Source organism: Rosa chinensis, chromosome 2 (assembly GCF_002994745.2).
Source record: "Rosa chinensis cultivar Old Blush chromosome 2, RchiOBHm-V2, whole genome shotgun sequence".
Lineage (NCBI taxonomy): Eukaryota > Viridiplantae > Streptophyta > Magnoliopsida > Rosales > Rosaceae > Rosa > Rosa chinensis.
Genome location: NC_037089.1, coordinates 75,637,606 through 75,708,319, shown reverse-complemented (window position 1 = coordinate 75,708,319; position 70,714 = coordinate 75,637,606). Strand labels below are relative to the sequence as shown.

Genomic DNA, 70,714 nt, shown 5'->3' with positions numbered 1-70,714 from the left:
TGGCTTTTGGTGATGCTATTGCGGCTAGGAGAGCGGGGTTCTTCTCCTTTATCTTTTCTGGTTGGCCTGAGGATCATGGCGACGGTGTTTTCCGTCAACGTGTCTCCTTGAATTGTTGGGGCTGATGGGTTCTCTTCTTCAGTGGTGCTCTGATCTCCTGATGGGGTGCTTTGTTTCCGGTGTCGGTTCAGGATCCATCTACCTTGGTTACTGGGGTGGGGGCAAATCGTTGTGTTCTTGACTCAGTTTTGGGTCGAAAGACTTCTACAATGAAGTCCTTATTCCTGGTGCTGGGCTTGGGATTGGGATCATCTTTTGAGAACAGCATTGGGATCGGCTCCGGCTGTCGACTTCAGTTCGTGTCGGCTGGTATACTAGGGTCAAAATCAACATTGGGATAGCGCAGGATCGGATCTGGATGCCTGATTCTGGCTCATGCTTGTGTTTAGCTCTAGAGTACTGGTGGTAGAAGTGAAGACCTAATTGGGCCTCCCGAGATGGGGTTGGATTTGGGATCCCGACAAGTTGGGATGCGTCGCTACAGGGATTCAACGAGGACGACGGCGATGCAGATGGCTGCTGTGGCGGAGGCGTGGTGATGAGAAAAGCCACTGCTTGGGGTGTCCTTAGCAGATCTGGTTGGTTCTGGGCCCTTTCATGGGTTTTGGCTTCAATCTTTGCTAGGGTTTGGGATTCTTTTTTAATTTTAATTTTATTATTTTATTATGGTAGATGAGGAATTTGCGACCTCATCTACTGGAAATATTTAAATTTCCTTTGGGTCGCAAAATCTTGATGCTCGGTTGTTATATTTATTTAAAGTGCTTCTTAGTTTTCTAGGTTTTGTTAGAAATAAGGTGTGTGAATTTCCTTAAAAGGTGGGTGTACCCGGGAGTGTGAGGTTCTATTTTCTTTAGAATAGGTACTTTGTATGTCCTAAGGACGACTATTTCTGTTGGTCCCTCAGGGGTGTGTCATTTCTGGTACTGCTTGCTGAATATTATAAAACTGGCTGACCTACTTCGATTCAAAAAGAAAAAAGAAAAAAAAAGTATGGTCTTTAAATTTATTCCAATTGATGAATATTAAAATATGTAACCATTTTTTATCCCAGAAAAAAGTAACTCAAACAGATTAATCCCAACAAGTAATAATTTAACTCACACCTCGACTAAATTTGATGCAGAACGGATGGCAGCCCAATTTGAAGAGCAGTTGGATCGTGCTAAAGGAGGAAAACGAAAAGTGACTAGTAGACACGAAATAGCTCGCTGTCCAATTAGGATGTGCCTTACCTTTCCGGAAAGGGAATCGCCCCAGAAACAAGACTCATAGCATTGCTATGAGCTGTGGTCCTTTTCGGGCTTTCGGGGTCGTTTAGGGCCTCAAAACTGAGTTTTTCTATTTTTACAAATTTTGATTTTCCTAGTTATTTTTGGGTTGTTTTAGTTTTTACCCATGGGCTTTAGGGTTCAATGTTAGTCGCCCTAGGGTTTTATTTCTCTTATTTAAGCAGCCTCAAGCGGCTGCAGAACCTATCTTTCAACTTTTTATCAATCAAATAGAGAATTTTCTCTTTATCTCTAGTGGACTCCAGAAACTTTGTTTAGGTTTATTGCTGGTAAACCTAGGTTACTATTCCGACTGCGTCAAAATTAAATGAGTACAAGAGTGAATGGTTAAGCAAATGAAACATGAAACCCAACCTTCATGTACATGTCCAGTTAATTATAATTTCTTGTCACAAAAACTAGGCTCTCTGGGTAGATATAAAGTTTACAAAATAGATATGTACTAAAAAGTCTCTTAACTTTTTTAACACCTCGATAGTATATATAAGATGATTTTCCCAAAACTGTCCTTAACTCATTGTTTTGATGAAATCCCATTACTAATGATCCTCCAAAATTAGGGAAAAATTTAGGAATAGTACCTGAAAATAGGTTTACTATGAATTTCCCTGAATTTCTATACATAAAGTTACAAATCGTAAACTTTAGTACACGAATTTAAAACCCGAGCAATTATTAATACTTGATGTCAATAACCCCTTCAGTTCGTATGCCATTATCTACGTAATGAATTGGGTTTTTATCGTGTTCACTCTCTGTCCTCATCAGCTATCTCGGCACACCTCCATTTTCTGGTTCTCTTCCTCATCTCTCTCTGGTTCGCTTCACGCCACAACAGTAGGTCATCAAATTCTAAGTCCACCCACAACCTCACAATCCCAAATGTCTCCAAGTAGATCCAAGAAGTGATCGAGAGAGAATAGTTAAAATGCGGTGTGGCCGTGTCGGGGAAAGAGAAAGAAAAGTGTGACTTGGTGGTTAGGTGCTCCACCTTCCATCACTAAAAGCGTGGTGGTGGTGCACTGTGCAAGATGGGGGGGGGGGGGGGAGGTGTCCAGATTAAAACTCTGAAGAGATCAAATTACCCCTTGAATAATGACACCTAACACACATTCTAATGGTGTTATTAACGTCGTGTACATATATTGGGTTGGAGTTGTAATTATTGTACTAAAATTTATGTACAGAAATTCGTAGCTAGTGAGCCAAACTTCAGGTTCACTTACCATTTACCAAGTCTCCCCCCCCCCCCCCCCCCCAAAATTAATACTAAACTGCTTAGTCCAAAATTTATCATTGCCATAACCTTGTTACTCCATACGTCGAGACATGTTCATTACAGACTGTAACAGTTTTGCAGTCAGAAACACTGCTCAATCTTTCTGGAAGCTTTATCTTTCGGAACACTTCACCAACCATATCATAGGTAAGAATGAAAGCATTGCGGCTCGCATCCTTTCTCGAAGCCAACCAGTCAACGTTTTCTTTGATATAGGCGTCAATCGAAGGCCGTGGGTGAATACGAACATAAGTCAGCCATGTAAGAGTTGCACTTTTCCACGAATTAGAACTCAAGCTATATACCGCAGCTTGCTTAGCGCTTTCGTTGGTTGTTGGATCGAAACCAATTTCGACAAACCGAGGACCAGTAAGATGGACAATATATTGTTGTGGAACAACCTTGAATTCTCTCGTTGAAGCATTCATCAATGTGATTTGCTTGCCCTCAAGTAGGCAATATATGCCACTGCGTGGGCCCAAAATGTCCACATTTGAATACTAGTCCTTATAGTGATAATCTGAAAAGTTTAGCAAGCGGGAAGAACTAAGGCCACTGGGGTTGCGTCATAAAAAATAAAATAAAATAAAAAAGACATTAGAAGCAAACTTCACATATTTGAAAAAATTTGGTACTAGTGCCTGGAGCTCCAAAAAACCCGGGCATCCCTTGGTCTAGGGGTTTGAGAAATCTGCTCGTCCGGTGGTGTTCAGATTCGGTATGGACCTTCCTTGCCGCTGATGAGTCACTGTCAGACGGGTCTTGATAGTTACGTCTCTCGGTTTGCTCCAGAGAATGGCTTCGACTCAAGGGGCAGATGGATGTCTGGCTGGTGAGCATCAGATGTAGGCTCTATGTATGGTGGTTGGGTTGTGCGAGGATGGCCTGGGCGGCGGCGTGGGTTTTTGCAGATCTAGCGACGACGGCGTGGGTCGAATGGATTGAGCGGCCGGAAGGTTCCCCGGGGCTTTGCGGCGGCGAGCTGTTTTGGCCGATCCGGCGTCGACTTGGTGGCTGTAGGATTGCGCGGCGACGTAGGCAGGTGTGGGATGCGGGGTTTCCAGCCGGCAAGGTAGTGGGTCGGCGCAGCTGGTTGCGGCAGAGGTGCTACACGATCACTGTGCGTGGACCTAGGTTTTGGGCTTGCTGCAACATCCTGCTGGACCTGGAGTTTGGGCTCTTTGGGAGCAGCTGGGCTAAAAATTTTGGCTAGGGTTTTGGCCTTGGCCCAACACTATGTTATTTAGTTTTTGTCTATCTAACAATAATGTTCCGTTTTCAGGGACAATCTAGGCACTTTTGTGCATCTAGTTTTTGCTTTTGGTCTGGTCTTGTCGGCTTAATTCTCAGTGGATCTAGGTGTACACCAATTGAGGTTTCTAGGCATGCAGCTAGGTTTATTGGTTAAAGAATTAGGTTGGGAGGTCCGGAACCTTCTAGCGCCTCCGGCGTAGTACCAAAGGGGATCCCGCTATGTCTACGTATTAATTGTACAATGAGTTGGTCTATTTTCTATGTACCATTGTGGATACTACCACTATCTTCTTGTCTGTAAATGGCAGTGGAAGGGTATGTAATGACCTATTCTGGCTTTTGATAAATATATATTCGCCTACTGGCTCCATTCTCAAAAAAAAAAAAAAAAAAAACATATTTGAAAATTTGGGAGTCTAAGTTCATCTCGCCGACAATACCGACAGATATAAGTAGGAGGATCATCCCACCATGTCATGCCAGTCAAGGACAATCCAATATTAACAAGAGCATCAGCCACTTGATTGCCCTCATTTTTTCAATTTGAAAAGCATTATAAATGACAATTTCGTCTGCAAAAATCATTGAAAAACATTACTGACAAATTTTTTTGTCTACGATTGTGTCATTCCCCTAAATCCCTAATTATAATGTTGTCGGTAGAGGTCATGCTCCTAATTTAATCTTTTAAATTAAACGAATTTTCATTGGTTGATAAACAATGTTAACGATCGTTTCGTGAAAAAACTTAGAGTGTTTCTATTGAGACCTCCAAATCTACTCACTTGACCTCATTCATAATCGAATTATTAAATTACATATATAACCTACTATAAAATGACAATTAAGGACAATAATTATATCAACAAAATATTTTTTTTATTTCTCTAGACTTTCCAATTCAATAATAATCAGATTGCATACTTTATTATTTTCCTTATCTATTTTCATTTTCCAATTTCACTACATACTCATTAAAGCATTCATATATATTTAATAAGAACTAAAACTATGATTAAGATCATGTGACATAAAATGTTGAACACATATTGTGAGGGAGAGCAAAATAAATCATATTATAACCTAAATCTAAGTCTATCTATTATATTTGTAAAAAAATAAAAATAAAAAAGAGCTAGCATTTATAGAAAAAATAAAAAATAAAAAATTATTCATGAGGTGCAGAAAATCGAGAAAAAAAAAACATTAAGAAAAAAATTGTTACTCTTTTTTTTTTTTGCACAACTAAAAGAAAAAAAAAAGTTTTTTAAAAAAAATCACACAATAGTTCATGTTATTTTCTTGTTGATTAGAAATTATATTTGATTTTTTTTATTGGATAAGAAATTTATGTTGTCTGATTAAGGAATATACATGTAATTAAGATTATAGAGTAATTAATCATTGAAATGACTAAGTTTTTATTTTATTTTAAAGATAATAGTTTGTTTGCAAATTATATGAGTGAGGTTATTTAAGGAACTTGAGTGAGGTATAGTGAGTAAATTTAGTATTTGAAAATTTGACAAGAGGTGCAAAAAGCATAGTATAGTGGTCAAGTGAGCAAATTTGGAGGTTCCAATAGAAAAACTCAAAAACTTATTCACATAATTTAACCTTTTGAATTTAAGAAGCATTGTCAATGACATACATTTCATTGGTAAAATCATTTTCTTTTAATTTTAATTTTTCAAATATGAGTAGCAATGTGGAGCGGACTTTTTAATTATTTCCCATTGAGCGTCAGTGATTAGACAAGCGTAAATACAAGTACTGATTGATGAATTTCAACAAACATTGTGACAAACTTGTTAATTATTTCTCATTAATAATAAGAGATTAAACAAAAGTAGATACAAGTACTGATTGATGAATTTCAACAAGCATAGTGACAAACTGTAGGCAGATCAACCACAAAGAAGTAACAGAACATATATAACACTCAAACAAGTAGTGTAGGCAAACTCCATGACTTTAAATGATTCATTTGATGGATCATTCGCGAGCAACTGCAACGACTCCTTTTCCAGCATTGCGACCACTGAAAATGCGTACTAGAGAAGCAGGACCATTCTCAAGTCCTTCAACTATGTCCTCCACATAGGCGATCTTCCCTTCCTTGATGTAAGGCACCACCAGGTCCAAGAACTTGGGGTAGAGGTGGTAGAAATCAAACACGAAGAAGCCTTCCATGCGAATGCGCTTGTAAATGAGGTGCATCAAATTGGTGATCCCTGATAACCAAGAAAGATAGTCCAAGTTCATTGCATTGAAGCACTCTGTGAATCAAATGGCATATCCTAAATCAAAGTGTATCAGTTTCTTGTATCTGCTTTCAATTCAATATATTCTGTAAATCAAACAGTTAGTTCTTATCTTAGATAGAATATAGTTCTTGTATAAATCTAGGCATTGTACTGTAAAACAATTATCAAATTCAAACAGATTATTCCAATCTCTTCCTCTGTTCTTTATGGTATTAGAGCGGGTTACCCACGTGTGCATGCCTCACAACCACACGGGCTCCACGTCACCCAAGTTGTCCACGTGTATGGCTTGAAAATTCGCCACACGTGCGGGGGCGTGTTGAGAATATATGTACATCCCACATAGGAAAAATGGGACCTTGCCTATGGGTTTATAAGGGTTTGGGCCACTCCATCCATTACCAATTGGTTTTGGATGTGAACCTCAGATTACTTTATCATGGTATCAAAGCCCCGGTCCCATGGCCTCCACTGAGAATACTCCTTCTGTTACCAACTTCCTCATCATCAAACTTAACCGAACAAACTATCCCCTATGGCTTGCTCAGATCACCCCCATTCTGAAAAGTAGAAAACTTTGGGATTTTGTTGATGGTACCAATCCGTGTCCCCCTTGCTTCCTTAAAGACAAAGAAGGTCAGCTCACTGGTCAAGTTAATCCGAACTTCCACATATCACACCTCATTCATAATCTCAACTCCTTATTCTTTATGAAAGATTTGGGCTCTGTTCATTACTTTCTTGGTATTGAAGCTGTTTATGATGGTGACCATTTGCATCTGACACAACATAAATATATTGTGGATTTGTTGAAAATGACCAAGCTTCATGATTCTAGACCTTATCCTACGCTTGTTTTATCTGGCAAAAAGCTTAGTGTCTATGATAGAGTCAAATTAGAGGATCCGTCAGAATATAGAAGTATTGTTGGGGCTTTACAGCACCTTACTCTCACTTGTCCTGATATTTGTTATGCTGTCAATCAAGTGTGTCAGTTCATGCACTCACCAACTAATGTTCATTGGGTGGCAGTCAAAAGAATCCTACGATATTTGAAGTGTACCTTTAATCATGGATTAGTTTATCAGCCAGGTTCTCTCTAGTTAGTTGCCTATTCGGATGCCGATTATGCGGGTGATCCGGATGATTGTCATTCCACTGGTGGGTTCTGTGTTTATCTTGGTCCAAACTTGATCTCTTGGAGCTCCAAGAAACATAAAACAGTATCCAGGTCCAGTGCTGAAGCTGAGTACCGGCAGCTTGCAGCTGTTGAGTTGTCTTGGCTTCGGTCTCTATTTCGTGATCTTAATGTGTTTCTCTCATGTCCCCGGATCTGGTGTGATAATGTCAGCTCCATATCTTTGGCCTCCAATCCAGTTTTTCATTCCAGAACCAAGCATATCGAAGTTGATTACCATTATGTGAGGGATAAGGTTGTTAGAAAAGAGCTGGCCGTTTCCTATGTCTCTACTAATGACCAAACAGCAGACATTTTCACCAAGGGCTTATCAACTCAGCGTTTCCAGTTTCTTGCGTCCAAGCTTCATTGCATTGATTAGTGCTTCAATCACTCTGTGAAGCAAATGGCAGATCCTAAATCAAAGTGTATCCGTTTTTTGTATCTGCTTTCAATTCAATATATTCTGTAAATCAAACAGTTACTAATGGGAAATTAAGTCATACACAGGTCTCTAACTCTACCACTTGACACCAGAAACAAGATGTTTAGAGAACTCACACGTATTTGCAGCCAAAGTCACGTTTTCTTATATCATATAACTCAATAATACAAAGTCTTACAAGCAGCAACATAAATAGTGATGAAAACCTAGCCTAATCTGGAAAGTAATAATAAAAGATATGAGACTTAAATGTTTGATACAGAACGTTGTAAGGAAAAGAATCATAATGAAACTAGGATGATTATTTCCTAACGTAATCATGCAAATAAGCAGGAGGTTGTCCTTGAGTTGTCCTCTTGGGCCTTCCTTCCTCTAAGTTGGAGGATACACCCGTATCAGGCACCCCGGGTTGGACAGGACTCGCCCTCGAGTCCACAGCAGTAGGTTCATTCTCACCATGATAGACTTGCAAATCAGCAACATTAAAAGTAGGAGACACTCCAATATCATCAGGGAGTTCGAGAACATAAGCATTGTTACCAGCTCGTTTGAGAACCTTGTATGGTCCCCCTCCTCTGTCATGTAGTTTACCACACTTCCCACGTGGAAACCTCTCCTTGCTCAAGTTGATCCAAACCAGGTCACCCTCTTTGAACTCAACATAACGACGATGCTTGTCAGCAACCTCTTTGTATTTCTGATTACTCTCAACAAGTCTTCGCCGCACTTGTTCATGTAACTCCTTAATATGGTCTGCCATATCTTTGGCATCACCGCTGAATCAATCCGTGACAGGTAATGGAATTAAATCCAAAGGCCCATTGGGGTTGCTACCGTATACAGCTTCAAAAGGACTGATATTTGTAGTACTATGCTTAGAGCTATTGTAAGCAAATTCAGCTTGCGGAAGGAACTCAACCCAACTTGCTTTGTTATGCCGAACTAGTGCTCTCAATAAGTTTCCCAAGCTTCGATTCACCACTTCTGTCTGACCGTCGGTTTGAGGGTGATGAGCAGTACTAAACTGAAGCTTTGTACCCAACTTTCTCCACAAGGTTCGCCAAAAGTGTCCCACAAACTTGCTATCTCTATCAGATGTGATGGTACGAGGAACTCCATGCAGCCTTACAATGTCACAAAAGTAGATATTGGCAATATTACTAGCATCCATTGTCTTTTTGCAAGGTATAAAATGTGCCATTTTGGAAAACCTATCCACCACTACAAAAATAGAATCAAACCCCTGTTTTGTCCTTGGTAATCCTACCACAAAATCCATGCTAACTTCTTCCCAGGGAGCTTTTGGTTCTGGAAGGGGTGTGTACAACCCTGTGTTTTGACTTCTACTTTTAGCTAGGTGGCATATACGACAACGTTGTACATACCTCAGTACATCTCTTTGCAACCTGGGCCAAAAGAACTTCTCCTCAATTAATGACAAAGTTTTAGTCTTCCCAAAATGTCCACCAAGACCACCTCCATGCACTTCTTCAATGATCCAGAGCCGTAGTGAACAGTTAGGGACACATAACCTGCTACCCTTGAATAAGAAACCATCTTGAATATGGAAATCTTTAATAGAGTTCTTCTCCTTGCACTCATTCCATGTCTCACAAAAATCTACATCTTCTTGATATAACGTCTTTAAGTAATCAAATCCGTCAACTCGTACCTCCATCACAGATAGAAGTGCTCCACGCCTACTCAAGGCATCAGCCACCCTATTTTGCACCCCAGCTTTATGCTTGATCACAAAGTTGTATTCTTGTAGCTCTTCGACCCATCTGGCATGGCGCCTATTAAGTTTTTGTTGTCCATTGAGGAACTTGAGGGCTTCATGATCAGAGTAGAGAACAAATTCTTTGAAGATAAGATATTGCCTCCAATACCGAAGAGATTGAACAATGGCATAAAATTCAACGTCATATGTGGAATACCTCTGCCTGGTGTCATTTAATTTCTCACTGAAGAAAGCTATGGGCTTTCCTTCTTGGCTCAAGACAGCTCCAATACCATTGTTGGACGCATCACAATCCACCTCAAAAACCTTATCATAATCAGGTAAAGCCAAGACAGGGGCTTTGGTCATAGCTTCTTTTATTGCATGGAAACTCTTATTAGCCTCTTCAGTCCATTTGAATACATTAGAACGCAGACAATCAGTCATTGGAGCAATAATGGAGCTAAAATTGCGAATAAACCGCCGATAAAAAGAAGCTAGGCCATGAAAGCTTCTAATATCATGGATGGATTTTGGTGTTGGCCACTCTAAAATTGCTGCAATTTTATTTGAGTCCACTTTGATCCCTTCAGCAGAAATAACATATCCCAAGAAAACTAAGCTTTCAGTTAAAAACTCACACTTCTTCAAATTGGCATATAGCTTCTGCACCCTCAATACTTCAAAAATCTCTCGTAGGTGCTTCAAGTGTTCTGCTTCATTAAGGCTATACACAAGAATATCGTCGAAATAAACAACCACGAATTTTCCAATAAAAGGGCGAAATACCTGATTCATGAGTCGCATGAATGTGCTAGGGGCATTTGTTAATCCGAACGGCATTACAAGCCACTCAAACAGACCATCACGGGTCTTGAAAGCAGTCTTCCATTCATCTCCAGGCCTTATCCTTATCTGATGGTACCCACTTCGTAAATCAATTTTTGAAAATACCTTAGCTCCAGATAAGTGGTCAAGCATATCATCCAAGCGTGGGATTGGAAACCTATACTTTACTGTTATCTTATTTATTGCTCTACTGTCAATACACATACGCCAGGTCCCATCCTTCTTAGGTGTGAGTAATGCTGGTACTGCACACGGACTCATACTTTCCCGGATCACTCCTTTCTGTAGCAACTCAGTCACTTGCCTATTGAGCTCTTCATATTCTTGTGGACTCATGCGGTAGTGAGGTCTGTTTGGCAAACTTGAACCTGGTACGAGATCAATGTGGTGTTGTACGTCACGCATAGGTGGTAGCCCAGAAGGTAACTCCTCAGGAATGACTTCACTATATTCCTCCAGCAAAGGTGCCAACACCTTGGAATAACTAAAATCATCAGTGCCCACTTCTTTCACCATCAACATATACAATTCCCCACTCTCTTTGGATTCAGTTAAAAACTTCTTTGTGGAGAGAAAACTGCAGCTCTCTGCTTTGGATGATTTTGGTTTGTGGTCTGCTCTAGATGGACCCAAAATAATTTTCTTTCCATCCTTCAAGAAAGAGTAGGTGTTCTGGTACCCGTCATGGTGAGCTCTCCTATCAAATTGCCAAGGACGGCCTAATAAGAGATGGCAAGCATCCATTGGTGCTACATCACACCATTGTGAGTCTTGGTAGTTTTTTCCAATAGAGAATGATACCAAACAACGTTGGTTGACTACTACATCACTACCTTTTTTGAACCACTGCAGCTTATAGGATATTGGCTTCCTTTCTGTTTGCAAGTTCAACTTGTCTACCATCTCTTGTGCCACAATGTTTTCACAACTCCCACCATCAATGATAACTTGACACACCTTACCATTGGAAGTGCACTTTGTATGAAATATATTATGTCTTCTCCAATCTGGGTGCTCTTCTATTTTTGATGCATTCATGGTTCTTCTTATCACAAGTGACTCACCTTGATCACTCCAGGTAACTTCTTCGTCACTATAATAATGACAATCATCAGATATCATTAGTTCACCATGTCTTGCTTCACTTGTTTCTCCTATTTCCTCAACCAAGTTCACCACCCGTCGATTAGGACATTCAGATGCTATATGTCCCAACCCCGAACACTTGAAACACTTCTTAGGCTTGCCACCCTCCTTGAGATTGGTGCGGTTGTTCTGGAATTCAATCCTTTGTTCTCCTTTTTTATCAGTCTCAGATGGTGCAACCCACTTGGCAGCAATTTGTTTGTGGTAGGAGTCCTCATTGCTAGGCTGCTTCTGACGTACTTTTAGTTGTTTCTCCACCTCACTAGCCAATTTGTAAACATCATTGTAACTCCAATATTGTTGTAAAACCACCACATCATGAATTTCTTTTCGCAACCTGATTATACACATTTATATGCGTGTAATTATATCTAAAACACTAGAATTAAGCTAATCTCCATGACAATTAATATATAATTAATTCATTTTTATTTATTTTGTAGAAAATAAGCGGAATTGCGGAAACAAGAGAAATTGGTGCAAAAATTGGAGCAAATTGGAGTTTCCGACAAAAGGACGAAATAGTCAATGCGGGTCAACCGTGATCAATGCCATCAAGGGAGCGGAATTCAATTGCCTCCGAGAGTATGTGTGGAATTACATGGCGACGAGAGAAGAAAGAAGACGGAGAAGATGAAGAAAGAAGAAAAAAAAAAGAAAGGGAAAAAGTGAAAATAATAATAATTATTAATATTATTTAAAAAAAAAAAGTTTGCTGACGTCATGATGACGTCAGCATGGCTGATCCCTTCTTCTTCTTCCCACGTGCAGCCATTTCCTTTCCTTTCTTTTATTTTCCTTTTCATTTTCTTCCTTCCTCTCAGCCGCTGCCACGTGTCCCTATCTCTCATTTTCTTTCTTCTTGTACACGAACAGCCACACACACACACGTTAATTAACCTAGGCCATATATATATACCCTTTTCTCTTTGCAATCACGGTAGAGACGAACAGCGCCGCAGCACCAAAAAAGAAAACAGAGGCAGCCCTTTGGGCTGCTCTCTCTCCCCCATCCTTCTCCACCATTTTTTTCATCTTCTCTTTCTATTTTATTTTGGTATTTGAGAATTACTCACTCAAACCTTCTAAGCATCAAGGGACTTCATCATCATCAAGATTTGAAGATTGGGTAAAAGTGGGGAGCTATAAATCAAGGCTTGTCATAATTGCTTCATAGCAATTGTGACTTGTTCTTGTTACTTCTCACTTCTTTTCACCTTTTCCTCTTTATTGATATTTGTTGATGTTAATTTAATTATGGGTAGTGAGTAATTTCTTTGTTGGGGGTTAGGGTTGTGTGCCCTAATCCAAATTTGATGTAATGGATGCTTAATTTAATTTATATATGGAATTTGTTAATTATTGGATGCTTGTGTTTTGTGACATAATTGATTAGAATGCATGCTTAGGAATTGTCAACTCTTGGGTATGTGTTTTAATAAGTCTAGATTAAAATTTAGGGGATGACATCCTTAGATTTTAGAGCTAGGACCCCGATTTAATATTTGTGGGAAGTACAAGCATGGTTCACTACATGATTAGCTTGATAGCAATTATGGTGAGCTTAGTTGCCTAATTCCTCAAACTCTAGGCCTCTTGATGTGAATTAGTGACCCTTGAACCGGCTCTAATTCATGTCGAGTGAGTTCCTACGGCCCTTGAACCGGAGTAGGAATACCATGAAAGGGAATTTTGGCCCTTGAGCCTTGAAAAGCCTTGGGTACGGCTTCTACCATCTTTAATAAATTGCACGTAAATCAAATTAGCATCTAGAGCATTGAATTAGGGTTAGGAATCATCCCTAACTACCAATCCCATATCTATATCATTTCTTACTTTTCTTTGTTTTATTTAATTTAGTTGTTAATTAAATTCTCCATTTAAATTCTTGCACTTAGTTGTTAGAAATGCAAATTACATTTTTGGTGACATTTCCTACTTCATTGTAAATAGTCATCACTAGGTCTTAGTTTTGATTAGGCTTCAGTGCAACCAAAGTCGAGCATTGCTAAGGCTTGGTGCCTTAGAGTAGCATTTTTATTTTATTTTTTTTTCTTTTTTCTTTTTTTTCTTTTCTTTGTTTGCTAAGTGTCTCTATTTCCGATTACCCAAGGATTGTGGGTTAGCCACTAATCCCCGTGGTACGATAAACTAAGGTCCAATTACTTCCCTTACTTGACAACGATTCGTACGCTTGCGAATAGTTTATGAACCAAGTCAATGGCGCCGTTGCCGGGGATTAGGGTTTAATAGCCTTAATCCCTTGGTGAATCGGTTCTTTAGATCACTTTAGCATATTTTTGTTTCTTTATTTAAAAAAAATTTGGTTATTTATTTTATTTGCTTACTCTCTAATTTATATTTTCTAATTTTTGGGGTTACTAATCTTATTTTTGGAAACTCATAGGCATATATTTTTCTCATATTGAGCTATGGATCGGTGGAACTATGGATGGGAAGACCCGTGGAGATATGAGCAAGAAAGTTTATATGGTGGAGATTATCAAGCTTATGAGCCTAGGAAGGAATTCGTTGAAGGACTACTAGCTCAATTGCAAGCCTCTCAAACTCTATTGCAAGCCTCCCAAGCTCGATTGCAAGCTTCTCAAGAGATGCTTATACATTCCAATGAGCAACTTAAGGCTAGTCTTGCACAAGAGCCACCATTCACCATTTATGAGCATGAATCTTTCTTTGACCAAATGGAGCCTAATTCAAGAGAAGAAGTATATTATGAGCATCATGAGCAAGAGTTGCCTATTCAAGATCGAGATGGTGATGTTCATGAACAAGAAAGTGAGCTTGGTTATGAAAGTTCCGATGCAAGTGGGGTGAGTGACTACACTTCGGAGGAATTGGTGCAATATTGGGAATCTAATCTTCACAATGAAGAGGAGGTATATGAAGTTGATTCCGAAGAGGATAGCTTGACTAGTGAGGAAGATGTGGAGCTTGAAGACTTACACCATGATCCCTTAATCGTTGAGGTCGATATTCCCAAGGAGAAAGAGAGTCCTTCAATACCTTGTGATGATGAAGAAATTGAAGAGCCAAGGACTTTCTCTCCTCCCACATCCACGGAAATCCATCATGAGCTTCCTAAGGTGGATTGTAGAATATTGAGCACTTACATTCTTAATGAGAGGATTGAGATCAAGGCACTTTTACCTCTCAATCCACCATTAAGTGGTCAATGTTTCTACAATGAGGTGATGGATTGGAAAGGAAGTGAACCTCTTGCACTTAACCTTCCCCATCACTCGCAAGAGCTTCTACCACCTATTGTTCCTATGAGCATCATTTCTAATCCACTTGAGAAGGAGAAGGCAAGGTTGGCTCCTAGAAGAAAAATTGAGAAGAGGGGGAAGACTAAAAAGCTACACTTTTGGCCACCAATTGGAGTATTCTTAGGTAGTTCTTGGTCTTGCCTCTATGATACATCAATGAGTCCCTTAGCCCCAAACAATAGGGTGGTCGTACTTGAGAAGTATCCACCTTGACAACGATCATGTTCTATAGACCGGCTTGGGGTCTTTAAAAACAAGCGCTTCTAGGGAGGCAACCCTAGGTGGTTTTGAAATTTCCTGGTTTATTTTGCATCAATAAGGCTATTCAGCCATCTTTTTGGGAGGTTGGGAGGTGCTTGGAGTGTGGAGAATAAGGAGATATTTTGAGCTACAATTCTTGTGTGGAGGTCATGGAGGATGATTTTGGGTTATGAGTTGATGGGATGAAGACCATGAGCTTAATGGAGGACCCTTGTCCTTATTCTTTGATGGCCTATTTGTGACGCATTGCTCTTTGGACACTATATATTTCTCAATGGAGTCGATCTTTCATGAGCACCTAGAGCTAGCTGAGAGCATACGTTAAGGAAGTCAAGGCCTTGTGCCTTGAGGTTGGTGTCTCATATTTTCTTCTCCGAAGGTCGTGAGCAATTGAGGGTCGACAAAAGGGGGTTTTCCGTAACTTTACTCCGCATTTAGATTTTTATTAGATAGTTAATTTTTGTGCTTTTGCCCGGACTTCACTCTCATGCCTAAATCTGACATGGATTTAGCTTTCGAGCTCACTTTACAACATTGAGGACAATGTTGGTTTTAAGTGTGGGGGTGAGGGCTCGGGCGGAAAAAAAAAAAAAAAAAAATTTATTAGCTTTATGTAATTATATTTTAGTGGTTAATGCCTTTTCCAACTCCAATGACGAGCCATGAACTTAACTTGTTGTGATTGTGAATAGACTAAGCATGATCTAGGACTTTGAATTTGTTTTGTGATTGAGTGTATATGATCTATGCTTGACTATATGTGTGCACATAGCCTATGTTAGGTTCGTTCATCATAATTAGAGAAGCATATAGATTATTCGATTAACTTGCATGCCCTTATTTGTGAGCTTTTGTGCCTATATCTATAGTGTATGCATCGTTCATTCACTTATTCTTTCATGTGTGTACAATTTCATGACATTGTGTATCTAGAACTTGCTTGAAACCTCTCGAGGCTACTTTTAGCTTGCGACATGATAGAAAGGATGGAGGCATTAGGACTATATACCACCATGGCCAAAGAAGCATGTGCCCAAAAATATTTACCACTAGATTGCCACTTTGAGCCTATGTATATATTTTAGCCTTTTTGTTCATTACCACCACAAATTCCTACACTTTTATCCTACCCTTCCATGGTAGTTGGTGAAGCGATTCGAGAGAATGACTTTATATTTGAGTGCTTCAAAAGAAAGAAAAAAAAATTAAGAGTGTGAGGTTATAAAAGAATAAGTGTGGGGGTGAGTGATTTGTATAGAAAAGAAAGTTCTCAAAAAAAAAAAAAAAAAAAAAAAAAAAAAAAAAAAAGGAAGAAGAAGAAGAAAGTTGTGTAAAGAAAAACAAAGAGTATTACGTAGAAAAAAAAAAAGTTGTGAAAAAAAAAGAGAGAGAGTATAACATAGTTTAGTTAGCGGGTTGTACATTGGGATTAGAGTGAGTGATTTAGCATTCGAAAGCAAAGTCTTAAATCTCTACAAGAGAGAGTTGCTTCACCGATTTTCATGGACTTTGTCTTTCCCCATCCTTTATTTCTTATAGCCACTTGCCCTTAGCCCCATTACAACCAAATAAAAGACCTCTTAATCTTGAATGTTGTGGGTTACCTAGCGGAGATGAGATCGAAGAGCAAGCATATGGCGACGCGTGTTGTGAAATTGCTTTTGAGTGAAATACATGTAGCCCCTAAATATTTGAGCGGTAATATTTAGTGAACCTATTTGAGTTTAGTGGGTTATATCGGGTCTTCTATGTGTCTATTTGATTATGGTGGATTGATGTGACACATGGTTTACACATGCATATACTTGAGCATTTCTTACATGTGCATCTTAATTGCCTTACAAATTCAAAAATCCTATGTTGTGCTTTGTCAACTTCATGGTCATATACATACTTAGTTCTCTGAGGATTATGGTTGGAAAGGCTAATACTACACTATCTTTATGTTTGTGAGTTATTAGATTTTCGGATTAAATTTCATTTAGTTTGCTTGAGGACAAGCAAAGTTCAAGTGTGGGGGTGTGATTATACTAATTTATATGCGTGTAATTATATCTAAAACACTAGAAATAAGTTAATCCTCAAGTCAATTATTATGTAATTAATCCATTTTTATTTATTTTGTAGTAAATAAGCGGAGTTGTGGATTTCAGAAGAAGTTGTACCAAAGTGGAGTAAATTGGAGTTTCCGACAAAAGGACGAAATAGTAAAGCTTGGTCAACCGTGGTCAATGTCATCGAAGGAGTGGGATCCAATTGCTTCAGATAATATATGCGAAAATGCATGGAGACGTGTGAGAAGAAAATGGAAGAAAAGGAGGAAAGAAAAATAGAAAAGAAGAAGAAGAAAATTGGTTTTAGTTAATCAATTATTTGATTAATTAATCAAACCTTTGATTAATCAATCAAAGCCAGCCATCATCCTTCAATCATGCACGTGCTGTGCAGGTAGCAAAGCAAAGAGAGAAAGAAAAAAAAAAAAAAAAAAATCCTTTTCTTCTAACCAATGACACACTGCCACCTATCCCCTCTTATCTCATTTCTCTCCACCACATGCCTTTTTGCCATCCTGATTCTATTCTCTCTCTCGGCTTACACATACCATGACCTAATATATATAGACATATATACATTCCTACGGTAGCAGCTGCACACCGAATTCTCCCTCACCTCAAATCCCAAAACAGCCGCAACCTCACCCCAGACCCATTTCAAACCCTATTCTTCTTCACCTCTTCCTGCCGCACTCCCCACCATCACCCCTCTCTCTCTTCTTCTTCTCCCACCGAAACCAACCCACCTCCAACTCTCTCTCTCTCCATTTCTTCCTTCTCATCTTTTCATCCCACCTCACCAAGATTTTCATCCCTCCTCACCAAGATTTTCTCTCCTCACCAAGATCTACCTCACTAAGATTCAATCTTCTCATCAATTCCACAAATTTTAAAGGGAGAGCCCAAGCATCAAGAAATTCATCTCCATTAAATTTGGGTAAAAGAGGGGAGCCATAAATCAAGGCTAGCCATAATTGCTTTATAGCAATTTGTGGCTTATTCTTGTTACTCCTACTTCTCTTCACTTTGTTCCTCTTTAAATTTTGTATATTGATGTTTGTTTAATGATGGGTAGTGAGTAGATTTGTTGTTGGGGGCTAGGGTTGTGTGCCCTAGTCCAAATTTTATGTAAAGGATGCCTATTTTAATGTCATGATGCAATTTAATTTGTTGGATGCTTATATCAATTTTTGTTGGGTTAAAATGCATGTCTAGGAGCCTAGTCAACTCTAGGGTGTGTATTTTGAGCATGTCTAGGATGGAGTTAGAGGCTTGACCCCCTCTAATTCCTAAGCTAGAAACCTTCAATTTCGTATTCGAGGGGTTATAAGCATGGTGATTTACACCCGTTGCGTGAATGCGCGGGCGGGTCGCTTAGTAGTCTAATTCCTCGATCTTTAGGCCTCTTGATGTGAATTAGAGACCCTTGAACCGGCTCTAATTCATGCCAAGTGAGTTCCTACGACCCTTGAACCGGAGTAGGAATACCATGAAAGGGAATTTCGGTCCTTGAGCCTTGAACCGCCTTGGATACGACTACCGCCAAAGTAGGAAATTTGCATCTACATTATATTAGATTCCGATACATGAGATTTGGGTGAAGGAACCTCCCTAGCACCTGTCATTCCCATTATATTGTTCACACTTTTCTAGTTTAATTTCCTTGCATTTTTATTAATCGCTTTACATTTTATTACTTTTTGTTAAGTTCAAATCCACTCTCAAACATTAAATCCATCAACTCATTTGTGTATACCCATCTTGAGGCTACAAGTTAGTGGCTTTGAATAGGCTTGGTGTGAGCTAAGCCGAGCTTTGCCAAGGCTTGGTGCCTTGATTGTTTATAGTCTTATTTTACTTTTTATTTTTCTTGTGTGCTTTTAGTATCCTACCGCCAATTATCTTGGTTAGGTCCAACACCTAATCCCCGAGGTACGATAAACTAAGGTCTAATTACTTCCCTTACTTGACAACGATTCGTACGCTTGCGAATAGTTTATGTGCCTTGGATACGACTACCGCCAAAGTAGGAAATTTGCATCTACATTATATTAGATTCCGATACATGAGATTTGGGTGAAGGAACCTCCCTAGCACCCGACATTCCCATTATATTGTTCACACTTTTCTAGTTTAATTTCCTTGCATTTTTATTAATCGCTTTACATTTTATTACTTTTTGTTAAGTTCAAATCCACTCTCAAACATTAAATCCATCAACTCATTTGTGTATACCCATCTTGAGGCTACAAGTTAGTGGCTTTGAATAGGCTTGGTGTGAGCTAAGCCGAGCTTTGCCAAGGCTTGGTGCCTTGATTGTTTATAGTCTTATTTTACTTTTTATTTTCTTGTGTGCTTTTAGTATCCTACCGCCAATTATCTTGGTTAGGTCCAACACCTAATCCCCGAGGTACGATAAACTAAGGTCCAATTACTTCCCTTACTTGACAACGATTCGTACGCTTGCGAATAGTTTATGAACCAAGTCAATGGCGCCGTTGCCGGGGATTAGGGTTTAATAGCCTTAATCCCTTGGTGAATCGGTTCTTTAGATCACTTTAGCATATTTTTGTTTCTTTATTTAAAAAAAAAAAAAAATTTGGTTATTTATTTTATTTGCTTACTCTCTAATTTATATTTTCTAATTTTTGGGGTTACTAATCTTATTTTTGGAAACTCATAGGCATATATTTTTCTCATATTGAGCTATGGATCGGTGGAACTATGGATGGGAAGACCCGTGGAGATATGAGCAAGAAAGTTTATATGGTGGAGATTATCAAGCTTATGAGCCTAGGAAGGAATTCGTTGAAGGACTACTAGCTCAATTGCAAGCCTCTCAAACTCTATTGCAAGCCTCCCAAGCTCGATTGCAAGCTTCTCAAGAGATGCTTATACATTCCAATGAGCAACTTAAGGCTAGTCTTGCACAAGAGCCACCATTCACCATTTATGAGCATGAATCTTTCTTTGACCAAATGGAGCCTAATTCAAGAGAAGAAGTATATTATGAGCATCATGAGCAAGAGTTGCCTATTCAAGATCGAGATGGTGATGTTCATGAACAAGAAAGTGAGCTTGGTTATGAAAGTTCCGATGCAAGTGGGGTGAGTGACTACACTTCGGAGGAATTGGTGCAATATTGGGAATCTAATCTTCACAATGAAGAGGAGGTATATGAAGTTGATTCCGAAGAGGATAGCTTGACTAGTGAGGAAGATGTGGAGCTTGAAGACTTACACCATGATCCCTTAATCGTTGAGGTCGATATTCCCAAGGAGAAAGAGAGTCCTTCAATACCTTGTGATGATGAAGAAATTGAAGAGCCAAGGACTTTCTCTCCTCCCACATCCACGGAAATCCATCATGAGCTTCCTAAGGTGGATTGTAGAATATTGAGCACTTACATTCTTAATGAGAGGATTGAGATCAAGGCACTTTTACCTCTCAATCCACCATTAAGTGGTCAATGTTTCTACAATGAGGTGATGGATTGGAAAGGAAGTGAACCTCTTGCACTTAACCTTCCCCATCACTCGCAAGAGCTTCTACCACCTATTGTTCCTATGAGCATCATTTCTAATCCACTTGAGAAGGAGAAGGCAAGGTTGGCTCCTAGAAGAAAAATTGAGAAGAGGGGGAAGACTAAAAAGCTACACTTTTGGCCACCAATTGGAGTATTCTTAGGTAGTTCTTGGTCTTGCCTCTATGATACATCAATGAGTCCCTTAGCCCCAAACAATAGGGTGGTCGTACTTGAGAAGTATCCACCTTGACAACGATCATGTTCTATAGACCGGCTTGGGGTCTTTAAAAACAAGCGCTTCTAGGGAGGCAACCCTAGGTGGTTTTGAAATTTCCTGGTTTATTTTGCATCAATAAGGCTATTCAGCCATCTTTTTGGGAGGTTGGGAGGTGCTTGGAGTGTGGAGAATAAGGAGATATTTTGAGCTACAATTCTTGTGTGGAGGTCATGGAGGATGATTTTGGGTTATGAGTTGATGGGATGAAGACCATGAGCTTAATGGAGGACCCTTGTCCTTATTCTTTGATGGCCTATTTGTGACGCATTGCTCTTTGGACACTATATATTTCTCAATGGAGTCGATCTTTCATGAGCACCTAGAGCTAGCTGAGAGCATACGTTAAGGAAGTCAAGGCCTTGTGCCTTGAGGTTGGTGTCTCATATTTTCTTCTCCGAAGGTCGTGAGCAATTGAGGGTCGACAAAAGGGGGTTTTCCGTAACTTTACTCCGCATTTAGATTTTTATTTTTTTGTTAATTTTTGTGCTTTTGCCCGGACTTCACTCTCATGCCTAAATCTGACACGGATTTAGCTTTCGAGCTCACTTTACAACATTGAGGACAATGTTGGTTTTAAGTGTGGGGGTGAGGGCTCGGGCGCCCTATCAAAAAAAAAGTGAAACGGGCGCCCTATCAAAAAAAAAAAAAAAGGATTAGCTTTATGTAATTATATTTTAGTGGTTAATGCCTTTTCCAACCCCAATGACGAGCCATGGACTTAACTTGTTATGATTGTGGATAGATTAAGCATGATGTAGGACTTCGAATTTGTTTTGTGATTGAGTGTATATGTGATCTATGCTTGACTATATGTGTGCACATAGCCTATGGTTAGGTTGGTTCATCATAGTTAGAGAAGCATATAGATTATTCGATTAACTTGCATGCCTTATTTGTGAGCTTTTGAGCCTAATATCTATAGTGTATGCATTGTTCATTCACTTTTTCTTTCATGTGTGTATAATTTCATGACATTGCTTATCTAGAACTTGCTTGAGACCTCTCGAAGCTACTTTTAGCTTGCGACATGACAGAAAGGATGGAGGCATTAGGTTTAATACCACCATGGCCAAAGAAGCATGCGCCCAAAAATATTTATCACTAGATTGCCACTTTGTGCCTATTTATAATTTAGCCTTTTTGTTCATTACCACCACAAATCCCTACCTAGCCTAAACACTTTTATCCTACCATTCCATGGTAGTTGGTGAAGCGATTCGAGAGAATGACTTTATGTTTGAGAGCTTCAAAAGAAAAGAAAAAGTCAAAAGTGTGAGGTTACAACAGAATAAGTGTGGGGGTGAGTGATTTGTATAGAAAAGAAAGTCCTCCAAAAAAAAAAAAAAAAAAAAGTTGTGAAAATAAAAAGAATTCCAAAAAAAAAAAAAAAAAAGAGGTTCGAAAAAAAATAATAATAAAAAAAGAGAATAAAAAAAAATAGTATTATTTTTGTTTATAGTATAGTGTAGTGTGGGTTGCACATCGGGATTAGAGTGAGTGAGTTAGCATTTGAAAGCAAAAGTCTTAAATCTCTACAAGAGAGAGTTGCTTCACCGATTTTCATGGACTTTGCATTTCCCTATCCTTCATTTCTTTTAGCCACTTGCCCTTAGCCCCATTACAACCAAATAAAAGACCTCTTAATCTTGAATGTTGTGGGTTACCTAGCGGAGATGAGATCGAAGAGCAAGCATATGGCCGCACATGTTGTGAAATTGCTTTTGAGTGAAACACATATAGCCCCTAAACACTTGAGCGGTAATATTTAGTGAACCTTTGTGAGTTTAGTGGGTTATGTCGGGTCTTCTATATGCCTATTTGATTGCGGTGGATTGATTTGACACATGGGTCAACACATGCATATACTTGAGCATTTCTTACATGTGCATCTTAATTGCCTTACAAATTTATAATTTCTATGTCATGCTTACATCAACTTCATGGTCATGTACATAATTCGTTATCCGAGGATTATGGTTGGAAAGGCTAATACCACACTTTCTTTAGTTTGAGCATTTGTGTTTGAGTTAATAGATTTTTGGCAATTAATTTACATTAGTTTGCTTGGGGACAAGCAAAATTCAAGTGTGGGGGTGTGATTATACACATTTATATGCGTGTAATTATATCTAAAACACTAGAATTAAGCTAATCTCCATGACAATTAATATATAATTAATTCATTTTTATTTATTTTGTAGAAAATAAGCGGAATTGCGGAAACAAGAGAAATTGGTGCAAAAATTGGAGCAAATTGGAGTTTCCGACAAAAGGACGAAATAGTCAATGCGGGTCAACCGTGATCAATGCCATCAAGGGAGCGGAATTCAATTGCCTCCGAGAGTATGTGTGGAATTACATGGCGACGAGAGAAGAAAGAAGACGGAGAAGATGAAGAAAGAAGAAAAAAAAAAGAAAGGGAAAAAGTGAAAATAATAATAATTATTAATATTATTTAAAAAAAAAAAGTTTGCTGACGTCATGATGACGTCAGCATGGCTGATCCCTTCTTCTTCTTCCCACGTGCAGCCATTTCCTTTCCTTTCTTTTATTTTCCTTTTCATTTTCTTCCTTCCTCTCAGCCGCTGCCACGTGTCCCTATCTCTCATTTTCTTTCTTCTTGTACACGAACAGCCACACACACACACGTTAATTAACCTAGGCCATATATATATACCCTTTTCTCTTTGCAATCACGGTAGAGACGAACAGCGCCGCAGCACCAAAAAAGAAAACAGAGGCAGCCCTTTGGGCTGCTCTCTCTCCCCCATCCTTCTCCACCATTTTTTTCATCTTCTCTTTCTATTTTATTTTGGTATTTGAGAATTACTCACTCAAACCTTCTAAGCATCAAGGGACTTCATCATCATCAAGATTTGAAGATTGGGTAAAAGTGGGGAGCTATAAATCAAGGCTTGTCATAATTGCTTCATAGCAATTGTGACTTGTTCTTGTTACTTCTCACTTCTTTTCACCTTTTCCTCTTTATTGATATTTGTTGATGTTAATTTAATTATGGGTAGTGAGTAATTTCTTTGTTGGGGGTTAGGGTTGTGTGCCCTAATCCAAATTTGATGTAATGGATGCTTAATTTAATTTATATATGGAATTTGTTAATTATTGGATGCTTGTGTTTTGTGACATAATTGATTAGAATGCATGCTTAGGAATTGTCAACTCTTGGGTATGTGTTTTAATAAGTCTAGATTAAAATTTAGGGGATGACATCCTTAGATTTTAGAGCTAGGACCCCGATTTAATATTTGTGGGAAGTACAAGCATGGTTTACTACATGATTAGCTTGATAGCAATTATGGTGAGCTTAGTTGCCTAATTCCTCAAACTCTAGGCCTCTTGATGTGAATTAGTGACCCTTGAACCGGCTCTAATTCATGTCGAGTGAGTTCCTACGGCCCTTGAACCGGAGTAGGAATACCATGAAAGGGAATTTTGGCCCTTGAGCCTTGAAAAGCCTTGGGTACGGCTTCTACCATCTTTAATAAATTGCACGTAAATCAAATTAGCATCTAGAGCATTGAATTAGGGTTAGGAATCATCCCTAACTACCAATCCCATATCTATATCATTTCTTACTTTTCTTTGTTTTATTTAATTTAGTTGTTAATTAAATTCTCCATTTAAATTCTTGCACTTAGTTGTTAGAAATGCAAATTACATTTTTGGTGACATTTCCTACTTCATTGTAAATAGTCATCACTAGGTCTTAGTTTTGATTAGGCTTCAGTGCAACCAAAGCCGAGCATTGCTAAGGCTTGGTGCCTTAGAGTAGCATTTTTATTTTATTTTTTTTTCTTTTTTCTTTTTTTTCTTTTCTTTGTTTGCTAAGTGTCTCTATTTCCGATTACCCAAGGATTGTGGGTTAGCCACTAATCCCCGTGGTACGATAAACTTTGGGCATTATACTTCCCTATCTTGACAATGATACGTACGCTTGCGTAAATGTGTATCCAAGTCACAACCCTCCAAGATATCTTGCAATTAACTGCTCCTCTTCCTCTATCACTCCACATCTTGTAGTCAAGAGATCGAACTCCTCTGTGAACTCATCAACTGTTCTCGATCCCTGCCTTATGTTGTGAAGTTTCATAAAGTTGTTTTGAGTATAGTTTTCTGGTAAAAATCTTTTTCGCAATTCTTTCTTCATCTTTTCCCAATTCTTGATCTTCGGCTTTCCTAGGCGTTCACGGCGAGATCGCAAGGATTCCCACCAAGCAGAGGCCTTGTGTGTCAATTTGATCGCCACCATCTTCACCTTTCTTTCATCAGGAGTGTTCTTGTAATCAAATATTCTTTCAATGGTGTTAAGCCAATCAATGAATTCATCTGGTCGCATTCTTCCTTCAAACTCAGGGAGATCCTTCAAGTTTAAAGAATGGTGATCATGGTTATTACCATGCCTCCTATCACCATGAGAATGAACACTCTCCTCCCCGTCGGAACTCTCACCATCATCACGGCCTTGAGTTTCGATGCGAGCAAGGCGTTCACTAAGTTGTTCAATCAACCCCTTGATTTCCTCCATGTCGTTGGTATTGCCACGACCCTCCATCCGAAAACCTCCCCTACCACGTCTGTTAGCCATGGAAACCGTCTATCGATCCCACCAAACAGAATCCAGGCTCTGATACCAGATTAATGGGAAATTAAGTCAGACACAGGTCTCTAACTCTACCACTTGACACCAGAAACAAGATGTTTAGAGAACTCACACGTATTTGCAGCCAAAGTCACGTTTTCTTATATCATATAACTCAATAATCCAAAGTCTTACAAGCAGCAACATAAATAGTGATGAAAACCTAGCCTAATCTGGAAAGTAATAATAAAAGATATGAGACTTAAATGTTTGATACAGAACGTTGTAAGGAAAAGAATCATAATGAAACTAGGATGATTATTTCCTAACGTAATCATGCAAATAAGCAGGAGGTTGTCCTTGAGTTGTCCTCTTGGGCCTTCCTTCCTCTAAGTTGGAGGATACACCCGTATCAGTTAGTTCTTACCTTAAATAGAATATAGTTCTTGTATAAATCTAGGCATTCTACTGTAAAACAATTATCAAATTCAAACAGATTATTCCAATCTCTTCCTCTGTTCTTTAATCCCTTCGTGTTGCTCGCAATTGGATTGCGAAATCACTAATCTGAAAAGTTTAACAAGGACAGACAGTTGTTCATTAATCATTACAGACTGCAACAATTTGGCATACAATGATTCTTTCCGGAAGCTTTATCTTTTTGAACACCTCACCAACCATGTCGAAGGCAAGAAAACCGATTCCGAAGCCAACCAGTGAAGATTTTCGTTGACACAGTCGTTAGAACTTGAGCTATATACGGCAGGCTGCGTACGGCCTCCAAACCAATACACGTACCTGACTAAAATCACCAAGTAATCATTGGTTTGAGGATCGAATCCAATTTCGACAGACCGATCGAATACCAGTAGCCTGGAGAATAGATTGTTCTGGAACAACCTTGAAGTCTCTCGTTGAAGCATTCATCGATGTGATTTGCCTCCCATCATATAGGCAATATATGCCATTGCGTGGACCGAAAATGTTCACATCTGAATACTGTTCTTATAGTGATCATCCGAAAAGCCTAGCAAGCGGGAAGAACTAAAATCACATGCGGTTTCTTGTAACTGAAGCAAGTTCAATTAAGCGCCTTCTAGCTTGTTTCTCAATATGCCCCCGGGGAGATTTTGGGTTTTGGGAGTGTAATTGCGGAAGTGGAGTGCAATGGGTCGAAAAATATGAACCTCTGATGAGGTTGTTCCATGTTTAAACACATTTGGAATCTCTTTTTGCTAACAACCTCTGAACTCAAGAGTTACTTTAGGGTCCATGTGTAAGAATTAAAAGATTATTATGGTATTCCTAATTAATAGTGGAATAGCCATTAACTTGTTAGGTATTCCTAATAGTGGTTTAACCACTAATTTGGTGGATTAGTCATTAATGTGTTGGTCTCCAACACTACTCACACTAGTAATTAATTATGGATCATATGAAGTAATTGGGCTTATGGTGTATTCCATATATGTTTTAATAGACTAAATGTTGAATCCTAATTGGTCAATTTTATTTCCATGATGGATGGAAATAACTTAAGTTATTAATAGAAATTGGTCCTCTCTCACCCTATAAAGAACAAGTGCACAATTCCATCAGTGTGTGCACATAGAAGTACCAAACACGTATGAGAGCTTAAGGTGCAAGGGCTAAGAGAGAAACTATTTCTTTTGGATTGACGATCTCACCAAGTTCCTACATATTGGTATACTACATATTGCTCTAATGGAACAAGGTATGTAGTTTATGTTTCCGCCTTACGATTAATGTTGTGAAGATCATGTAAGTTCTAGATCTTGGCTTTATGTATTCAATATCTTACATGTGGTATCAGAGCATGGTAATAAGAGCTTTCATGATTCTCCGTTAATGGAATACATATTGTTTTGTTGTTCATATATTTCTTGCCGCATTTATATGCGTATGAATTTTATTTACAACAAATATATTCATATGTTAATTATTAATCTGTTTATTCATTTAAAGCTTATTAGACTTGCATCTTATGTATTTTGCTATAAGACCATAATGGAATAAAAGAATGGATATGGTACTATAAGCACAAATGAAAAAATAATGGCATTACGCTAGCAGTTTTGTTTTGCTAGTTTTATGAGTGTCATTTTTGATTGTTTATTTCATCTAACTTTTGAATTCATAATATGACGGTTTGTTAATCACCAAAGTGGTCAAACCAAGTAAGGTCCCATGAATATCAAATTAGATGATTATCAATTGCTTATGATATTGATGCATATGAAATGAAAATTTCCTTGTAAATTTTTTAAAAGGTTTTCATAAGCATATTGATTTTCATTATTCATAAGAATTTAAGAATCACCCAAAGGTAGATTAACCATTCATATGACTAATGAATAGAATGGAGTTTTTTGATATATATCCCGTTAGATTAGTTTTGGAGATCCAAAGATTACAAGCATATCTAATTGGGAATATACTCTTTGCTCAAATAATGATAAATGCATCATTTTAATTAAATATCTGCATAATAACTACCCAAAGGAGTATTGTGTTGATATGTTTTTGTGTTTATACGTGTTTAGTGACTCAAAGAATTAATTTTGTGAGCCCTTGTATTATTGTGTTGCAGCTCATGTTTCGCTTCATTCACATGCTTCGTCTATTTCAGTGCTTAATGGACTAAATTTCTCGGATTGGTGTGAACAAATTCAGTTTCACTTAGGTGTTCTGGATCTGGATTTGGCCTTGCACCTTAAGCTCTCATACGTGTTTGGTACTTCTATGTGCACACACTGATGGAATTGTGCACTTGTTCTTTATAGGGTGAGAGAGGACCAATTTCTATTAATAACTTAAGTTATTTCCATCCATCATGGAAATAAAATTGACCAATTAGGATTCAACATTTAGTCTATTAAAACATATATGGAATACACCATAAGCCCAATTACTTCATATGATCCATAATTAATTACTAGTGTGAGTAGTGTTGGAGACCAACACATTAATGACTAATCCACCAAATTAGTGGTTAAACCACTATTAGGAATACCTAACAAGTTAATGGCTATTCCACTATTAATTAGGAATACCATAATAATCTTTTAATTCTTACATTCTCCCACTTGGATCATATGATAGAAAATTGGAGGGTTAATAGACGAACATTAGGTGCGCAATATAATTGTTTGAATCCTTATTTTCATATGATCATCATACACACCATTGCAAGCACCCTACTAAAGTAAGTCATGGCGGTCATATATCAAATTGAAATAATCCCTTCCATGTACCATATCATTAGTAAAGTAACCAACAAGTTAGGGGTCTCTTAATGGTCCAACCATTATGCCTCTATCATATAGAGACGTTCCTGTTGTCATTTATCCTAACTTATATGTGCACATTTAATGGAAAACAGGAAAAATTATTCATCAGAAACATATTCATTATTGAGCTCAGAGTGTAGCGAAATAGAACAATCATTCTACAGACCAAATTTTTTTTTTTTAAACAGTCATGGGTTATGACAAAGACCCATTCTTTCAGCATGATCAATGAATGCCTTTGGTCCTAACCCTTTTGTAAGTGGGTCTGCAATCATGAGTTTTGTTCCTATGTTAACAATAGACACTCTTTGTTTCTGAACATCCTCCTTCATGGCAAGGTATTCTAGATTAATTCGTTTAGAACCTTGAGAATACCTATCATTTTTGGAGAAGAATACAACTGCGGTGTTGTCACAATGAATTCTCAGTGGCCTAGCAATACTGTCGACAACACTAAGCCCTGAGATAAAATTTCGCAACCACAATGCATGAGTAGTGGCCTCAAAGACTGCCACAAACTCAGCTTGCATGGTAGATGTAGTGATACAAGTTTGCTTTGCACTTCTCCATGAAACTGCCCCTCCAGCTAGTAGGAACAAGTAACCAGAAGTTGATTTTCCAGTATCTAGACAACCACCAAGATCAGAGTCTGAATAACCAACTACCTCAAGGTTATCAGATCTCCTATATGTGAGCATATACTCCTTTGTTCCTTGTAGATACCTCATCACCTTCTTTGTAGCTTTCCAATGATCCATTCCTGGATTGCTTTGGTATCTTCCTAACATTCCAACCGCAAAACTGATGTCTGGTCTTGTACAAGTTTGTGCATAAACCAAACTTCCTACAGCGGATGCATAAGGAATTCTTTCCATGCCCTTCCGCTCCAATTCATTTTGTGGGCATTGCTTAAGGCTAAACTTGTCCCCTTTCTGAATTGGAGCAATGCTTGGTGAACATTTTTCCATTCCAAATCTCTCTAGAACTCTCTCAATATATGCTTTCTGAGACAACCCCAACAGTCCACGTGATCTATCTCGAAATATTTCAATTCCAATCACGTAGGATGCCTCACCCATATCTTTCATTTCAAATTTCTTAGAGAGAAAATTCTTGGTTTCATGTAACAAACCAAGATCACTACTAGCAAGCAAAATATCATCAACATATAAAATCAGAAATATAAACTTACTCCCACTGACCTTCAGGTATATACATCGATCAACAATGTTTTCCTTAAAACCGAAGGAGACAACAGTATCATTAAACTTGAGGTACCATTGTCGCGAAGCCTGTTTAAGTCCATATATCGATTTTTTTAATTTACAGACCATGTGTTCCTTTCCTTTTGATGAGAAGCCTTCAGGTTGATTCATAAAGACTTCCTCCTCTAAGTTCCCATTTAGAAAAGCTGTTTTCACATCCATTTGATGTAACTCTAAATCAAAATGAGCTACAAGTGCCATAATAATTCTGAGAGAGTCCTTCTTAGAAACAGGAGAGAAGGTTTCTTTGTAATCAATGCCTTCTTTCTGAGTGAAACCTTTGGCTACAAGTCTGGCTTTATATCGTTCTATGTTGCCATTAGAGTCGCGTTTGGTTTTGAAAACCCATTTACACCCAACTCTTTTACATCCTTCAGGCAACTCAACGAGTTCCCAAACTTTGTTTTGGTCCATTGATTTCAGTTCATCATTCATAGCATCAATCCATTTTTCAGAATTCTCACACTGAATGGCTTGTGAATAAGAAACCGGATCCTTACTTGACCCAATGTCAAATTCAGATTCTTGCAAGTATACCATATAATCATTCGAAATAGCAGGTCTTCTATTTCTTTGAGACCGTCTTACTCCTATTTCTTGTGATTCTTGTGCTACAAGTTCATTGTCAATGATTTCATTATGTGGGTTTTGGTCATTCATTTCCTGATTATTCAGTTGTTGTTCATTGTCGTTAGGCTGTACAACAACTAGAGGAACAACACTTCTTTGAGAAGATATAGGTGCAGAAAACTGCATCCCAACTTCTTGAATAATCACTTCTCTCTTTTCACTCCCACTAGTTTCACCATTTTCAATGAATCTAGCATTTCCGGCTTCAACAATTCTTGTGCTATGGTCAGGACAATAAAACCTATATCCTTTAGACTTTTCTGGGTAACCAATGAAGTAACCACTTTTTGTTTTAAAGTCTAATTTCTTTTCTTGTGGATTATATAGCTTAACCTCTGCAGGGCATCCCCAAACATGTAGGTGCCTTAAACTAGGTTTCCTTCCCGTCCACAGTTCAAAAGGAGTCTTTGGAACTGCCTTACTAGGAACTCTATTCAGTAAGTATACAGCGGTTCTTAAAGCATGCATCCACAATGATATAGGTAATGTTGAATTACTCAACATACTTCTAACCATATCCATAAGAGTACGATTACGCCTTTCAGCAACACCATTCTGCTGTGGCGTTCCTGGCATAGTGTATTGAGCACAAATGCCATGCTTTTCAAGGAACTTAGCAAAAGGACCAGGAAGTTGTCCTGACTCATCATACCTTCCATAGAATTCACCACCTCTATCTGATCTTACAATTTTCACTTTTCTATCTAGTTGTCTTTCAACTTCAGTGATGAATACCTCAAGGGCATTAACAGATTGAGACTTTTCATTCAATAGATAGATATAACCATAACGTGAAAAATCATCTATAAAGGTGATGAAAAATTTTTCTCCACTAAAAGATGGAACATCAAAAGGTCCACAAATGTCTGTGTGAATAATTTCAAGAAGCTTAGAACTTCTTGTGGCAACTTTCTTTGTGTGTTTGGTTTGCTTTCCCTTTATGCAATCCACACAAACACCGAAATCAGTAAAATCTAGGTTCGGAAGAACCTCATTCTTTACCAATCTCTCCATTCTTTCTCTGGATATATGACCCAACCTTTTGTGCCACAAGAAAGAGGAAGATTCATCTATCAAGCTACGTTTAGTTCCAACCTTAGGATGCAGGGTTAAAAGTGTTTCAGCAAAAAGACCATCAAGCTTAATTTTATACAACCCATCAATCAAAATACCAGAACCAACAAAAGATTTATTCTTAAACAAACTCAAACTTTTATTACCAATATTGAAAGTAAAACCAACAAGATCAAGTTTGGAAACAGAAATTAAATTCCTAGAACAAGTCGGAACATAAAGAGTTTGAAACAAATCTAAATAATGGTCGGTATCTAAAATCAAACGAAAAGTTCCAATGGCTTCAACTGGTGCTTTCACCCGATTTCCCATATAGATAAAATTTTCATTTGGATTTAGGCTTTGGGTTGTAAGGAATCCCTGCATCGAATTAGAAACATGAACAGTAGCACCTGAGTCAGCCCACCAAGTATTATAAGGAACTTCAGCTAAATTTGATTCGAATAATACATAAGCCAAAGGCCTACCTTTCTTTTCGAACCATGCCTTACGTTTTGGGCAATCATATTGATAATGTCCTTCCTTTCTACAGAAATGACATTTTTCCTTCAGTCCCTTATTAGGAGCCTGAGCAGCATCAGCAGGTCCATTGTTCTTTGGTGGTCCTTTCTTTGCACCTTTTCCAGGTTTTCTTCCAAATTTTCTTTCAACTCCATGACCTACAAGATGAATGGAATTTTGTTCTTGTTGCTTAAGCCTTCCTTCCTCTTGAACAAGCATACTGGACAATTCATTAACATTCCACTTATCCTTAATAGTGTTATAGTTAATCTGAAATGCTTCATACTGAGGAGGCAAGGAGTTCAAAATAAATTGAACAAGAAAGAACTCATCCACATTCATTCCCAAGGCCTTCAATTTTGCTGCCAGATTAGTCATTTCAAGAACATGCTCATGCATGCTTCTCCTACCATCAAATTTCTTGGTGGTAAGTTCAGCCATTAATGTCCCTGCAAGAGACTTGTCAGCACTCTTGAAACGAGCCTCAATGTTCTTCAAGAATTCCTTAGCAATTTCAGCTTTAGGAAGTGTAGTCTTTATGTTGTTTGCTATAGTCATTCGCATCAGCATAATGCTCAGTCTATTTGACTTTTCCCAGGCCTTATGGAAAGCCTTTTCTTCATCTGTGCTTTCAATAGTTAGAGCAGTAGGTTTCTCGGTTTGGAGTGCCAAATCCAGATCCAGAACACCTAAGTGAAACTGAATTTGTTCACACCAATCCGAGAAATTTAGTCCATTAAGCACTGAAATAGACGAAGCATGTGAATGAAGCGAAACATGAGCTGCAACACAATAATACAAGGGCTCACAAAATTAATTCTTTGAGTCACTAAACACGTATAAACACAAAAACATATCAACACAATACTCCTTTGGGTAGTTATTATGCAGATATTTAATTAAAATGATGCATTTATCATTATTTGAGCAAAGAGTATATTCCCAATTAGATAAGCTTGTAATCTTTGGATCTCCAAAACTAATCTAACGGGATATATATCAAAAAACTCCATTCTATTCATTAGTCATATGAATGGTTAATCTACCTTTGGGTGATTCTTAAATTCTTATGAATAATGAAAATCAATATGCTTATGAAAACCTTTTAAAAAATTTACAAGGAAATTTTCATTTCATATGCATCAATATCATAAGCAATTGATAATCATCTAATTTGATATTCATGGGACCTTACTTGGTTTGACCACTTTGGTGATTAACAAACCGTCATATTATGAATTCAAAAGTTAGATGAAATAAACAATCAAAAATGACACTCATAAAACTAGCAAAACAAAACTGCTAGCGTAATGCCATTATTTTTTCATTTGTGCTTATAGTACCATATCCATTCTTTTATTCCATTATGGTCTTATAGCAAAATACATAAGATGCAAGTCTAATAAGCTTTAAATGAATAAACAGATTAATAATTAACATATGAATATATTTGTTGTAAATAAAATTCATACGCATATAAATGCGGCAAGAAATATATGAACAACAAAACAATATGTATTCCATTAACGGAGAATCATGAAAGCTCTTATTACCATGCTCTGATACCACATGTAAGATATTGAATACATAAAGCCAAGATCTAGAACTTACATGATCTTCACAACATTAATCGTAAGGCGGAAACATAAACTACATACCTTGTTCCATTAGAGCAATATGTAGTATACCAATATGTAGGAACTTGGTGAGATCGTCAATCCAAAAGAAATAGTTTCTCTCTTAGCCCTTGCACCTTAAGCTCTCATACGTGTTTGGTACTTCTATGTGCACACACTGATGGAATTGTGCACTTGTTCTTTATAGGGTGAGAGAGGAACTATTTCTTTTGGATTGACGATCTCACCAAGTTCCTACATATTGGTATACTACATATTGCTCTAATGGAACAAGGTATGTAGTTTATGTTTCCGCCTTACGATTAATGTTGTGAAGATCATGTAAGTTCTAGATCTTGGCTTTATGTATTCAATATCTTACATGTGGTATCAGAGCATGGTAATAAGAGCTTTCATGATTCTCCGTTAATGGAATACATATTGTTTTGTTGTTCATATATTTCTTGCCGCATTTATATGCGTATGAATTTTATTTACAACAAATATATTCATATGTTAATTATTAATCTGTTTATTCATTTAAAGCTTATTAGACTTGCATCTTATGTATTTTGCTATAAGACCATAATGGAATAAAAGAATGGATATGGTACTATAAGCACAAATGAAAAAATAATGGCATTACGCTAGCAGTTTTGTTTTGCTAGTTTTATGAGTGTCATTTTTGATTGTTTATTTCATCTAAACCAGAACCAACAAAAGATTTATTCTTAAACAAACTCAAACTTTTATTACCAATATTGAAAGTAAAACCAACAAGATCAAGTTTGGAAACAGAAATTAAATTCCTAGAACAAGTCGGAACATAAAGAGTTTGAAACAAATCTAAATAATGGCCGGTATCTAAAATCAAACGAAAAGTTCCAATGGCTTCAACTGGTGCTTTCACCCGATTTCCCATATAGATAAAATTTTCATTTGGATTTTGGGTTGTAAGGAATCAAGCTTGATGGTCTTTTTGCTGAAACACTTTTAACCCTGCATCCTAAGGTTGGAACTAAACGTAGCTTGATAGATGAATCTTCCTCTTTCTTGTGGCACAAAAGGTTGGGTCATATATCCAGAGAAAGAATGGAGAGATTGGTAAAGAATGAGGTTCTTCCGAACCTAGATTTTACTGATTTCGGTGTTTGTGTGGATTGCATAAAGGGAAAGCAAACCAAACACACAAAGAAAGTTGCCACAAGAAGTTCTAAGCTTCTTGAAATTATTCACACAGACATTTGTGGACCTTTTGATGTTCCATCTTTTAGTGGAGAAAAATTTTTCATCACCTTTATAGATGATTTTTCACGTTATGGTTATATCTATCTATTGAATGAAAAGTCTCAATCTGTTAATGCCCTTGAGGTATTCATCACTGAAGTTGAAAGACAACTAGATAGAAAAGTGAAAATTGTAAGATCAGATAGAGGTGGTGAATTCTATGGAAGGTATGATGAGTCAGGACAACTTCCTGGTCCTTTTGCTAAGTTCCTTGAAAAGCATGGCATTTGTGCTCAATACACTATGCCAGGAACGCCACAGCAGAATGGTGTTGCTGAAAGGCGTAATCGTACTCTTATGGATATGGTTAGAAGTATGTTGAGTAATTCAACATTACCTATATCATTGTGGATGCATGCTTTAAGAACCGCTGTATACTTACTGAATAGAGTTCCTAGTAAGGCAGTTCCAAAGACTCCTTTTGAACTGTGGACGGGAAGGAAACCTAGTTTAAGGCACCTACATGTTTGGGGATGCCCTGCAGAGGTTAAGCTATATAATCCACAAGAAAAGAAATTAGACTTTAAAACAAAAAGTGGTTACTTCATTGGTTACCCAGAAAAGTCTAAAGGATATAGGTTTTATTGTCCTGACCATAGCACAAGAATTGTTGAAGCCGGAAATGCTAGATTCATTGAAAATGGTGAAACTAGTGGGAGTGAAAAGAGAGAAGTGATTATTCAAGAAGTTGGGATGCAGTTTTCTGCACCTATATCTTCTCAAAGAAGTGTTGTTCCTCTAGTTGTTGTACAGCCTAACGACAATGAACAACAACTGAATAATCAGGAAATGAATGACCAAAACCCACATAATGAAATCATTGACAATGAACTTGTAGCACAAGAATCACAAGAAATAGGAGTAAGACGGTCTCAAAGAAATAGAAGACCTGCTATTTCGAATGATTATATGGTATACTTGCAAGAATCTGAATTTGACATTGGGTCAAGTAAGGATCCGGTTTCTTATTCACAAGCCATTCAGTGTGAGAATTCTGAAAAATGGATTGATGCTATGAATGATGAACTGAAATCAATGGACCAAAACAAAGTTTGGGAACTCGTTGAGTTGCCTGAAGGATGTAAAAGAGTTGGGTGTAAATGGGTTTTCAAAACCAAACGCGACTCTAATGGCAACATAGAACGATATAAAGCCAGACTTGTAGCCAAAGGTTTCTCTCAGAAAGAAGGCATTGATTACAAAGAAACCTTCTCTCCTGTTTCTAAGAAGGACTCTCTCAGAATTATTATGGCACTTGTAGCTCATTTTGATTTAGAGTTACATCAAATGGATGTGAAAACAGCTTTTCTAAATGGGAACTTAGAGGAGGAAGTCTTTATGAATCAACCTGAAGGCTTCTCATCAAAAGGAAAGGAACACATGGTCTGTAAATTAAAAAAATCGATATATGGACTTAAACAGGCTTCGCGACAATGGTACCTCAAGTTTAATGATACTGTTGTCTCCTTCGGTTTTAAGGAAAACATTGTTGATCGATGTATATACCTGAAGGTCAGTGGGAGTAAGTTTATATTTCTGATTTTATATGTTGATGATATTTTGCTTGCTAGTAGTGATCTTGGTTTGTTACATGAAACCAAGAATTTTCTCTCTAAGAAATTTGAAATGAAAGATATGGGTGAGGCATCCTACGTGATTGGAATTGAAATATTTTGAGATAGATCACGTGGACTGTTGGGGTTGTCTCAGAAAGCATATATTGAGAGAGTTCTAGAGAGATTTGGAATGGAAAAATGTTCACCAAGCATTGCTCCAATTCAGAAAGGGGACAAGTTTAGCCTTAAGCAATGCCCACAAAATGAATTGGAGCGGAAGGGCATGGAAAGAATTCCTTATGCATCCGCTGTAGGAAGTTTGGTTTATGCACAAACTTGTACAAGACCAGACATCAGTTTTGCGGTTGGAATGTTAGGAAGATACCAAAGCAATCCAGGAATGGATCATTGGAAAGCTACAAAGAAGGTGATGAGGTATCTACAAGGAACAAAGGAGTATATGCTCACATATAGGAGATCTGATAACCTTGAGGTAGTTGGTTATTCAGACTCTGATCTTGGTGGTTGTCTAGATACTGGAAAATCAACTTCTGGTTACTTGTTCCTACTAGCTGGAGGGGCAGTTTCATGGAGAAGTGCAAAGCAAACTTGTATCACTACATCTACCATGCAAGCTGAGTTTGTGGCAGTCTTTGAGGCCACTACTCATGCATTGTGGTTGCGAAATTTTATCTCAGGGCTTAGTGTTGTCGACAGTATTGCTAGGCCACTGAGAATTCATTGTGACAACACCGCAGTTGTATTCTTCTCCAAAAATGATAGGTATTCTCAAGGTTCTAAACGAATTAATCTAGAATACCTTGCCATGAAGGAGGATGTTCAGAAACAAAGAGTGTCTATTGTTAACATAGGAACAAAACTCATGATTGCAGACCCACTTACAAAAGGGTTAGGACCAAAGGCATTCATTGATCATGCTGAAAGAATGGGTCTTTGTCATAACCCATGACTGTTTAAAAAAAAAAAAATTTGGTCTGTAGAATGATTGTTCTATTTCGCTACACTCTGAGCTCAATAATGAATATGTTTCTGATGAATAATTTTTCCTGTTTTCCATTAAATGTGCACATATAAGTTAGGATAAATGACAACAGGAACGTCTCTATATGATAGAGGCATAATGGTTGGACCATTAAGAGACCCCTAACTTGTTGGTTACTTTACTAATGATATGGTACATGGAAGGGATTATTTCAATTTGATATATGACCGCCATGACTTACTTTAGTAGGGTGCTTGCAATGGTGTGTATGATGATCATATGAAAATAAGGATTCAAACAATTATATTGCGCACCTAATGTTCGTCTATTAACCCTCCAATTTTCTATCATATGATCCAAGTGGGAGAATGTAAGAATTAAAAGATTATTATGGTATTCCTAATTAATAGTGGAATAGCCATTAACTTGTTAGGTATTCCTAATAGTGGTTTAACCACTAATTTGGTGGATTAGTCATTAATGTGTTGGTCTCCAACACTACTCACACTAGTAATTAATTATGGATCATATGAAGTAATTGGGCTTATGGTGTATTCCATATATGTTTTAATAGACTAAATGTTGAATCCTAATTGGTCAATTTTATTTCCATGATGGATGGAAATAACTTAAGTTATTAATAGAAATTGGTCCTCTCTCACCCTATAAAGAACAAGTGCACAATTCCATCAGTGTGTGCACATAGAAGTACCAAACACGTATGAGAGCTTAAGGTGCAAGGGCTAAGAGAGAAACTATTTCTTTTGGATTGACGATCTCACCAAGTTCCTACATATTGGTATACTACATATTGCTCTAATGGAACAAGGTATGTAGTTTATGTTTCCGCCTTACGATTAATGTTGTGAAGATCATGTAAGTTCTAGATCTTGGCTTTATGTATTCAATATCTTACACCATGCTCTTTGCGAATTCGATAAATCAAAACACTCAAGAACCTAGAGCATCAATGTTCTCACAACTGGTATGCTGTTTGCTGTGGAATCATCTCAAATTAAAGGAATAGCGTATGCAATGCCAAATGGTGTAAGCCAAACATTCTACTCAGACTTTCTAGCCAAACTTCATTCCGCTTAGGAAAATTAAAGAACTAGTTTATCTACAAACTGTAGAACTCTATCCTTCAATTAGAATAAAGAGTAGAGGCATTATTGTGCAATACAAAACTTATCTACAACTAACAGAGATTCTCCTCATTGTTTTTCTTCTCTTTCTATAAACCATGTAATGTTATTCTACCAAACTTTGGGCTTAAGCAGTAAAATATTACTACAGATAAAATTATGATTAACAGTGTGATTACCAGAGGAGGACGTACTGGAAAATCAACCGGCTGAAAATTTTCTTTAAGAGGGTGAATGGGACTTGCCATCAGAGCTTGGACTAGCTTCTTGTTTGTTATCGCTGCTCTTTCTCTTTAGCATATGCTTGATCTCTATTTCTTTCTTATCTACAAAATCCATCAAGTTTTTGAAACTAGCTGTCCGGAGTGAGCGGCGACCAGATCTGGGAGGAAGTTCAATTTCCTCAACATCCCCTTCCACAGTCTCTGGACTAAATCTGCGGTATTGCAATAAGATTCTACAGAAGAACACAGCAAGAGCAATGAAGCATGCAATACCGCATATAAGGAACAGGCCCCAAAAGCTCGTCAGGGATAGTCGATCTGCATCCATTTCATTGAGTTGCATAGAGCACTCGCTACTCCTAAGCCATTTATTATGGATCTTTTGGAGGTCACCATTCTCCGAGAGTTGAAGAATGGCAGTTGACAAATCAACAGCAAGAGGAGAATCCCTTTGGAATGCCTGAGAAAGGAAATAGAATATGAGAAGGCTGTTTTTGAAATGCTATCCAACAAATGCATCATTGATTCAAAACTTGGAAAAGGCAATTTTAAATTCACAATCTAACATATACCAAACACTTACAAATCCCCATCCGCTTTTTGTAAATTCCTGCCCCACAGTCCTGAATGCACACTTGGTGGCAGACATAAACAGCTCAATGTAAGGAAGCTCATCGACAATGGCAGCTACTCCACCACGTTTTGGTCCATCCTGAAGGGCTTTGATGTAGTCTTCCATGGTTTTTAAGGTAACTAGTCTCGACTCCGCTATGTTGAGCTCATTAACCAAATATTTCCATGAAAATGACCCATCTTGAACTCCGATTGGATCATTACTTGATATCAAGCTGTCTATCCCCTCAATCCGTGATGTCAGCTGTTGTACAGTGAGGATCGATGTCAAACTAGCTGTATAGCTCGAATTGATAATCAACACCACAAACAACCATATAATCAGCACCAGCCGTCCTAGAGTGCTCACGGTGTTCTCTCCTGAGCCAAGTTCAGTAACAGAGGATGTTAGAAGTTCCTAACAGGAATTGCATTCCTGAGATCAATGAAGATTAAGCATGAAATACATACTATGTGAGAAGAACATCGTCGAGAAACTAAACCTGCAAGGAAAAAGCAGTTTCAGTAAAATTACACAGCTAAATAAAAAAATCTGCAAGCAGCTGTAGTCATATTCTTTTTTTTTTTTTTTTTTTTTTTGAGATGAAGCTGTAGTCATATTCTTACTCCATAAACTACTGAAATCTCAAATTATTCACCAATTTCATAACCATGCCAATAGCTGCACATGTCAAACCACAATCATGATTTTCAGGACTTTTTTTGTTGTTCAATTACATCACCAAGTGATTTAATAGGCACCCCACACCCAGGCAACATCTAGGTCCATCAATTAGGGAATTTGGGCATTTTTCTTTCCAGAAAGACACCTTATGACTATATGAATCAGAAAGTCTCAAACAAATCAGAGGCCTTAATGATGTAGAACATACTAACCAAAAAATAGTCATGAGCTGTTCCCTTGGTGGACCACGGAACTCGTGATTAATCCTGTGCTCAAGAATCCAAACAACGACTCCCACAAGAAGGAAGAATGCACCGGTGACTAACCACATCTCAATAGTAAATGGCTTCAGGAAAGCCCAAGGGTTTGATTTTACCTGTTTGACAGGAACAACTACAACTAGTCCTGATTCCATGTAAGGCTGTGTAAAATCAACCATTCTTGTCCTATTTGTAGTTATTGTAACATCCCCAACAGCTGCATCAAAGTTCTGCAAAAAGGAATTGAGCATTAGTCAGCAATCCAAAAATCCCAAACCAAGCCCATGTAGTAATAGGATAATACACTTCTGACAATTCTTTATCAAGAAATGATAACTTTAACATATATATACAGGTTAAAATCATTCAATGTCTGAAATTAATCCAAAGCAGACGAATTTATCTATAAAGGTAACTTTTACCACCTCTAACTAAAAAGCTAAAGATTGGACCTAGATACTCACATTTAGAGCAACTTGACCAACAAGATCGGTGTACTGGGGATTCCTCTTGCCATCTCCATACAACATATATGTGCGTGGCACAGGATAAGGCAACAAGTTTATAGCAGCTTCAAATATATCAATACAATATCCTCTGACCCCGGGAGGACTCTTGTCTTTAGACACAAAATCTTTGTAACTTACTCGCTCAGGCACAGCAATACGCAGTGGCCTGCCATTGTTAGGAAATACCCATCCCCGAGGTGTAGCTATAGTTTCGCCAGGCCATATAACACTATAAAGATGTGGAGTTCTGGTAGAAGTATTGAACGACTTCCCATATAATGTCTCTGGCTCGGTGGTCGACAGACCAGAAGAATTTGACCAATAACCAATTTTACGAAATCCAGTTCCACCAATGTTCAGAACATCATAAGCTGGTTGAATTAAATTCTTTTCCAGATCAAACTGAAGCTGACCACTCACACCTGTGAAGTTCATCTTAAGAAGTGTCTGCAGGTAACGTTGGCCTCCATCAAATATTCGGAGTGATGCTAAGTGCAGTGCGCTTCTATTTGTATCTTTCAACTTTGGGTCACTAGAGAAAGATACAGTCCCTCCTTCATTGAGAAAACATCAAGGGCACGGGCTGCTAACCAAATAGAGTCATAGGCATAGAGAGCATAAGAATTGAAGCCCAAACTCCCTTCATGCTTTAGTTTGCTCCATTTAGATGCAAAACTCTTTTTGAGATCAGTATCCGGGGAATGATGACGAAGAGCAACAACCCCTTGTAAAAGATTCATTTTGTCAGGGTCAGGTGGTACTAATGAATCTAAATTAGTAGGAAGCCAATCTGTTGCAATCCAAACATAGCCACTGGTCATCATTCCAAGATCCTTGGCAACAGAAAAGATTGACAAACCAGAGTCAGGATTTACATGTACAATATACACCCGAGATTCCATGAGGTTTACTCCCACCAACAAGTCATTGATATCGCTTAATGGGGCTCCAGGAGAGAAGGCAGCCTTGTACGCAATCTTGGAACGCTTCTTTGCTAAGGCATCACCTAATACTGAAATCCCATTTCTGCCACAATCATCATCTACAAATATGGCAATTACTTCTCTCCATCCGAAATACTCAACCATATCAGCAACTGCATACATTTGAAAATAGTCACTCTGCGTGGTGCGTACAAAATACGGGTATTGTAGAGCAGAAAGGGAGGGGTCTGTTGCTCCAAATGACAGAAGTGGTACATGGAGCTCATTAACAACGTGGGATATGACATGAGCTATTCCTGAGGACTGTGGGCCAATTGCAGCAACCACATCATTTTCAATGAGCTGCAAAGCTACATGGAGAAAGAGTGAAAGACATCACCATTACATTTTGTTTTAAAAGAGAAAGAAAGGCACATATAACAATTATAAATATGTCCTAGTTGATTCTTTCTCGTCCATAACTTCATGGATCTTCATTACTGGTTATCAGACAAGAGGTGAGTCAGGCGTGGGATCAACTTAAATGGAGGTCCTATTTGATAAATAACTTTAAGAAGTAAAGGTAGACCTCTTGAGCTTCATATCTGATATAAGGACATATTAACTCAATAAAATCAGGACCAGTGATTATTCAGTATATAAAGACAAAATTGCAGATGAACAGCAGAACAGAACATCAAGAAATTCATGCTAACTATAGTGTTCAAGCAGGAAGAAACACACAAACCATACCATCTGCAAATAATAAGAAAAATACAAGGACAAAATCTTTATAAACATCACCAAACGTATTCTTGACTGAGAAACAAAAGGGCCTGATTTAACATTTGTATTTTCAAGTCTGTGATCTTTTAGCATTTTCAAGTAACCCAACTTTAAGCAGGATAAAAATCAAAATACAACTGAAAACAAAATGTTGAAACAAAAAGTAGATTCAATATATCGTGTCAACATGATAATCTACAATCTACAGCAATAAATATAGGAGTCCAAAGGCATGTGATGCAAAAATTCTGAACTTTAAAGACAACAAAACAGAAAATGAAAATTCAAGATTATAATGGCGATTGATTTTATTACTAAAATACGTCTCCAATTCATAATATCCTCTGAAACCTATATTTTCAATCTAAAAATTAATAGCAGTTTGGTTTTCTAACCTCCTAAAAATGGACGGAAATCACAGCTTATTAGACTAAGAAAGAAATGAATTGAGTTTAAGGAAATACCTTCCACAGTTCCAAGAAATCCACTGCAATTTGTATCATGGAAAATAATGTTCAATTTAGTCCCCTCGAGAACGCTTGAATCAGAATTAACTTCTTCAATTGCAGCTAGGATTGCTGGTTTGGCCGACCTTCCAATGGCTGAATTGAAAGTAAACAGAGCTCCAATATTCAGAGAACTCGGCCTCTTAGACGAGACGGGGGCATTTCCAGTCTGAGCCATCACTTCTATGGGCACCCAAATACATAAGATCAATGTAAGCAGTGTTCTTGTCTTGCATACATGGGTCAAGAAGGCCTCCATTTCTACAGAGCTCTGTTGATTCCTGAGCTTTGAACTAGGCTACACCAGCATTGATTAAAGGGGCAAAATCTGTCAACAATGGCAGACTGAAGAAAGAAAACACAAGGAAATAGTTTCTGCTCAAACCAACATGAGTCCAGAATTCTCAGAACCTGAATCAGATAGAAAGATTTACCTTGAACACTAAGATTCTGCCCCAAAATACCCAACAAAATCCAGTAGAAACTATATAATATCAGAGCTAGGCCACCTTGGATTCTAGAAAATTGATGCTCACTTGGGAAACCAGATGAACAAGTTTCCAAATGGGTATTACTCAAAACTCATTATTTTATACTCCTATCATTACCAAATCAAGACAGGAATCTCAAAACAACAAAACACTAAACTAAATAAACTAGTTGGTGAGGGCAACCACATGCCAGACTGATAAAGTATAAAGAAAAAGAAAGCCAATATTAAATGATAGATTTGAAGCTGTGTGGAAGTGGAAGATGGCATTTTGAGTTACCTGAAGGACGAGCTTTGATGAAGGCCGTACAGGCATAAGCTCAAGGAGTCAAGGACACAGAAGAGAGCACCTCCCCATTATCAGCCGAAAAGAGAGTGAACCTCAAAGCTCAGAACAGTTCCTGCAAGTAAAGAATCATTCTCTTCCAAGTTTCCAACTTTACTAGCCAGAATGGCTCTTCACCAATTGGGCTACTCACAAGCGTATAATTATGTGATCACACTATTGGGATATATACCCTTTTGCATTATTGTGGCCGTGATCAACACACGTCAGCCAAAAACAATGGGAACCCAGTTTTGGTTCACGCACTTCTTTCACACCTCAAACCAAAATGCCAAATAGCTGCGAATGATCCTCCACTCAATTAAAAAAGTAGGGAAAACATGTTTATACCACATGGGAGTGTGGGACATGTGATGTGCATTCTGCTTCTGGGTGACAATTAGGATTAAGAAATATTTTGACCAAAAAATCAACTATACAATTTTCACTCGAGTAGAATTTGGTCATATTCAGTTTCATATTGAAGATGGAAATACGACAAATTAAGTCTTGGACTGCTTGTTCACAATAAATGAAATTTCAGCATTGATTATATATCAATCTAACTTCTTGTAACATATGAAATTAATGAACCCACCAACAAAATTGGACTCCAGGACTAATGCCAATCGTGCCATTTGAAAACAATATTCGTGATGTGCCATAATTATTTTGGTCAAGCTCGTGATGCTAATCTACATGCTGTAAAGTTTTGACACTGTGTAATCTACAGATGGTGAAAATCTTGGGTATTTACAGTATGGTACTGCTGCTCATAATATCATATTACCAAATATATATATAAATACACAGTGAAAGCAGCCCAGCATAGAGATTCTGGGAATAAGACGTAAGAGAAGAGATGTGGGGTGACGGACTCGCTGGGTCCAAATGAAGAGAGTGACGATCCCACCATCACATCTGTGTACTTCATCATCATGATCGTCATGTAACACCCTCCGCTTTTCTTTTCTTTTTTTCTCAGTAGAATCGAATAACATGTCAATAATGTCGGTTTTTCTATAGTGTAAAACTGTAACTGAGAATATTAGCAAATGCGTCTCTACGAGCAAAAGAATAGAGAATGCACTGCATCAAACGTAGACACAATTGAAGGTGGTTCAAATAAGTTTCGAGGAAGTAAACCGAGACTTGTGGTCTAGTGGTTGCAAAATCTCAATCAAGGAATAGAGTTTAGGGACATTATTTTCTCCACTGATTTTGAGAATTCAACTTCAATAATTCATGACTTTAAAAAAGAGATGACAAGATAGGTGAAGAATTGCCTCAAATAAATTATTCATGATTGCATAATTCAAATTTCACATGTTCCTTATGAAAATAGCAAATTTTAGGATTCCGCTGCCGAAAGCCAGTTGAGTGTGCTCGTGTGCTCGTGTGCTCGTGTGCTCGTGTGCTCGTGGCTTGTGCGTACATCAAAGAATCACGGTTGGCTTGGTCTCGAATAGTCATGGTAGTTGAGAAAGCAGGAAAAAAAAAAATTATGGAAACTGGAACTTAAAAGCATGCACAGCATTTGATGCATTCAATTCTTGTAGACGAGGCATTAGCATAAAGTCACAATTTTCTCATTTTTTTATGAAATGTTTTGGACCCAGAATGAGTGGGTTGTTGGATAAGGATTTTAATGAGCCATGCAGTACATAGAGCTGAAAGTTTTCATTTAAAAAATGATTACTGAAATCATCATATTGGCTTATTATATATAAGATATTTTTGCTCTTCAACCCATGCAAATATTTTCCAATATTTGTGGGACTTGGCTTCGCTGCCACCTTCGCAGTTCACTCTCACATTGTCATTAGATTAATAAAGTCAACTACATATGACACACATATTTTATATTTAGTTGTTTTATCGATACAGTTTTTTCAAATTAAGATTTTGAATCAAAAACAACTAAAAACTACAAATTATTATCGGAAAATATCACAAATAATCACTTAATTTTTATCTATTTCATACTTTAGTCACTTATTTTTAAAATATATTTTTTTAGTCACTCAACTTTAACTATATTATTCATTTTAGTCACTCTATTATTATTTTTTAATTACCACAGAATGAATTATATTTTCGTCTAACCAATTATGAAAAATTGAGAAGTCTGAATTGTAATCATTCAGAGAAGCGGTTAAAGTGAGATTTTGATAAAATCACCCTCTTAAAAATGCATATTTACAAAAACATTGTCCATTTAACTGAGATTTTAATAGAGAATTTAGCAAAATGACTAAAGTGATTGATAGAGTACTAGTTGAGTAACAAAAATAATATCTTTAAAAATTTAGTGACTAAAGTGTCAAATAAATCATAATTGAGTGATTATTTGTGAAATTCTACTTATTATTTTTATTAGAGGGACGAACAAACATGTGTTATAATTACCATGTTGAACTTCTTTAGATTAATATCATGACCGTAGAACATTAATCTGGAAAGTGGATATTGTGTCCACCTATTAGCTTGATTTTGAGGGCATTCTTCAATTCCATACCACTTTAGTATCAATCCCATTTTTCACAGCTTGGTGGAAACTGAATTAGAATAAGGGCAAGTAACCTTCAACAAAGCAATCAATCCCACTAAAAATATCAATCCCTCACAAGTCACGATCCATAAAGAGGACGAGATATTAGTTCTTCTTTCTTTTTTGACAAGACAATAAATTAAAATAAATGAAAGTTAAAAGCATTATGAGATCGAGAAAGTCTAGATTTCCAAATTTGCTATCCATATTCGAATAACAATAAAGTTTGTCTCTGATGTGCATAAACCGAATTAAATCAAAAGAGTGAGTATCATCAGTCATCTATTCTTTTTACGCCAACCATGTGTTTTCAGAGACACTATCAAGAAAAGAAGCCAACATGATACATGTGTTCCTTGGTACTCACACCTCTTGCTCTTCTTTGGTTTAAGATGTAACAAGTGTAACAGTAAACACACAACAGTTGGATCATAATTACGAATCAATTAAGAACGGAAAAGGTCATTGCGTAGCTTCAATGCGCTAATGTCGCCTCAACTGCAGCAAAATATCTGATTTGAAGAAGGGAAAAAAAAAAAAAAAGGCCAAGCAATTCATGTTCTTATGCTGGTTTATGGTTCCGTAAAAGGACAAGATCGATATTCGACACTACGTGACCTGAAAACTACCTGAAGCTTTGAAAAGGGCATCAAGCCGATTTATGTACGTGACTGATATTTTCCATTGTTGCTAGATATTTTCCAGGGCCAAATAGGAGATTCTCCACATATGCTGGACCGCCTTGGCAAATTTCACATGGGTCCTGCTACTACAGTGCCTCACTATCACGGGACATACAATTAGGGTTCTGAGGTAGAGGAGGAGATAGTCTGATATGGGGAGTATTGTGTCACTCTCACATATCTCAAATGTCTCCATGTTAGTAAAGAAAAACTCAAAAGTAGATCCCACACCACCCTACTTGCATGCAATTGGGCTGCTGCACCTATCACGTGGCATGTCAGTTTTACTAAAGACTCAACTTTGATATCACGTGCCCAGCACATGCGCCGTGTACATCAACGGCCGTGTACTGAAGACTCTCCGATCTTTGGCATTATTCATTGTCATCACAAATATCAGTTATTGATGCCTTATATAATTTGTAGATATAGTTATACAACAGCTATGACCGATATTGGAACTTTCATGGACCAGTATCTAATACATTACAAGGCATCAAGCCAATGCCCAGTAGTAGAGATTTGAGTCATTGGACCTGAGATCCTTTCATGAGGTAGATAGTCTGTTGTAATTCTGCAAACTTGAACTACGTACAGGGATGTGGCTAATTTTTCAATTGCTGTTACTAGATCACTGTTAGAAAATGTATCTCTTTGCATAGACGAAAATGGGCCTAGTACTCTGGAATAGACCCATGGTATTAAATGAGTGTAGGGATGCATTGATGGCTGTAAACAGTATGAAATGTCCATTAGAGTGTTGCATCTAAGCAAGAGAAGACATCTAGGACAAGAATCATTTGGTACGGGGACCTGGGCACCGCAACAATGGCATCCAACTTGGACCACCGGAAGGACGCAAGAAACTTCTCAATTGTGCAATCAGTATGGATGCAATCATGCAAAGCAAGTTATTTGATCACATTTGCACCAATCAATCTATTATTGAGGTTTATAGTAACAGTGCTTTTACACCATGTAAACTGCATTCTATAATTTTGTGCCGACAGCAGTGAATTCTTGTTTTATTATTAACTAATATTTCTGTACATAACTGTTATAACGTTTTCTTTTTTGTTCAGTTAGCAAGGTTATCTTCTTCTCCCCACCCCAAAACACACACACAAAAAAAAAAAAAAAAAGGCCTTGTTATAATTTTGCCAGAATGGAGCAATGTATTTGGAAGCCAAAGTAGACACTGCAATAACAGTATATGTATCAGGAATTCAGGATCATCTAACATTTCCTTCTTGATACAGGTTCTCTTAAAATGGGAACATCAATATGTCTGAAGTGGACCAAACATGTAAGCCCCCGTTTGGAATTGTTTCGCTTTTAAAAAAATCAGTTTTTGTTCAAAATTTTAGATTTTATTGTATTTGGTAAATAAATGAAAAACAGTTTTAATTAAAAGTTATAGGTCATTGGCAGCAGATTTTAGAATAAGCGTAGAGGTTGCTTTTAGAAGCTGTTGTAGATCAAAACACACTCTGCAGTTATTTTATGTACTGACATCACTTTTAAAAATATTATTTACCAAACACGAAACTGTTTTAATTCACAGTTGATTATTCTCACAACACAGTAGCAGCATTTTTTATTTTTATGGGTTTTTGTCCATTTACTCCATTTCTAGGGATTTTTTTCCCACTAACCCCATTAAGTTTTTTTAATTCTCTCTTACCCAATACACTCTAAGAGTCTTCCCTAATACCCCATTAAGATTTTTTTTTTGTTTTTAATTTTTTTTAATACCATTTTACCCCTCATCCATTTGCTACTTAGAGAGAGAGAGAGAGAGAAAATGGAAGAGAGAGAAACCATAGGAGACTTCGCCGGAGCCCTTCACCGGCCGCCGGAATCCGGTCACCGGCCGCCGCCTACCGGAAAGGTGTATTGCCCCCCAAATAGAAGGGCAATAGACGTCTATTGCCCAATGGTCTATTGTCCTCTAATAGACATCTATTGCCCCCCAATAGACTTTTATCAGCCATGTATTACCTCCCAATAGACGTCTATTGCCCCCCAATAGATTTTTATGTAGCCGAAATGATAACTAATCTTTCTAAAATTAGACAAAATAAAATTGAGTATATAAAAAAGAATGAAGATATTATATCAATTTAAAAACATCTATTGCCCTCCAATAGACTTGTATTGCCCCCCAACAAACATTAAAAAAAAATTTCCCTTCTGTCCCATTACATAAAAAAAAAAATAATAATTTGGGCACCCACAAAATGATCCGGGCACCCATCGTTGCACCTTCCTTCGTCGGTTTTTCTCGGTTGCAGATTATCAGCGCTCAGATGTCTGAATATTAGATCGAAACCCTCAGCTACAGACCCTCAGTTGCTGTTGCGCGGAGACCGGGTTGTCGGAATATGCCGGATCGTTGGAATCTGCAAGAGAGAGAGAGAAGTCGTGCTGGAGATAGAGCGGAGAGAAACAACGATGTTCAGATCGAGATCCGAGTTCGCCACCGGCGAGGTAGCTCTGACCGGAGCTTCTTCGTCGTCTTCAGGCAAGCCGGTGCTTTTCGTCTGTGATTTAGGCAAGACGGAACTGATTCAGGCAAGCCGGAGCTTCTTTGTTGTCTTCAGGTAGCTCCAACCGGAGCTTCAGGCATGATGCCGGAGTTCAACGCTGCATCAGGCGGAGAGAGAGAGAGAGAGAGAATTGTGCCGGGGACGAAGTGGTGAAGAGAGAGAGATAGTGTGATAAAATTTAATTTTTTAATTAGGCCAAGGCTAAAATTGTCATTTTGCTTCAAATTGTGTTAGTGGGAATAAAAATTTGTTGCTGGAGTAAGTAAGACAAATTTAGCTGATTTTGGGGCTTTGGGTCAAGGACTATTTTTTTAAATGTCACAGCAATCTCAAATTAGCCCTAAAACTACAAATAACTACTCATAACTCAAAACTCTATGATGCCATCCTTGTCATACAGAAAAGTATTTCTCAATTAAGCACTGAGCTAAGAAAGTGATTATATACATGCTTCCTGAGTGTGTCGTAATATTATGATCAATTACCAGAAAGAAAGTACTCTAACTATCGGAGTTCTCAATTTGTACTATCAAACATCTAAGCTTTTCTTTCTCTGACAACATATATAGATACTTATCAGCAAACCTGAACTTGCGGATTATCATGCTGAAACATTCTCTTGATAGCTTCTTCCTTTTCATCAACGAAATCAACAAAGTTGGATATGACTTGAGAACATTGAATATTGGATGAGCTTGTGGATACAGGAGAAGGATGATTTACTTGCCGTTTTTTGTACCGGACAAATTGGTAAATCATTCTTATCAGAAACACTACAAATGCAACGACAGAGAAGGCACCACATAATAGATATAAACCCCAGAAGCTGATCAAGTTGAGTTGGTTAGGCTCAGTGTCCTGATCCTTATCACCAGGACAACCCATCTTACAAAACCATTTCTCGTGGATCTTCCGAAGCTCTCCATTCTCAGAAAGTTTCAAGATTGCAGTCGACATGTCAACAGCTAAGGGAGAATCTTTTTGAAAAGCCTAATTTACATAGGTGAACAGACAAAATAAGAAAAGGCCATAAAAAATAATCGGTAAACAAGATGCCATAGACAATATAGTGGCTTAATTTCATGATGTTGGTCTAACTTTGCAGCTACTCTATCTCATTGATGACAACGAGGAACCAAAAAATTACTGCAATCCAAAGGCACAAAGAGATTTTAATAGTTTTTGATTCATTATAATGAACCTTAAAAATGGAAAGGGATTGTCCATTCTCCTGAAAGTATGGAAAGTCCCGCTTGTATTACTTCCCAATATTTCCATTATTATTCCAAATTACCTCAAAAGTCTATCTACAACATTTATTAGTAATGTTCTATTCAACTCCCATTTTGGAACACTACACATTTCTCCAAAATTGTGTTAAAACAATGAAGATTTTCTCTTTCAGAATATTTGGCATCTTCCTACTTTATATGGTAAAGAAAATCACTTCTACCACTGTATGATGAATAACACTATTAAAATATAGATGCAAAAATATCTGACCTGAATATTTAATGTAAACCAGTAAGGGAGCATCAGCATTTGCAGTTTCCCCAAAAAAATATCAAGCATGCATGTATGCACATCTATTTGTAGCTATAGACAAAGGTACTTACAAATCCCCATCCGCTCCTGGTAAATGTTTGCCCAATAATCCCAAAGTCCGTTAGCCTTGAGAGAAACAAGTCAATATAAGTTAGCTCATCTATCACAGCTCCCACCCCTCCATTATCTGGCCCTTGCCGTAGTGCTCTTTCATACTCTTCTGGGGAACCTAGAGGAACAAGTCTTGAACTAGGAATGTAGAGGCTTTCAGTCAGATAGCTATAAGCAAATGACCCTACTTGGTACCCTATGGGCCAATTGCTTGCGATCAAGCTATCAATTCCAGTGACGGGTGATGAAATCTGTTGAACTGTAAGGATTGAAGTCAAGCTTGCAGTATAGCTTGACGTGATTACCATCAACAGGAAAAGCCATACCACCATCACTATCCGCCCAAGTGGACTCACAGTATCTTCTTCTGTAATTGATGAAGGAGTAAATACTTTACTATAATGATATGTGGCTCCAAAATTTACTGAAAAATAATATCATAACCCAGGTGATGGTAGAACAGAAGCACTGCAAACTAGTCTTAATCATCCTTTCAAAAACAATATACTGTCAATATATTGGTAAATAATATTCAACAGCAAAACTAGTAGTCAAATAGTTCAGAGCTTATGAAAGAAAATGCTTAACTTTAGTATGTACATCCCATTTTCTGTAATAAGACGACTTGTGCCAAATCCTTTTGTGGAAAGGAACTTGTCATTATATTAATATGCAACAAGTTTTAATTATTCATAACTTTCCAAATAATCCTAAGAGAAAACATATAAGATGAATAGAGACGAAAAAGTTTAGACTTCATTAAGAACATCATGTGGCACTGTGGAGCAGCAAGAACTGATGTGGCTTGTTAGTTTCACTGAGTGGCAATAAAAACTTAAAAAAGAACACACATCTGTGTGTATTTTAGTGTGCAGCAACATTCAAGTTTCTGGTTTTTATAGACCATGTATAATTGGCCTAAAAAAGATAATGTATAATCAATGACAATGTATCAGAAAAAACTATCTTCTAAAAACCATCTTATCATGCCTCTATTAATGTTAGAACTTGCAAGTATAGCTTTAGAGAACCAGAAAGACTAAGAAATAATTATATTGGAAATCCCACACTTACGATTTTTCTTGAAAAGTGTTGAGAAACTGAACCTGCAATAAGAAACAGTAGAATGGCATAAGAACCAAGTTTCCCAAGTATATGATTGGTTAATTGCAACATCAAACTGTTAAGCAAAGAGGAATGGCTGCATTAAGATAACATTAAAGATATTTAGTTTCGGGAAGCGTTGTACTTGTAATGGTCTACATTTCAACATATAGAAGGCTTACAGGAACATTGTAGCAAGCTGCTTCTTAGGGGGACCTCGAAAATCATCATTCACTCGATGCTCAAGAGTCCACATAACCACTGCAACAATCACAAATGAAGCTGCTGTGACAGACCACAGCTCCCAAGTAAATGGTTGAAGAAAGACCCAAGCATTTGACTTTGAATTGGAAACAGGCGCCACTATCACTAACCCAGTGGTAGCAAAGGGCTGAGAAAAATCCACAATCATTGTGCGGTTTTTCACAATTGCAATGTCCCCGACAGCTGCATCAAATACCTGCCAAAAGTTTCAATTACAAAGAAGGTGTTGATCAAATGAAGTAGATAAATATTACTATGGTTCTCCATCAAACTAAGTTTCCAGTTCATAGTCGGCATGTAGATTGTTTCAAGCTATCTGCATGTGCTAACTCATACATCATGTTTCCATGTATTGGTACGTTATCTTACCCTAAAGCGGACTCACATTTTAAACATTCTTTGGATAATACCAATTCTAAAGCCAGTAAAGTATACTTACATTTTGTGCAACCATCTTCACAAGCTCATCATAACTGGGATTGGACTGACCATTCCCAAAAGGTACAAATCTGTAAGGAATATTATACGGAACTAACTTTCGTGCTGCCATGAAGACATCAATACAGTATCCTTCGATCTTGTGGCTGTCATTCAGTTCTCTAGCAAATTCAACAAAACTCACTCTTTTTGGCACTCCAATTCTCAATGGTTGTTCATCGTCTGCAATCACCCAACCACGTGGCGTTACTGTATTTCCACCTGGCCAAGTAACATAGCCAAGCTTCTGATCCAGTGGGGGATAGCTGCTTGTCCCTCTTTTAACAGTTACAGGAGGTGAAACTGAAAACCCTGAATAATTAGACCAAAAACCGATTGTATGAATTGCCATCTTCTCAATATTAATGACATCATAACCACCACTAACAATGTTTCTGTCTTCTCGATTAAATCTAACCTCACCAGCTAAACCACTCATATTTGTCTCCAATAACTTCTCTCTAAGACGAGGTCCACCATCAAATATTTTAAGCTTTGTCAGCTGAATTTCAGACGGTTTCAATTCTAGTAATTTGTCAAGGACAGAGAATGAGATATTTTCATGTTCATCTATAAATCTTCCAATAGACTTTGCAACTGTCCAGACTGCATCATAAGCACGTAGTCCATAGACATTTAACTCAGAACTCGCTAAACCTTCTTTCTGCATTTCTTTCCACCTAGACATAAATGCACTCTTTCGATTGGACTGTGGGGTATGTTGACGCAGTGCAACTACACCATCAAGAACAGCGAGCGAAGTTCGATTCATTGGAGAGAATGAATCAATGGTAGTAGAGAGCCAATCTGTTGCAAACCACACGTAGTCACTTGTCATCATTTGAAGTTCTTTGGCAACTTGAAAGATTCTCAACCTGGGGTCAGGATCAATGTGAACAACGTAGACACGAGGGCCAAGCAATTTGGATTTATTGAGCAAATCAGTGAGGTAACTTTGATTGAATTGAACAGGCAAAGCCAACTTATATGCAATTTTGGTCATTTTTTTCTCAAGTTCATCACCTAAAGCAGATATTCCATTCCTCCCATATTCATCATCCACAAAGACAGCAATTACCTGTTTCCACCCATAGTAATCAATCAAACCAGCCATGGCCGCCATTTGATAGCCATCACTCTCTGTAGCTCGGAGGAAGTAAGGGAACTGAAGAGCAGACAGTGTTGGATCAGTGGCAGCATATGAGATAAGAGGTACTTGAAGACCATTAGCAATCGCAGAGATCATATGAGCTATTGCAGAGGACTGTGGACCAATTATGGCCACTACACCTTTGTCAAGAACCTGAAAAGCTGGTCCGACAAGTATGCTATCACAATAATGTAGGTTGCAATAATTTCAATTCTGAGTCAAGTACTGTATCAAAATTACCAAGAAAGGAAAAGAAGCACAGAGGTTATCATGTACTAAGAAAAATGAAACCAAATATACTGATTGATTGTGTGGTAAAAATGCAGAATATGCATATTTTTATAGGGATTACTTTACAAGCAGATGTTATGCAGTTGAAATTGGACACTAAAGGCAGGGAAACAACTGATAAAGGGGTTATGATGATGAAGAACTTTAACATCAATAATATGCAGTGCCATATTAAATGAAGAGATGAACAAACTTTAGCGTCAACATTCGGAGCAGAAGTGAGTAAATCAGCAATACAACAATTATGAGAGGTTCCATAGATTATGTAGTCCTAAGCAAACTGAGATGAACTTGAACTAGGAAACTGGAAAACTATATGCATGAATGCTTCACAGACTGTAACAGAACAGATACAGAATATAATATCAATTAACAAAATCAGTCGATGTATGATTTCGCTACAACTGCTGTAATCTCAAATTTTAGTCAATAAAGAAAAATTCACAACTGCCATAAACAACGATAAGAAATGATATTCATATACAGAAACAAAATGATTAATCACAAAGGCACCTTCAATGGATCCCAAGAACGCGCTACAATTTGCATTCTCCATAAACAAGTTCAGTGTTGCGCCTCTGAGTATTCTTGAATCTGCATTAACATCAGAAACTGCTGCTTGCATAGCTGGCTGTGCAACTCTACCAATAACAGAGTCAAAAGTAAAAATAGCTCCAATGTTCACCTCAGAAGGCTTTTGGCAGTAAAAAGAAGCAGTGAGCAATACCCATATGAGAGCATGAAGTGCCAAAACCACACTATATCTCATACTGGAACAAAGTTACGCCCACCACTGTAATTCCTCAAAGTGAAGACTCAACCTTGTCAGAAACCTTAATGGGTTCTTCAAAAGGAAACCTTAATGGGTTCTTCACCAAAAGGATGCACCATATTTTTGGATAAAGACGAAAACTTCAAAGGAAAGCTTTGTCAGAGGGTGACAAGAGAGTAACTGGTAACCCCACACTAAAGATAAAAACTTCAAAAGAAAGCTCTGTAAGGATATCCTCTAATTCCTTGATCACTACCCAGTTGAGAAAAGCACTCAAACTTCAATACTGGACTATATAAGTACAGGACTTTCACCAATGAAATGTTGATTTCCAGACAATTTTAACTTTCAGGACCAGAAACATGGTTGTCTAAAGCCAGAACTGAGGTTCAGACAAAGCTTAGAGAAGTGGGTTTGGTGAGAAAAGTAATGGGTACAATTTCAAATGAGGAATTTTTAAGTGAAAATAGGATTGTGGTGGTTGAAGAATTGAGTTTGGATCTGGAAACATGATGTTCCAAGTTGCGAGAATGAGCATCCTTCAAATTATTCTGGGTCCACTTGCATGTCATATTCTCAGGGCTTTCGTTTTCCTCAAAAATTGCTGCTGTGCCCGCTTAACAGTCTTAAACAACATCGTTTAGTACGTGGAGCCAACCATATGCTTCAGTTTTTAATTACCTAAAACATGATAAATGCTTTTCTCACCCAAAAAATAATTCTTCGAAGGTCAACTTTCAACCTTTTTTTTTTATCGATACAAGTCTAGACCAACCATTTTTTAGGTAATTTTGGCTAACTTATATTTAAAATAATATGTACCTGTTACCATCTACTGTGTTAAATATGTAACAGTTATGTATTCCTGTCAATTTGATCATCATGTAACTGTTAGTTAATGACAAGACGTATTTTTTGGTTTACGTCCTTTGGGTTAACAAGGATAGTGAAAAAATGCTTTAAAATTAGGTTAGAATTAAACTAGGTGGATTCAATAAATGTAACCAATAAAAGGCTTCTAAAAAAAAAAAAAAGTTTGCCTTTTTGAACTCAATCTTACTAAGACCATATCATAGAGTTTCAAACGTCAAGAAGAGTTCTATCCCTATCAATGTAGTTTTGTGTCATGATCTCAATAATGGTGCATATTTATTGGTGGTTTTGAATCCTAGAGTGACAAATGATCACAAAAATTATTACATCTTTGAAAATAATAAATTGTAATAAGTTAAACATATAATAAGAGATTCCCGAGCTAAATTTTTATATATAAATTACTGTTTTTTTTTAATTTTTACTTATTAAAATTGAAATGTTCCAACATTATCAAGAGTTGAATCTTTGAATAATGTGTCACTTTTACCCAAAATACTGTTAAAAGCCATAACAGCATTTAGTGCCACTTTATTTATTCTCTTTTGTCAATTGTTCTGATTGAGTCTAATTAGTTAAGCATAAGCAGCTGTTCCCATCACATCATATTCATAGATTGATAAGCATAAGCAATCAACCAAGAACCAAATTCTGGTAGTTAGGAAGAAAATGGATTGGGCTAAAGACCAAGTTTCCTATTTTCAATTTGGGCAAAGCCCAAGTGCAGAGGGCAATTCCGTCATTCTATCAAATGCTGGAACTGGATAACAAAGGTCCATCCTTTCCTTCTCTTTCTCATCGTCTAGAGAAGCAAAAGGGTTCACAGAGTCAGCTGATGCTCTCAAGCTCTTAACAATGGCTTCCCCAATCACTTCGTCTTTCCAAACCAGGTCACAATCCCAACCCTTCCCTTCACTATCTCACTCTATCTGCTCTACTTTCATGTTCAATTTTGCTTTACTCTTCTGTAATTCAAGCATTGTTACTGCTCCTTATCTTTTGGCGCATATCACATTGCCAAGTTTCTTTCTTTATGGCTTTTGGGTCACAATATCTGCTGATAGATTGAGAAAGTTGGAGTCTTTATTGCTTTTCGAAACCTTTTTCGAGTAGGTTGTAGTGGCACAATGGGTTGTGTCCATATGGAGGATTTGATTTTAGGGTTGGCTAAAGCAAATTTTTGTTTAGATATCAAGGGAAATAAACAGCCTCGTACCCAAATGCATATCTTATGCAGAAGCATTTATGTTTATGAAGCTTGTGTTACTTTGACTAGCTAGTGTTTAATTAGTATTGTGATGGTAAACTGAGCAATAGTTGTGGAGTGTGTTTGTCTTTCTGAAGAACTGTTCTGGTGTTATGTTTTCAGCAATTTGCGGTCGGCTTTTCTGGGCGAAAGAAAGGGTTTCATTGTTTACAGTGCTCCTGCAAGTAATGTTGGGTTTTTGAAGAAGACCGTGGAATGTAAGGAATCGAGAATCGGGAAGCAACCGATTGAAGTGCCGAACAATGTGACACTGAAATTGGAAGGTCAGGCTCTGGAAGTAAAGGGCCCTTTGGGGCAGCTCTCGATGACTTACCCACGAGAAGTAGTGGTGGAAAAGGAGGACTCTGGATTTCTAAGGGTCAAGAAAGCAGTGGAGACGAGAAGGGCCAATCAAATGCACGGCCTTTTCAGGTAGAGTTTCTTCCATCCTTCAGCACCTTCAAATGAGATTAGTCTTTTCAATTCTTCTTAGCTTTTTTTCTTAAAATGTGTTTTCTGTTGATCTTTTAAATTCAAGGATGTTGAGTCTTCTAAAGAAAAAGTATAAGAGATTGGGAATGATAGAGTTGTGGTATTGTGATATTCTAATCTGTCATTGGATCTCTGCTTTCTCATATCCTAGGTAGTATGATGACAGGGCTGAACGGTCATGCTGCTCTTGCCTTTTCAAAATATAAAAGAAAATTGCAGACATTGGTGGTTTAATTTCATTGAAAAAATCTTTTTGTTATCAATCAACATGTCTCTTCTATATCAAGTACACAGACCATGCAAGTTATTTAACGAAGGAATACCGATATGGATTGTTGCTGGTTAGATAAAAATTTCCATATGCGTGTCCACATGTCGGAGTAATGTAGTTTGTGAACAGTGTAGTTGTTTCCTGGAATGAAACCAAAAGGTCTTTGAGGTTTTTGAAGTTTCTGTTATTCAAGAGGATTTTCATATTTCTTTTATTCCCTCTATTGTCTTTTCTTTTGTTTTTTTGTTTTAATTTATGATGCCATAGTATCTACCTGATCATAAAAGAGAATCAGATTTAGCCATGTTAGGGCACATACATGTCCAATTTGAGATTCATCAAAGGTTCCCAAATATCTCTCTCTAACCCTTCAGTGCCTGTTTGAATAACTTTCTTAGGACACTTACGGACAATATGGTGGTGGGAGTATCCAAAGGATTTGAGAAGAGGCTACAGTTGATTGGCGTTGGTTATAGAGCGACACTAGAAGGGAGGATTTTGGTATTGAGTCTTGGGTTCTCCCATCCAGTTAGGATGAATCTTCCTGATGGCATACAAGTGAAGGTGGAAGAAAACACCAGAATCATAGTTAGTGGATATGACAAGAGTGAAATTGGTCAGTTTGCTGCTTCCATCAGGAAATGGAGACCCCCAGAGCCATACAAAGGTAAGGGAGTGAAATATGCTGATGAAATTGTAAGAAGAAAGGAAGGAAAAGCAGGAAAGAAGAAGTAATATTTTCTTTCCCTGGTGTTTTATTTTTATTTTTGTATTCTCACATTTGTGCTTGTCAATATGTATCAGAATTATTGAGATTATTGCTAGCTGTTGTTCATTCTTCCAGTATTCCGCTTGTTAGTCCATTGTAGCTTGTAGCACATGAGACTTTGATTGTGCAAAATGAGAGATGAAAATTATGAATACAGCCCTTCACTATTCGCTATTCTCAAGACCATTTTATTTTTCTAAAATACTGAATGTTAAGAATACGACAGGTAAGTGATAATGATGCGTGTAAGATACTCATATAGTGTAAACCATCCATACAAGAGTGGATGGACCAGAGGCAGCAGTATTCCAGTAGTAAACGTAAGCTAGCCTAGATTTTGAAGGTTGGTTGCCCCTGAAAATTGAAGGTTCTTGACTGAGTTGATATTTGCCTTACTAGCTGGTGGACGGTGCTGCTACATAGGAAGGACACCATGGGATCACAAAAGGAAATGCTACTATTTGTGAAGTCGAAGGATAGCAATCAGCCCCCGCTCACTCTCCCATACGAATGTTAAACGGCATCACATTGTTTATAACAGACGCAGAAGCTAGTGTCATTGAATGAATCCAAAGCGAGCAGGCGTCACTGTTGTAGTTGGACATACCAGGATTGTTCAAGGAAACTGTGTGTAAAGTAAAACACCATTTGCCAGCTCCATCATCCGCCTCATTTCCTGGTTTCAACTCCCAGAGATGACTATGGCACCGGCCAAGATGCAAGACGCGCATGTATGCCCTAGGCACACACATTTCGGATGCATGTCAGGCAACCTCTTGCGGTCAATCTCATCACATTCAAGTTCAATGAAATGGCACTTGCCCACCATATCTGATGCTAGTTCTACTGTCACATGCCAACGGAGCCAGTTTAATTAATTAGGATTATGGTTTCCATTAAGATTTACTTTAATTCATTTAGTTGAATTCACATGCCCACAATATCCATCTAGCTAGCCACCCAGGTTTCCTTTTCAATTTAAGTCTAGGATTCTGATTCCATTAGGATTTACGAAACTGGGATAACTGGGATATCCCAACGAATGTGCCACGTGGACTCATAGAATTGATGTGGGAAAACCTTGGCTTCTCAAATATTCCATGGACCGCTGGGAAAGTTGGCTCTTGTTATTATATAACACCAATCCCCCAATGTTAGTTATTGCATAGAACGCTTTTGGGTGGTAAGTAAATAAATGTAAAGTATGATCAGGGGGAGGATTACCTCGTCAAGGAGGCGTTCGTGTATTAGATCCGGCGGCCATGGAGCCAGCATGGATGATAGGGGATGGACTCAACTTCACATTGGTTGCCGCAAGGGTGATCTCAAAGAGGTGAAGCGGCTTCTCAACCAGGGTGTACTGGATGTGAATGTGGCTACATGCAGTGGTCAAAAATCAAGAGGGGTCACCCCTCTTCACCTCGCCGCAGAGGGCGGCCATGTTGACGTCATGGATGAGTTGCTTCAGCGTGGGGCTAACATAGATGCTAGAACTAAACAGCTGGGCAGTGCTTGCGGCTGGACTCCGCTTCACAATGCAGCGAAAGAGAGGAGGAGGGAGGCAGTGAAGTTTCTGGTGGAGAATGGGGCGTTCTTGCCGGTTGACATGCAGGATTGTAGGTTTAACCCTCCACTCCATTACTGCCTCGGTCTCGAGTGGGCTTACGAGGACATGAAACGGCTTCAGCAACAAACGTCATCGTCAGGGGAGAGCTCTTGCTGATCCTAAACCTGACGCTGTTTTGTTTGGTGTAATAATTGGTATTGTTGTAGCTGCCCTCTTTGGCTCACCATATTAAAATTAGATCCAATTTTGCTGTACTGGGTTGTAGTAACAAGGTTAAATATTTGTTTGTCTAGTAACAGCTATGTGGGTCTGTCTTCAAGCTAGTTTTCAGAATTGTAATCAAAGTGTTCAAAGTGAAAAACACATATATATATATATATATATATATATATATATATTATTTCAATTGAAATCTTTTAGTAAACTTTGGAGGACAGTCATTTGGCTTTATTACTCATGGACATAAGATTAGACCGTGATGAGGGCTAGTTCTTAATCAATTTTAACGTAAAGGCGGATGATTAAGTACAGCATTATGTACCCTATTTCATCACCGCCGTCTACAAACCCTCTTCTCCACCTTGGTCACCGCCACCGTACCCCAACCACCTCCACCTTCGCCACCGTCACCACCTTCTCCACATGCATTCTTTAGTGCACATACAATGTCAACGGAAGCCTTCACATTGGACATGATTGAAACCCTCGTGTTGACAGACTACATAGCAAGCGTGGTCAGAACACCACCCTTTGTAATAGTAGCTCCGATACTTGCACTCCTTTACCCGGACTTGAACCAGCATCTCTTGAATTTACAAATATATATGTAGAAACAAAAAAATTAGCATAAATCATAGATACTATTTTACAAAATGTATTTGCAATTAGAGAGAGCAAGAGAGAACTGGTGATAAGAGAAGAAAGAGCAGCAACGTACATGATCTCAAAGAACCTGATCTTTCCCTTTCTTGCAGCTACAAATTACCAATGGATTTTAAAGTACCAATTGTGGGAATGACAAGGTCTACTTTTAGTACTTCACAATAATGATCCAAAGGTTTGGTTACTTGATCAAAGCTGATTTTCAAGCCTTACAAAGATATTCACATTTAATATGTGCGTGCATAGTACTGTAGCATATGGTGATCAAGGTACTAATATGATATATCAACCTTTAATTACTTGAAAAATTACATCCAACATGTTGGTCTTATATATGCCTTTTCTTTTGGTTAAATAGAAGGCCAGACGCCTAAAAGTTCGAAAAAAACAAACCCTAGTCCAATCAAGAAGACCTAATTAGCAGAAGTCCGAACAAACAACCATGCCATAGGAGCAACTCCACCGGTTGCTTCTTGACTGGTCACCAGCTAGGAAAAGCTGATGTGGTGACTATGGAGGAGAAAAAAAAGCTTCCAGCGGTGGACTTATGACCGGCCAAAACTTGACATTTCGTGACCCAAGAGAAGAAAAATGTCATGCTCTTGACATTTTTCTTGACCCAATGTGACCGGTTGCCAAGTTGGCCCAAGCCCAGTCGAGCCCACGTTATGGCTGATGAAGGGAGAGTTGACGCGAGCTGCATGGCGCGTTGGAAGCATTTTCTTGTCGTTTAGCGCTGGACGGTGGGGACTCGAGTTGGCTGACTCATAGTGGCATGGTCTGCTGCTGAAATGGGACATGTGGAAGGCAGCAATGTGGTTTTTTGGAAGTTTGAAAGCAACTGTCCTTTAATCTGGACCTTTCATTTCAATTAATGAAGCAATCTAGGCTCCGTTTGGGATTGAGTTTTTGGGCTAAATCCTGCTTTTTCTCACCATTTATGACTCATAGCCTGTTTGGTAAGTATTTTAAATATGCGTTTCTTTAACAATTGCGGCCTGAAACAGCAAAAATCAAAAGCAGCGGAGGACCTGCTTTTTCATATTACTGTTTTGTGAACGTGAATCCAATAACGAGTACCTTGATGAAATTCCAGAAACATCCCCACTGAATTCAAAAATTGACCTCAAAATTTCCCGTTCTCTTCTTCTAGGTTTCATGCGTGTTCTTGCTCTCTTTTCAGCTCCTCACCCCCTCGCCTTCATTGTTCTCTCTTCACAACTTTTCACTTCTCCTTTGATAGAGCAGTCGGTAAGAATGGCAAAGAGCAAGTAGGTCTTGCATATGGTGCCATATTAATAATCAATTTGCTCATGTTCATTCTTTCCCTCTTTCTTCAAATCTAGGTTTTTGCCAATTTATTTCTTAAAATTAGTCATGAATCAGTGAAATGTTTCTTGTTTTTGTTCACTCCAGTCCTCACATGCCTAATAAAGTAATCATCACCTCAATTCTTTTGGTATGATTTTCTATGCTTCTTCCATTAAAGTATAGGAGTGGGTTTACCCAGAAATGAGGTTTCCCATAATTGGGGTTAATCTATTGTACCATACGATTAAGATTACCCACAATTATTATATCCTTGATATAGGCATGTATATCAAAATTGAAAAATAAGTAAAATGATCGATGTCCATTTTAGAAATTTTATGCTTTTAACATTAACTTTACCAAACACTCTTGCAGTACTTTTTTTCACCTCAACACTTATAAATATGTGATTTACCAAACATTACACTGATATTTTTGACAGCGGATTATTTCTACAACCGAGTTATTTTAAAGCAGAGTATTCCAACTGCAATACCAAACTAAGCCCTAATGGGTTATAATTAAGCTATGTTTGTGTGTATTTATATATCTCCCAAATTTTTTAATAGTTACACCTTCCTCCTCTTCATATAGCCCTCATCTTCCAAATTTGTTTATATCCAATATGACATTAATAATCCATAAATCTCCATTATTAACATCTATTTACATCAAATCTATTTCAATTTTCTAATTTTTTTTTTTCAAAATCAATAAACAGTAAAACTGACTGGTCAAGAAACAAACGGATGGAAACCCATGTCCAGTGGCAGTGAACAGTTTCTTGACTGGTCGACGCCTTGACTTTTTGACCTTGACATTTCTTGACTACGGGTGGAGTTGCTCTAACCCTCTCAACTTCATTCCCTTCGATGTCCAATTTAATTTTTAAACCTCATTTGGATGTAAGACAGTCGATCATGATCCAAATTTGATAAAATCAATAAAGAATAAAAAATAATAGGGTTTTTGTCCATTTACCCTATTTTAAAAGATTTTTTTCCCACTTACCCCATTAAATTTTTTTAATTCCCTCTTACCCAAAACACTCTAAGGATATTCCCTAATATCCCATTACGATTTATTTTTTGTTTTTTTAAAATTTTTTTAATAACATTTTACCCTCACCCCTTTATTACTTTGAGAGAGAGAGAGAGAGAGAAAGAGAAAATGAGAGAGAGAGAAACAATAGAGACTTCACCGGAGCCCAATCACCGGCCGCCGCCTAACGAAATTTTCTGAAAATCTCACCGGAAAGGTTTATTGCCCCCAATAGAGGGTCAATAAACCTTTATTGCCCCCTAATAGACGTCTATTGCCCCTCCAATAGAACTTTCGGTAGCGGGAATATGAACTAATCTTCTGAAAATTAGACAAATAAAACTTTTATTAAAGAAAAAAAACGAAGATATTATATCAATTTTAAAACGTCTATTGCCCACCAATAGACATTCAAATTTTTTTTTTTCCTTCTGTCCCGTTACTTTAAAAAAAAAAATCTGATTTGGCACCCAGAAAATGATCTGGGCACCCAATCTCTTCTTGTTGCACCAAATCCCCCAGGCTATCAGAAACCATACGTGTCAGTGTCAAACAACTCGAAAGCTTCAAATAAGATATTCCAACAAGCATCAGATCCAAAACAACCCTAATTTGAAATGAGCATGCAAATTTGAACCTAAAGAATAAGGGTGTAGTTTCAGTAACTGGATTCGCAATCTGAACTTGAAGGAGAACAAAACAAAATCAAATACATGTATTGTACCTTTCCTGAAACACACAAAAATTGTCTCAAAATCAAACATAATAGAGATGAGCTAATTTTCCGTCTCCAATTCCCAGAGCCCATCATCCCATGAAAAACCCATCAATGATTTCTTGCAACTTTGCAATCATCTTCAGCATCCATACAAACAAATTCAAAAATTAGACAAAACATAAATGAAGAATGAAATATGTAAGAGGCCGGAATTTTCATTGACCCAAAGCAAATGTTGCCGGAGGCGGAGTTCGTACTGCTATAGCTACTGGCTCGGTTGAGTGGTTGTGTGTGAGCAACCTCAAGGAGCGAGTATGGTGGATCTGAGCTTGGTGGAGCAAACGCAAATGGAGCTCTGATGCCGTAAAACCAATTTCCAAACGGATCGGGTTGGAGGCAAGACACAGAGACAACGACGGAGGCAAACTGGCCAGTGACGTCGTCTGTCCGATTCCGACTAGGGGAGAGAGAGAGAGAGACATGTGTAATTAATTAATTAATTTAAGGGTAAAATTGTCATTTTACTTTCAACAAGATGAGTGAGAATAAAAATTTGTTGTTAGGATAAGTGAGATACTTTTGGCCAATTTTGATGCTTTGAGTCCCACACCATTTTTATTTATCTTTTGTTCATTAAATTCTATTATCCCTTTTTAAATTGTGCCGATAAGTTTGCATGGTATTTGGTTTCCAAACCTCAATTCTACAAAAAACACTTGTACAGTGTTGGGTCGAACTCCAGAAGCCCAACTCTGTCAATCGCATCGTTATCCATATCGAAATGTTCACCCGCCTCTCTCTCAAAAATGAAACTCCGCCATCTTAAAAATTTGAAACAAAGTGAAAAAAGTAGTTGCCGCCTTAACAACTCACTCTCATTGGTCCACTTGACCAGCACACGGATCGCTATCCACACCGTCAATAAAAAAATCCTATCAACGTTCTACATTCACCCACCCAAAAATTTTCCAAAACCCTCCAAAAATTTCAAACCTCACCCCAACACTATAAATACATCCACCAAATCAACCCCAAATTCACAACTGAAATCCAGAAAATCCAGACAACCCAAAACCCTAGTCATCTTCAGATCTCAGATATGGCCCGCACCAAGCAGACTGCTCGGAAATCCACCGGAGGCAAAGCACCGAGGAAGCAGCTGGCGACCAAGGCTGCTCGGAAGTCGGCTCCGGCGACCGGAGGAGTGAAGAAGCCCCACCGCTTCAGGCCGGGAACCGTGGCGCTGAGGGAGATCAGGAAGTACCAGAAGAGCACGGAGCTTCTGATCCGCAAGCTGCCGTTCCAGAGGCTTGTGAGGGAGATTGCTCAGGACTTCAAGACTGATCTCCGGTTCCAGAGCAGCGCCGTGGCGGCGCTTCAGGAGGCGGCGGAGGCTTACTTGGTGGGTCTGTTTGAGGACACCAACCTCTGCGCTATTCACGCCAAGAGGGTCACCATTATGCCCAAGGATATTCAGCTTGCAAGGAGAATCAGAGGCGAGAGGGCTTAGAGGAAAACCCAGATCTCATTGCTTTGATATTAAGATTTGCTCAGCTTAAGAGAACCATGAATTAGCTATTGTTGTATATCGATTTGGAGATCTTAATGAGAATGGTTTTTGCGAAGATGACATGTTTTGGTTTGTCTTATCTGTTGAGTTTCAATTCATATAGGAACCCAAATTATAATTTCAACCTCAGCCCTTGGTTAACAACAGAGTATAAATTGGGGAAACTTGTATTTGCTGATGGAACTAATTGGCATTGAAATAGGGAATTGAAACTTGAACTGCTGCTTGAAGCATTGACATAGCATTCTTTGTTGTGGGTCTTACTGTCTTCTTGAAGGGTCTTCTTGGTGGCACCAAATGGCTGCCATTGCAAATCTCTTGACCTAGCTTGTACATGTGATTCATGCCTTGAATATCAAGTTCAAATAGCAGTCATATACTCAGACAATTAAAACTAAAATTTCCCCTTTCTTCAGCACCAACTAACCATTTGGAGAAGCAAGACATCAAAACTTATACACATACATTGTTACAGAGACCAGTACTGCAGGCCTTAACCAACCAGCTGCAACACAACCAAGCCTATGCCGGCCGCCAGGAATGTCTCAAAGCAACAATCAACATGTTTAATACAAGATCACTGCAAATACCAGCAGAAGGTGTAATCCTGTAAGCTAGTTGAATTATTGCAGCTTAATTCTCATATAAATCAAAGAAAGGAGAAGCACATGTATAGAATAGATGATCCTATTTATTGATATCACCACATAGTTTGTCCAAGAAACAAACTGTTTTAGCATTTTCTTTTGGGTGCTACATACCGAGAGCCCAAGCTCGGAAATAGAAAAGACTAGATAACAATCTCCCTGGGTCTATAGACCCCATATGCATTATCCTTTGAGCAAATCAAAACAGCATCAATCTTCAACATTTTGCATCTTCTTCTTCAACAGCTTGTATGTGGTGGTTTCCTGAAATTAAACCAATTAACTAGTACTGAGCATTATGACAGGAAGAAAGAAAGAAAAATAAATGAAACGTTGGTATTTTCCAACATAAACAATACAGCTGAGTATAGACATACGTATTTAGGGGGATGGAGTAGCTAAGGATCTATAAAGAACTGAACAGCTAACTTTTTTCATTTAAATCGCAATACTACATGAAAAGGTAATTATAAATAGCACAACTATCTCATAACAATCAGGTTAATGATGGAAAAAAGATGCCCCAACAAAATCAAATACAACAGATACTCTAGGAAACTTGCAGCTAATGGAGGTATTAAAAAAAACTTGCTAGGTCCCATATTGTGTCTAAAGCTAATGGGGTATCAAGTCTGACATACCCAAAGCGGGTGAGGATATTTCAACATGATGTTCTATTCCTTATTATAGCATATCTACTGGAGTTTTTCATAAGCAGGACATCTTGAGTGTGTGTAGCTGGTAGGTTCTATAATCAAGGAAGAAGCACATTTGCATTCTAGTTGAAGGTTATATCATGAGAATACCCTACATTGGGTTCTTACGTTAAGAAGCCACTTCAAAGCTTTTTCTTTGCAGCTAAAAGTGCTGCAACGACCACTTGGACTCGCCCTTTACAAAACATTTCCCCCTATGAAAGGCTTTTGCTTTCTCTCTCATATGTTTTCCTTCATTCCTATTGTTTTTCAAGCCTTCATGGCCTCTATAAGATGACCTCAAAAATCCTCCTGAAAGCCACCTTTACAAGTTCACAGCTCAACAGATTTAAAGCAGGAATATATATATATATATATACATATATATATATATATACATATATATATATATATATACAGGCGGGTTCTGAAGCGGACGTCCGCACTTCGCTAAAGTGCGGACGTCGACGCAGCAGGCGGGTTCCAGCCGACGACGGCGGCGCGGGGCTGGCCGGAGGGAGGCAGGAGGCGTCCCAGACCTCTTCTGGGCGGCTTTCGAGGTTGGAGGAGGTCGGGCTTGCCGGTTTCTGGGCAGCCACCTCACCTGCAGTTGCAGGTTCTGTGCAGCACCGCAGAACCGTCGCCGGCGACTCCACCGCACCTCATACCCCTCCGCACGACCCCCGGAGTCCCTCCGGCAAGCCGCGCCGCGCCGTCGCCGCTCGATCGAGGCCGGAGGAGCGACGTCCGCACTTTTTCTGGGTTGCGGACGTCCTCTTCAGAACATTTTCGTATATATATATATATGTATGTATATATATATATATATATATATATGTAATTAACCCATATGTGTGGGTGGGTGTGTGTAAATGAATTGCCTACAGATACAAACATATATGTTTCATGCAATAATAAATGAACTCCTATTACTTAAGGAAATTCCCAGTTAATAATTCAAAGCCTCTCATTGCTGCAAACCAACAGAAGCCTGAAAATAAATCATTATGTAGCAGAAACAGTCAACAACTAATCAACATCAGCAAGCACTTCCCCAATATCATATATCATACAATCTCAGATTCCTTACCTTCAATTAACTCTAAAAAAACTCAAAATTCATATATGTAATCATCTAGGATAAAAAAATTAAATAGAAAATGAGTGAATAAGGGTGGAAATCCAAAGCAACTATTGATGTCCAAAACCCACCTGTGTGTTCCCCCTGAATTAGAGACTGAATAAGATATTCCCTCTCACATTGCGTCTTCTTGATAGCCTCCAATAGGATATTGTTGTCAATACCCTGCACATATATAGACCCAAAACAACGCATATATACATTAAAAAAAAAAAAAAACTCAAAGCAAGCATGGATTCAAAATAAAAGGGAACAAGAATATAAAGAAATTCTGAAATTATTAAGGCTATGCACCAACCTGATCAGAAATGCCATGAGGATCATTTAAGAACATTTGATCCCCACCTTGAAACCATCTGTGGTTCTTGATTTCTCGGATGTTGATACGATCCTTTGCTTCCCATGCTGTCATTCTATGTATTAGATCTGCTGAGGAATAGAGAGTCTGCCATATTGAAAGCTCAGTAGTGATGGGCAGCCGAATAAGAGGTGGTAAAGTGTTACACCTCTGGGCCACTGTAGATATCCACCTCTGGGCCACTGTAATTTGTACCATCTTTGCTTATCTGAAATAATAAAACACTTCCTTCATATTATAAATATCTAACTCAAGGTAATCAATACTCAGAATTACTAAGCATCTCACCTCAGGAGCCTGAGAGAAATTTGTTCCGCAATAGGAACTTCATGTCAAATCAGCGGTCAGATAATTGCTTATTCCAAAGTCTGATTTTCAGGTGTTCTTTAGTTTCATCCAAGAGTAGATTTTCAGGTTTCAAATCTCGATGAATCAAAAGGAGTTTAAGGAAATACTCAACACCATGAATGAGCTATACAACAAAAACATGACAGGAAAATACAAATATTAGGTTTTAAGTCCCGATGAACCAAAACAAGTTTGTGGAGAGATATAGAATTAGTTAATTTACAAAGAAATAAAGTACCTGGAAAAAGTATCTATGAGCTTCCCCTTCAATTAATGTCCCTCCTCTTTGTGCAAGATAGTCATCCAAACTCCCACTTTCCATCACAATATATGCCATTCTTTTATACATCTGCCCCATATAGCAAGTCATAATATTTTGGTGTTTCAAATGCTTTGCCACAAACATCTCTCTATGGCAAAGCATTTGAAGCACCCAAATATTATGACTTGCTATATGGGGCAGATTGATGCGCTCAAAGCAAGCGCATAATTTAACCCTGAAATGTCGTTAGTAATATAAGTAAATAGAGATCGTTCTATTCCGGGGATTGAGGGTACACCTGTAATTGTGTAACAAATAAAGAAAAGTATTATTTACAGAAATAAAATAAAGAATATAAATATATACAATTGTATAAACAAATAAAGAATTAAAATAATAAAGTATTATTTACAAAAATAAAATAAAGAATAAATATATACAAGTAAACACAAATAAGGGGGGGATTAGGATTCTTAAAATTAAAATTAAAATAAATAAAATAAAGAAAACGTAAAAACATATATACAAGGGTGGAACGCAAAGAACAAAGATCAAAATCAATTCCATGTAATCAAATTCGATTCAAACCCTATAATTGTTCTTCCAAGTCATGAGAGAGGAGTTGATTATGTGAAACATTCGAAAGCAAATGATTTCCCATATTTTACTTTTCAATGCTAATTAACCTAAGCGAAAGCACCTAGATTAATTCTATCAAACATGCAATCAAGCCCTAGAAAGCTAGTCAATCATGACATGTTCAATGCATTAGACATAGAGAAAGTCTATCAACTCAAGTGTACAACTTAGTTATGGAAAAGTCCACC

The 70,714-nt window shown here is 37.9% G+C and overlaps 7 protein-coding genes and 1 long non-coding RNA gene across 13 annotated transcripts; 5 read left to right on the top strand and 3 right to left on the bottom strand.

The window, feature by feature from the left end:
- Positions 1-11,041: 11,041 nt before the first annotated feature.
- On the top strand, positions 11,042-12,851 carry LOC121051899. The gene is made up of 2 exons (XR_005807407.1): positions 11,042-11,421; positions 11,933-12,851. It is a non-coding gene; the product is annotated as an uncharacterized LOC121051899 (long non-coding RNA).
- A 24,070-nt stretch (positions 12,852-36,921) lies between these two features.
- LOC121051336 (secreted RxLR effector protein 161-like) lies at positions 36,922-37,701 on the top strand. Its single transcript, XM_040513591.1, has one exon. It carries the CDS (start codon positions 36,922-36,924, stop codon positions 37,699-37,701), a length of 780 nt encoding a protein of 259 aa, XP_040369525.1.
- A 1,098-nt stretch (positions 37,702-38,799) lies between these two features.
- LOC112186921 (glutamate receptor 3.4) lies at positions 38,800-44,520 on the bottom strand. The gene is given in 8 exon segments (XM_024325486.2): positions 38,800-39,563; positions 39,687-40,096; positions 40,187-40,218; positions 40,613-40,890; positions 41,125-41,732; positions 41,735-42,463; positions 43,343-43,682; positions 44,155-44,520. Coding segments are annotated over 8 exon segments (2,895 nt in total). The 5' UTR covers positions 44,191-44,520; the 3' UTR covers positions 38,800-39,101.
- A 5,838-nt stretch (positions 44,521-50,358) lies between these two features.
- LOC112188160 (glutamate receptor 3.7) lies at positions 50,359-56,270 on the bottom strand. Of its 2 annotated transcripts, none has more exons than XM_024327214.2 (6): positions 55,438-56,270; positions 53,446-54,794; positions 52,925-53,202; positions 52,713-52,744; positions 51,599-52,005; positions 50,359-50,972 (listed from the first exon to the last, which is right to left on the bottom strand). In XM_024327214.2, the coding sequence occupies exons 1-6, from the start codon at positions 55,691-55,693 to the stop codon at positions 50,559-50,561; spliced, it is 2,736 nt and encodes a 911-aa protein (XP_024182982.1). In that variant the 5' UTR covers positions 55,694-56,270; the 3' UTR covers positions 50,359-50,558. The 2 variants fall into 2 exon arrangements, with proteins under 2 accessions (XP_024182982.1, XP_024182983.1); XM_024327215.2 differs by having other exon boundaries at positions 53,446-54,786; positions 55,438-55,615.
- A 1,053-nt stretch (positions 56,271-57,323) lies between these two features.
- Positions 57,324-59,521, top strand: LOC112187784 (50S ribosomal protein L6, chloroplastic). 2 transcript variants are annotated; one of them, XM_024326713.2, is made up of 3 exons: positions 57,324-57,459; positions 57,939-58,247; positions 58,977-59,521. In XM_024326713.2, the coding sequence occupies exons 1-3, from the start codon at positions 57,425-57,427 to the stop codon at positions 59,311-59,313; spliced, it is 681 nt and encodes a 226-aa protein (XP_024182481.1). In that variant the 5' UTR covers positions 57,324-57,424; the 3' UTR covers positions 59,314-59,521. The 2 variants fall into 2 exon arrangements, with proteins under 2 accessions (XP_024182481.1, XP_040369506.1); XM_040513572.1 differs by having other exon boundaries at positions 58,953-59,521.
- A 1,030-nt stretch (positions 59,522-60,551) lies between these two features.
- On the top strand, positions 60,552-61,070 carry LOC112186000 (phytochrome-interacting ankyrin-repeat protein 1). Its single transcript, XM_024324354.2, has one exon. The coding sequence runs from the start codon at positions 60,552-60,554 to the stop codon at positions 61,068-61,070; it is 519 nt and encodes a 172-aa protein (XP_024180122.1).
- Positions 61,071-65,910: 4,840 nt separating this feature from the next.
- LOC112190373 (histone H3.2) lies at positions 65,911-66,494 on the top strand. Its single transcript, XM_024329809.2, has one exon. The coding sequence runs from the start codon at positions 65,966-65,968 to the stop codon at positions 66,374-66,376; it is 411 nt and encodes a 136-aa protein (XP_024185577.1). The 5' UTR covers positions 65,911-65,965; the 3' UTR covers positions 66,377-66,494.
- A 613-nt stretch (positions 66,495-67,107) lies between these two features.
- Positions 67,108-69,860, bottom strand: LOC121051856 (5'-AMP-activated serine/threonine-protein kinase catalytic subunit alpha-like). Of its 4 annotated transcripts, XR_005807222.1 has the most exons (4): positions 69,566-69,860; positions 69,218-69,485; positions 68,991-69,084; positions 67,108-67,347 (listed from the first exon to the last, which is right to left on the bottom strand). XR_005807222.1 is itself a non-coding variant. In XM_040515336.1 (3 exons), exons 1-3 carry the CDS (start codon positions 69,473-69,475, stop codon positions 67,301-67,303), a joined length of 399 nt encoding a protein of 132 aa, XP_040371270.1. In that variant the 5' UTR covers positions 69,476-69,860; the 3' UTR covers positions 67,108-67,300. The 4 variants fall into 4 exon arrangements, 3 of the variants coding, with proteins under 3 accessions (XP_040371270.1, XP_040371269.1, XP_040371268.1); XM_040515336.1 differs by having other exon boundaries at positions 69,218-69,860; XM_040515335.1 differs by lacking the exon at positions 67,108-67,347 and adding an exon at positions 68,634-68,769 and having other exon boundaries at positions 69,218-69,860.
- Between the last annotated feature and the right edge of the window lie 854 nt (positions 69,861-70,714).

What these genes read in the sequence shown, in the direction of transcription:
- LOC121051336 (XM_040513591.1), top strand. Translation starts at nt 36,922, where the DNA reads ATGGAAAAATGTTCACCAAGCATTGCTCCAATTCAGAAAGGGGACAAG.
- LOC112188160 (XM_024327214.2), bottom strand. Translation starts at nt 55,693, where the DNA reads ATGAGATATAGTGTGGTTTTGGCACTTCATGCTCTCATATGGGTATTG. An exon ending in TGAAGATGGTTGCACAAAAT is followed by an intron (nt 53,203 to 53,445) that starts GTAAGTATACTT and finishes AACTTTTGGCAG; the next exon opens with GTATTTGATGCAGCTGTCGG. An exon ending in CCAGGAGCGGATGGGGATTT is followed by an intron (nt 50,973 to 51,598) that starts GTAAGTACCTTT and finishes TATGTAAATTAG; the next exon opens with GCTTTTCAAAAAGATTCTCC.
- LOC112187784 (XM_040513572.1), top strand. Translation starts at nt 57,425, where the DNA reads ATGGCTTCCCCAATCACTTCGTCTTTCCAAACCAG. An exon ending in ACTTCGTCTTTCCAAACCAG is followed by an intron (nt 57,460 to 57,938) that starts GTCACAATCCCA and finishes TTATGTTTTCAG; the next exon opens with CAATTTGCGGTCGGCTTTTC. An exon ending in CAAATGCACGGCCTTTTCAG is followed by an intron (nt 58,248 to 58,952) that starts GTAGAGTTTCTT and finishes CTAACCCTTCAG; the next exon opens with TGCCTGTTTGAATAACTTTC.
- LOC112186000 (XM_024324354.2), top strand. Translation starts at nt 60,552, where the DNA reads ATGATCAGGGGGAGGATTACCTCGTCAAGGAGGCGTTCGTGTATTAGA.
- LOC112190373 (XM_024329809.2), top strand. Translation starts at nt 65,966, where the DNA reads ATGGCCCGCACCAAGCAGACTGCTCGGAAATCCACCGGAGGCAAAGCA.
- LOC121051856 (XM_040515334.1), bottom strand. Translation starts at nt 69,475, where the DNA reads ATGGTACAAATTACAGTGGCCCAGAGGTGGATATCTACAGTGGCCCAG. An exon ending in CTCATGGCATTTCTGATCAG is followed by an intron (nt 69,085 to 69,217) that starts GTTGGTGCATAG and finishes ATATATGTGCAG; the next exon opens with GGTATTGACAACAATATCCT.